The following is a 72,089-nucleotide window of genomic DNA, read 5'->3' as shown; positions in this document are numbered from 1 at the left end:
GTGTGTGTTCAAATATTCAAATATCTTCCTATACAAGTTGGTTTATCTTACTAAAAATAATGTCGCCTGACCTCTGGAGAGAGTGAAGGTCTTGGCCTCTGAGGCGAGCAGTGTAAACTTAGGCCCCAAGCCCAGAGGGATCTGGAAAGCTCTGCTGTGAGCCTCTGATTGTCCCCTGAAAGGACAGCGCACCCTCGTTGGAGCACTAGGGGATAAGACCTCCCCTGATCGTGAACCCTGGCGGAAAGCTGGTAGGTTTCTCCTGGTCTCGGCGGTCCGCTTGGCGCCCCCTGGCGGCCACGTGTAAAAGTCGCGATCCGGCGCTGCGCTGAGATCCCGACTGGGCCACTGATGGAAGACGTAGAGATGCAGTGACAAAGTTCTGACTCACCCTCCTGGGCGAAAGGAGGGGGACTGAACCCTCAGGCGTGCGGTGGGAATTTCGCCTAGGGAAGAGAATGAAGACCAGGTCTGAGGACTCGGCCGGAGGCGCCCTCCTCAGAGGCCTCGGAAGGGCGCTGACACCCTTAGGTGTCACCTGCGACCAAGCTCTGGGTCCCGTCCAGAGGCCTTCAGCCCTGGACACGGGGCACCGCACCTGGGCCTGGCGCTCCCAAGTGAGGCCCTCCATTCACCCTCCCAACTCCACCAAGACGTTTGTTTTATTTATATATTTTAATATCAGTACCCAAAACCAAAGCAAACCCCTTACCGTGGAATCGGTTCCAATTCAAGCGATCCTATAGTGTATCACGGTGAGGGTGGGTCCCGCCCAGCACGACCCCTGTCAATTGAGAGACTCCAGGCATTTGAGAAGGCGAAAGTAGACTTTATTGCAAGCTGGTCAAGCAAGGAACTGGCAGACTAATTCTCAAACGAAGCTCCCCAAAGCTGGGAATTTCAGGGTAGTTATAAGGTTTGTGATAGGGAAGCTATGCATCATTCACGAAGTTTCTGGGACTAGGCGGGCAATTCCAGGAACTAATTAACATGTATTGGGGTGTAGTGGGGGGGGGTGGTAATATGGCGGCTACGCGGCTGTTTGTTTTTCTGGTATGTTGGGTGTAGTTCATTTAAGGAAAGCTTAGCGGCTTATTTCCCTGTCAGAATGAGGGGGTCAGTAAAGAGGCCTGGAGGAGAGGAGCAGTGAAGTGGCTTTGAACTACACAGGATGCCTTATCAGAAACTCACAGACCCAGTTGTGAGGGAAGGAGGGGGAACAGCTTAACCCTGTGGGTTACGATAGGACAGAGTAGAACTGTCCCATAGTGTTTCCAAGGAGCGGCTGGTGGATTTGAACTTCCAACCATTCCTAACCACTGCACCACTGATAGCCAATGCAGCCAGGAGCTGCTTACCTACTCCTCCTATCCATTAGCAAACAAGCTTAGGTGACGGTGATGAGTGTGGCTCAATTGGGAGTTGTTCAGATAAACCTGGCCCCCTCATGTCCAGGGTCCTCAAAGCCATGGGTGTGGCTCAAGCCAGTCAAACCCAGTTTACTAGCCTACATGCCAAAGAAAAAAGTGCACTTTGTGCCTGCACCATGATAACTTAGGTAGTCCGTAATGTTTGTGAGAAACGATATGAAAGGTTCTACCTTCCTTTGTTGTGGGAGCTTGATCTGAGGTGTACACCTCCTTGCTCCTTGCATGAGAGCTTGCAATAAATGCTCTTCCTCCCTCCTCACCTTCGTGTGTCTTTATTGAGAAGAAGCCACACCAAACAGGACCTGCTTTGGGTAACACCACCAGGGCTCCAAATATCAGTATATTTTATTTAAATTTATCGATTAAATAATGTAATTTAATTTTAATTTTATTTTGTTTAATTTTCTTTATTTAATCTGTTTTAATTCATTTTATTTTATTTTTTTAACTTATTTAATTTATATAATTTTAATTAATTTTATTTTATTTTAAATTGTTTTATTTTCATTTAATTTAACTTATTTTAATTTATTTATTGTATGTAATCTTGGTTTAATTAACTACATTTAATCATACATTTTATTTTACTTATTTCATTTTTTCTTTTATTTATTTAATGTGTTTTATTTTACTTCGTTTTACTAATTTATTTGTTTTATTCTAGTTCATTTTATTTTATTTTTATTAAAAATTATTTTTATATTTGTTTTATTTTATAATTTAATTAATTTCATTTATTTTTACATATTTAATTTACTTATTTAATTAAATTTGTATTATTTTAATTAATTAATTTAACTTTATTTTATTATATTTATTTAATTTACCTTATCTTATTTCAATTAATTTATATTAATTTTAATTATTTTATTCTGTTTTACTTATTTAATTTAACCTCTTGATTTTTAATTTATTTTATTTCTAATAAATAATTTTATTAGAATTCATTTTATTTATTTAATTTAACTTAGTTTGTTTCTATTAATAATTTTATTTTTATTTATTTAAATTAATTTTATTTTATATATTTTATAAGATGCACCTGACCCAAGCCATGGTGTTTTCAATTGCCTCATATGCATGTGAAAGCTGGACAATGAATAAGGAAGATCGAAGAAGAATTGATGCCTTTGAATTATAGCATTAGTGAAGAATATTGAATACACCATGGATTGCCAGAGGAATGAACAAATCTGTCTTGGAGGAAGTACAGCCAGAATGCCCCTTAAAAGCAAGGTTGGTGAGACTTCATCTCACCTACTTTGGACATGTTATCAGGAGGTACCAGTCCCTGGAGAAGGACATCATGCTCCATAAAGTAGAGGATCAGTGAAAAGGGTAAGACCCTTAATGAGATGGATTGACATGGTGGCTGCAACAATGGGCTCAAGCATAACAATGATTGAGAGGATGGTGCAGGACAACGGAGCATTGTACGTAAGATCGATAAGAGTCAGAACCGACTCGATGGCACCTAACAACAACAAAATGTAGGTAACATGGTTGTCAGATGACTTGGGAAAGCAGCTCAAGGTGATGGGAATTCCTTCTAAAGCTAAACATGAGCAGGACCTGGACAATTGACAAGAACTTCGAAAGGAGAGCCCAAGAGAGTGAGAAGCCTTGAGGAGTAACCCGCCAGTCTACCCAGAAAAGCTGACATTCTGCTTGAGGCTGGAGGGCCATTCCTGTCTCCACCCTTCCATCTGCCCTCACTGGCTCCAGGGCAGGGAGTTTATGCCAGGTCACACTGCCAGGGTCTCCACCCAGCACCCAGGGTGTGCAGGGAAGGCACTCCTCTCTGGCGGGGCAAGGTCCTTCACTCAGCTCTCATCCCCACACTGCTCTCTGCAGGATCTTGCTGTCACCTGCTTACGCTCACCTTAGTTTCCTGCCAAACTTCAGGTAGCTGTGGACACAGGGAGGAAGTTCTCTCTACTGCTGCAGCTCAAGGGCATCCAGTTCTGTAAGTAATAAGAAAATGTCATAATATTCAGAACTGCTACTACCTAGATTGAGGATCCCATTATCTCACCCGGGTTATGCAATAAAGTGGTCCAACTGATCTACTTCTAACTCTACCTTCTCTTCAATTTTTCAAACTACCTCCTCCTCACTTCTCAACCAGCTTTTGTCATGATTTATTCCACATATAAGTCAGTTCGTATTCCGTTTCTGTTCCAATCCCTGTCATAAAATGGAAAATCTTCCAGTGGCCTACGATATCTTTTACGATCCACCTGACCATGTTCCTCTCACTCAAAGGTTTCCCATTGAATCAGCATCCTTGCTTTTCCTGGAACCTGCAAGGCCTGCGCTGACCAGTGTCTTTGTTCTAGCTGTTTCCTCTCTGTGGAACACAAGGCTACGCAGAAGATAAATGCACTGCTTTCTTTCTTGCCTCTCTCACATCTTTCTTTAAATATCCTCTTATTAATGGGGCATCCCATTCAACCCTCTTTAATATCAAAAGCCATCTGCACTTCTCTGCACTTTTCATCATGATCACCTTTTCTCTTTCTATTTCTACAGCACCTATCCCCATGTATCCCTACATACTATATCATTTACAATTATTTTTATTGATTACTGGGTAATATCATGAATTTGATTATAAGCAACATGAGATCAGATTTGCTGTTTCGTTTGTGTCCTGACACATAATATGTACCTGACACAAAGACTAACAAACACATATGTGCAGTAAACATTTATCCAAAGGATGAAACATTAAAGGATGATTCCACTGCCTCCCTGTTCATCTTTATACTCTGGAAACATCTTCTTAGGCTCAGGTCTGATGTTTTGAGGGATCCACAGGAATTTTAAAATATATTTCAAAGACAAAGCCCTTAGGATAGCTAGGAGTCCAGCATGCCGCTTACTCAGCTTTATTATCTTATTTCACGGAAGTCGGCATCCTCGGCTCAACTGTTACTGAGACAAACAATTTCTTTGTAATCAAAGATATGTTTTCTCCCAAATATTTCTGCCATCCTTTATGGATAACTTCATTAATCATCACTAATAGCATTCAGATATTTGCACATTTCGCCAATGTGATTCTGAGATCACCTCAACTCCCATGGAGAGGCTGCCACAACAATTACAGGTGATATGATAATCACTTCCCAAAAGGAGATGAGATCATGGAAACCTAACCCTTTATCTCAGGGTTCAGATGTCCCTTCTCCACACCTGCCTGGATGCCACCACAACAGCAACTGTCCTGGCAGAAAATGACAATTTGGTAAGTAACCACTGTTTCCAGATGAGTGGCAGATTCTAAGAAGGAATAGAATATTTTAGGAAATGCAGAAAAAAATATATGGAAAAGCAATCTTACTTGCTAGCGTTGGGGCACAAATACTGAAAAAGCTAGACAGGATAGTTTCTGAGGAACCTAGAGACATATGTCACCCTTGTCCACTTGCTTTCATGCTGCCCAATTTCCTTCCCCATGGTCTCTCTGGTGACCTGTCTGAATTCATCCTCTCATTCTGACTAAACTGACAGAACCTCACAAGCTCAATCTAAAGCTGCTGCTGAGCATGAATGAGGATCAATAAGACGTGTGTTTAACTCCCAGCAACTGAAGAGTCCCTTAGCATCTCTGTAACGATGAATGGTGATGCGTTTTTGGTCTTTTTGAGAGCATGATTTGCAAATGAGATTTGTATCAGTATTTCTCTAAAATTTCTCAGACAGTGCAAGAAGTAAACCTTCATTTCCTATTTAATGAAATGGAAGACTCCCTCTAAAAAAAAGGAAAGAAAAGTTCCCTGGTTGGTGCAAAGGGTTAAGTGCTTAAATTCTAGCTGATAGCTTGGTGGTTCCAACACACCCAGAGGTGCCTCAGAAAACAGGCCTGGTGATCTGCCCTCAGCTTTAGTATGTGTTCTTTCCCATTCCAGCTTTTCTGTTCCCTTAGACATGTTTTCAGTTCATCGAGAATCAAATTTCTACACAACAGAGAACCCTGAGGGAGCAGGAGAGCAGTGGGATGCAGACCTCAAATTTTTGTAAAAAGACTAGACTTAACGGTTTGATTGAGACTAGAAGGACCCCAGAGGTCATGGTCCCCAGACCTGCTATCCCAAGACAGGAACCATTTCCAAAGCCAACTCTTCAGACAGGGATTGGACTGGACAATGGGATAGGAAATGATGCTGGTAAAGAGTGAGCTTCTTGGATCAAGTAGACACATGAGACTATGTGGGCAGCTCCTGTCTGGAGGGGAGACGAGAAGGCGAGGGGGTCAGAAGCTGGCGGAATGGACAGGAAAAGAGAGAGTGGAGGGAAGGAGTGTGCTGTCTCATTAGAGGGAGAGCAACTAGGAGTATATAGCAAGGTGTATATAAGTTTTTGTATGAGAGACTGACTTGGTTTGTAAACTTTCGCTTAAAGCACAATAAAAATTAAAAAAAAATTTTCTCCTTCCCCAAAATTGATGCAGTTTTTACTTTTCATTTTACCTAATTACTTATATAACATCGTGTAAATAAATAAATAATTGCAAGCAGGAAAACCATTCTTATTTCAATGAATCATCATTTGAATACTCTGGAAAACTTACGTTCTTTAAAAACTCTGCAAAATATAGGTTCTTTAATCCATCGAGTTAAAAATGGCTGATAAAAGAATGATTAATGACATAATATTATATAAATTTAGAATTCTGCAGTTGAACTGTTTTTTTAAATATATTTAAATTTTTTCTCATCACACTTTAAGAAATTCTGAATGGTTAATTGCTTTGGTTAATTATTGTTTTTAGTAGACAAGAAAACATAGACGATTCCAGTTAGAAGAGTCATTAAAAAATCTTCTTGATTACAATAAAACTTTCAAAAATTTATATATGATTTAAATGAAAACTAGAATCTTATTTTCAATTCAATGTGCAGCTTCCTCTTAATTTTTGAAACATAGATGTTAATGCATATAAATTTTGCTTAATTTTTGCTTGTGTATGTGTGTGTATATACGGTTTCTCTGAACCTGATTAGTAGGGACACTGAGAATATTCTAGATGGTTTTCAATTTTATGGTATACTTATTTCGTTGAGTTTTATTTTAAAAATTTGTGTCCATTTTATTGTATTTCTTTTTAATTTTATATATAATAATCCATAAATAATACTTTTTGGCATTTGGTTTGGGCCTAGCTTAGTAATGGTCTGCAGTTATTTTTCAAGCTCCAATTAAAACATTAGAATATTTGTTAATTTTACTGTTTAGATTTCAGTGAGTTATTTCTCCTTTTGGTGTGAGGTAAAAACTGGCAGCTTTTCCCATTCAATTTGCTACCCATTTTAGTACTGTTTTAAAAAATCTATTTTCTCCTCTAATTTTATATCTGACTTTAATGCACAGAAGCGCCTATAAATTTATTAAATATGTCTATGTGAATAAGGTCAGTTTTTCCAAATTCTTTGCTCTATACAATTAACCCAATTATAGTTTTCTTTATTATATATTTGTTCATATATACATATTCATATAGTCTCAAACTCATTTTAATATATTTTAATTTTTAAGTACAGAATATTTTTAGAAACATTTTGAGGGGAAAATTTAAAATTATTTAAAATCTTTGGCATTTCTACCTACACGCATACTTTGTCTCAACTTTTGTTTCAAACTGATTTTAAGATTTCAGGTAAATTTTTAGTTTGCTTTCAATACGTTCTTCACCATTACTTAATTTGAATGTGCTTTGCAAAACTGCATATGCCAATAAGGCATTATATTTAAATTTTTAAACAGGAGAAAGACTATAGATGATTTAAATTAATTTGTGTTCATTTTATTACATTTATATATATCCTTAATTATTTTATTAATTATAACAGTTTATGTGATTCTAAAAGGATTCTCAACTACACAAACATTGGATTTCATTAGGAAAACTATTTCTTCATTTGCTAGAAATACCTTTCACAAATATGTTCCTAGACTTGTTGAATTATATTTGCCAGATACATCATTTCACTCATGAATCATTCAATTTATGTCTGTAAAATATAAGATCTCTTTTGCTATAACTGCAATAGCATTATCATACTTAAAAAATAACAATAATTCACCTATATAGTCAGAATTCACATGATCTCAGTTGCTTCAAAATGTTATTTTTCATAGATGATTTGTTTGAATCATAAACTAAGAATATACCCCCATTTTATGTAGATGTTATGCCTGGGTGGTGCCGTTGTTTTGCAAATAGCATATGGTTTGCACTTGGCTGCTAACCTAAAGATTGGTGTTCAAACCCACACAGCTGTACCTCAGGAGGAAAGACCTGTCAGTCTGCGTCGGAAGAGATTACATCAAGCAAACCCTGTGGAGCGCTTCTACTCCGCACACAAGGGGTCGCCATGAGTAGGAATCGACGCAACAGCTTTGGTTTGAAATCTTTCTTTTGGTTCCCTTAAAATACGGTGTGCAGCAAAGGAGGAAAGAGCTTGATACTTTTACTCTCTTTAGCAATTTTCACATTGAGTTGAATAAATAAGATCCTCAAACAATAATCGCCGCACTTTTGCGTTCTTGGCAACATCTGAACTAGTTAGCTCATTTGGCATCATCTAACCCTTTGCAGTTATAATTTGATGCTAAACTTGTACAATCATTTGTGAAGTAGAAGCCTATTCGACTTGAATCCTTTGTCCCCTAAAATGACCCTAGCACTCTAACGACTTTACTTGCTTTCTTGCTTGATTAAATCTTCCATGGGCGCTTAAAAAATTTCCTGCCCCAGGTAGGAAATAATACATTGTTAAAGAAGTTCTGGATTTGTTTAGCAATAAATTCTATTCAGAAACCACAATCTATGTTCGGGAGTGTTCATTGCCTATAATGTATCAGCTAAATGTTTTCAGTGGAAAGATGTACAATATACATGTATTTTAAACCATTATGCAGCATGAATTATTGTTGTTAGTTGCAGTGTGTGCAGAGTATAACCACTCCACAGGATTTTCATAACGGCGACTTTTTGGAAGCAGATTGCCAGGTCTTTCTTCCAAGGTGCCTCTGAGTGGGTTCGAACCGCCAACATTTCAGTTAGAAGTCAAGCACATAACTGTTCCTGCCATTCAGGTACTCCATAAATCATGAGTTAATAATGGTAATTCTAAATAAGTAAATAAATTTATAATTATAGGTTTTTACTTCTTTGATTTTATATTTGTATTTTTTTCTTTCATGATGAAAACTAAGTTCCCAATTTTATTGATACAGTTATTTATGTATTTCCAAATTACCATTCCAATTTTTTTTTTTTTTTTGCCAATAGTATGATAATGGAAAACAGTTTAAATATTTCAGGTATGTTTTTCTTTAAGATATACTCCACTAGAGAATTAAGGTCAAAATTTTGTATTAAATAGGAGTCCCCTTCTGTGGATATATCACTAATTTCCCACTCACTCAGAACCTTTATTTTTATTGCTTTTGACTTCATGTTTTTTATTTTGGTTTGCTTTGGCTTTATGCTTAAATGAAACATTTTTGTTAGTTAAAAAGGCAAAATTCTGATAGAGGATGTACTCAGATAAGTGTAGCTTCCAACCCTGCGTCCCCACCCTGATCACTCTCTGCTCCCACAGGAAATCACATTTCTGTGTATTTCTGGTTCTTTCTTCCATCGTTTTAAAGAAAGTACATATTCATAGCTATATTCTACATTTATAGAAGAGAATGTAGTAAGCTTTACATACCATTCTTAACATTCTGTTTTTTCTTTTTTTTGACTTAACGCCATATCATGGAGATAGAGAGCTTGCTCATTAATATTTAAGCTCTAAGGTAATACATTGTGTGAACCCATCAATGTTTATTCAGCAAGTTCCTCTAGGTAGGTATTTAGGTTGTGTTATTCTAGCACTTCAGTAAATAATCATTGCATACATAACCGTACAATTTCAGTGTCCATTTCAAGTTGGGAAACTATGTGTCAGTTTAAGTAGTAGAAATTATCAGGCATGATAATGGTGACAGTTTTTTTTCCTTGTTCCTCTATTTGTTCCCCTACTCATTCCTCTGGTTCCGATTAAAATCAGCATCCTGTAGATATTGGTATGATGGGTTCTGTCATCACGGAAAAGAGGATTCTCTTCCTCACTCAGACAGGAGTTGGGATCCTGGGAAACTCGTCACTTCTTTGTCTTTATACCTTTATTTTGATCACTGGGCACAAGCTGAGGCCTATAGACTTGATTTTCAATCAACTGCTTTTTGCCAGCGCCTTGGTGCTTTTTCCTAAAGAGATCCCTCTGACACTGTTAAGTTTTGGATGGAAATTTGTCCTGGATGATACTGGTTGTAAACTCGTCTTCTATTTTCACAGAGTGGGCAGGGGGGTTTCTCTCAGCACCACCTGCCTCCTGAGTGGCTTGCAGGCCATTAAGCTTTGCCCCACAGTCTCTAGATGGATGGAGCTCAAAGTCAGATCCTCAAAGTGCATCGGCTTCTGCTGTTTTCTCTCCTGGATCCTGAACCTCTTCTTAAATATTTTTTGTTTTTTTTATCTGAGCATGACTGAGCAGCTAAACAGCAAAAACCTAAGTGTGGTAAAAAAAAAAAGATTTTGGATACTGCTCTGCAGACATGACAGATAATCATATAGGTAATTTACAAGCAGTCATGTTACTTGATGTTGATGTAATATGTTTGGGCCTCATGGCCTGGGCGAGTGGCTCCATGGTCCTTGTCCTGCACAGACACAAGCATCGAGTCCAACACATTCACAGCAACAGCCTCTCCCCCAGACCTTCCCAGAGCCACACGCACCATCCTCGTCCTGGTGAGCATGTTTGTCTCCTTTTACTCTCTCTCTCCCATTTTGACTCTCTGTATTTCTCTAATTGTGAACCCAGGCCAGTGGCTGAAGGACACCTCTGTGCTCGTGGCTTCAAGCTTCCCAGCATTCAGCCCCTTTGTGCTCATGATCAGTGATGCCCGTGTCTCTCGGTTCTTTGCCTTCTGCCAAGGAGACTGATTTTTCTCCTGTGTTTATGGGGCGATAATCTCTTGATCTCTTTAGGGAGATCAGTGATTGAATTCCTAGTAAGTGGGGTCACTGTTAAATGTCAGATACTTTGTTAGGAGTTTGTGATACCACGTGATTAAGAGAAACATTATTGCTGCTCTCATGGATTTTTTGTTGCTATAAGATAAACCTATTAAGAATTACACAAAGAGAATGTCATTTGAATTTTTTTATGTTCTTCATGGAAATGTTCAGGATATCTGACATAATATAGTGCTAAAAAGCTGCCATGGTTAAGGATAAGGAAAAAATGTCTCTGTGTTGCTGACAGTTGCAAAGATCCAAAAAGATTTTTTTAAGTATATTCATAGCATGCCACAACATGGATGATCCTGAAAACATTATGCTGAGCAAAATAAGTCAGTCACAAAAAGACAAACGCTGTATGATCTCACGTCTATGAAATGAGCAAATATATAGAAACCAAAGATTATTAGTGGCTAGGGAAAGGAGATGAGGGGAGGGGAAGTTTTTGCTTAGTGGGCACAGAGTTTACGTTAATGGAGGTGGAATAGTGTGCAAAAGGTTTTTAATTTATTTCATTTTATTCTAATTCATTTTTATGTTTTCAGTATATTTTGTTATTTATTGTAACTTATTTTAGTATATTGATTTCATTCTATTAATTTATTTTTATGCATTCATTTATTTTCTTTAATCATCTTATTATTTTATATACTTATTTTATTTTATTTTTTACTTATATTTTGTTTATATATTGTATTTTTCTTTATATTTATTTTAGTTTATTTTTAATTCATTTATTTTAACTCCTTTTGTTATTATATATTATTCCATTTATTTATTTGTTTTTCTTAATTTATTTTACTTTATATTAATTTATTTTATTTAACTTAATCTTTTGTTCCTTTTAATTCATTTTATTTTGTTTTATATTATTTATTCTTTATTTCATTTTATTTATTCATTTCTTTACTTACTATTTGTTTTATTGTGTTTATTTATTTTATTGGTTAATGTTATTAATTTTATTATTCATTTAATTTAGTTATTTCATTTGATTTTATTTATTCTATATCATTTCGATTGATTGACTTCCTTCCATTTTTATTTATTAATTTTATTTTCACTTCTGTATGCATGTAATATTGTACTTCATTTTATTTTGTTTTATTTCATTTATTTGCTATTTTATTTTTTATTTCTACATTTCCATCTTCATTTCAATTATCCCTCCCATTCTGTTGACCTAATTCTATACTGTTTCAGTTTTCCAGCTTATATTTGTTTTTTCCTCTTGAGTTCCTGGGAGGTGCAAGTGGTACCCAGATGTGCCTCAGAAGACAGGCCTGGGAATCTGCTTCAAAATGTCACTGCTTGAAAACCCTATGGAGCAGTTCTACTCTGCACACATGAGGTCCCCATGAAATTGGACTTGAGGGTGCATAAAAACAACAAGTGTGGAGCACTTCGTTCCTGAGTGACATTGTGATATCTTGTGTCCACTTGGAAATGAAGAAACCACAACCCAGAAATGTGAATGCATCTGCTTTAAGAACACCCGATGCCACAGTTCCCTCATTAGATCCTCTGGACACCATTTCCTAGCACCACTCTGGGTGCCGCTTGGCTGTTGCCACAGAGAATGGGAGGAGCGCACCCTCCTCTCCAAATGCAGAACAGAAAACATTGACCTTTCCCACTCCCCCACCACTCTACTCTGTGAAAATGAAGCTAAGCCTTTCAATACTTTTCCCTTGCCATCTGGCCATATGTTAAGCTAAGTAAGTAGGGGTCTCCAGATAAACACTGCAGGATGAAAAGGCTTTGCTTTCTGGTTCTGGCGTACTTCCTTGGCAGTCTTGTGCAACCTGAATGCATTTCCTGGCATGGAGAGCTGCTCCTGGTTCAGCCGCAGTAGCACATGTGGCTTCTCCAGCACCAGGTGCCTGCAGCACAGGTTGCCCTCCAAAATCCAGACACTGCAGCACGTGTACTCTCCAGTGCTTATGTCGGGCAGTTCAGGTAGTTTTCTGCAGCACAGTTAGCTTCCAACCCCTGGCACCTGCAGTGGCCACATCTCTAGCATTGGATCCTGCAGCATATGATCTGCTCTAGTGCCAGGCTTCTCCAGTGCTAGGGTCATCTTCAGCCCCTAGGTCCTGCAGCATGAATGGTGTCTCCAGAGCTCAGCCCCTATGTTGTGGGCAGTTTCTCCAGCACCTGGATCCTGTGGCATTCAGACCTTCTCCAGCAATGCAGGGTGGCCAGGAGCACCCTGCAACCAATGGCTTCACCTGTAGCCTCTCTGATGTTATTACAGCTGAGTGCTTCCAGTGAGATACCTCCCTGTGAACAGCTTTCTCAGGCACTTAAGGGTGGCCTTGTAGCAAGTTCCAAAGGCAGATCTCCATTAAGCTCTGGCAGAGAAGTGCCACAGCTACTTCTCTGCCATTTAGTGAGCTACAGCTGTGCCTTCTCCAACAGGGTCTGGATCTGAGCTCTGGGTGGGGGTGGTCTCTTCCTTGGGTGCTCTCTCAGCCCCTGGGGTTACTTTATTATATTACTATAAAAAAAAAGGTGATATTATATTAGGTTTTATTAGATATATTATGCTTTATCACATCAACTTGTAATGTATCCTATATTCTATAGTATATTTGTGGTTTCTGTATTTACTTAGAGTTGATCTATCAGCATCATCTAGAGCTCAGGTTCTCAATTTTCGGCGTGTATCCAGACAACGTGGGGAACTAAGGGAAAACACAGAGGCTCAGGCTCACCAAATAAGGAGCGGGTGAGCATATGTACTTTCACCAAATTCACCCAGAGAACCATAACTCTAGGTCCACACTGAGATGAACTCATCCTCCCTTCCAAACCACCCACCCTAAAGGAAATTCACGCTGAACAGCTCCTCCAAAGCAGGAAGAAATTTCACCTCATTCAGTCTCGTGACAGGCGCAAAATACAGCAAATGCCGTGCAGTGGATCGTAGCAGCCACCTTAAAAAATGAACCAACCAAAAGACCAAAAATACCAGTTGCCATAGTCAGTTATGACCCACAACAACCCCACGTATTTCAAAGTAGAACTGGGGCCTTTTGAAAATACATCACCAGGTCTTTCTTTCAAGTCACTGCTGGGTGGATTCAAACTGCCAACCTTTCAGTAATAGCCCAGTGTTTAACCGTTTATGCCACTCAAGGACAGCTAAAAGTCTCCTTAATGTTTCCAAGTGAATAAATTATCTGAGGCAGGCAGGTATATTGGGGCATCTTGCCTCACAGCAAGTGCTTACCAAGGGATTCCTCTAATATATGTCATGCTAACAGAGGTGGTGTTTCCACTCACACTAGACAAATGTCTCCCTCTAGATTATTTTATCTGCCACGTTCAGCCCGCACTCTGCTGGTTTTCATGAGTTATCAAACAAGCAGCCAGGAAAGAAATTTCACATGTTTCTAAGTTCCTGGATGATTCCCACTCTTTACCCTGTATCAGCCAGATTCCATGAGAGAATTACTCACCCATATCCTAAGAAATCCATCGTAGGCAATTAATTATGTTCTATTTATCAGGATTAGTACTAGTTTTTTTATCTTTCTTGGGATAAGACAATATTCACTCAAACCATTTTTACAGGATTTAAATCTCTTGAAGAACTGCCATGGAGAATGGCTGCCATAGCAGATAAATCTATCTAAAACCACAGACAATTCAGAAAACTTATAATCTTCATTGTGGATTCTCTTTTGGCTTAGTGAATGCAAGTTTTTGTAAATGTTCAATAGTGTAAAACCAAGACATAGGGGTAGCTTCTCAACGTTATATTTTTAATATCATCTGAGCAGCACAAATGGTTTGGTCTCGACAACTAACCAAACGATTTGCAGTTCAAACCCACCCAGCGGTGCCACAGTGGACAGGCCTGGTGATATGGCTCTATAAAGATTACAGCCAAGAAAAATCCAGTGGAGCAGTTCTACTCTGTAATACATGGGATCACCATGAGTTGGAGTCCACTTGATGGCAACACGTTTGGTTTGGTTTCATATTTCCAGTTATTTTTTTGCCTGCTTGGTTTATCATTCTCTGAGAGGATGTGTAAGTCTCCAAGAGCTAGTAATTTATTCATCTCTGCCCACAGTTATTTCAGTCCCTTTCTTTAATTACTTTATAATATATATTCTAAGCGGGCGTAGTATCATAATCAGAGTCTTTTCTTTCTTCACAGCACCTAGTTGATGGTGAGCCTTGTTTTAGTCTCCTGGTGCTGCCATAACAAAAATACCGCCAGCAATTTATTTTCTCACAGTTCTAGAGGCTAGGAGTCTGAACTCAGGGCGTCACTAGGGCCAGGATCTCTCTCTCTCTCTGTCTTTGTGGGCTCTAGGTCAAGATTCTTGTCTCTTTCCACTTCTGTAGACCTGGGTGCTTCTTGGTGTTCTTTGGCTGCTTGTAGATGTATCTTCACATGGCATCCGTCTTCCCCTGTGTGTGCCTGTGTCTACCATGCCCTTTTCATGAGATCACTCAGAAGGAATTAGGATTAGGACACACCCTACTCCAGTACGGCCTCATGAACATTACAAAAGAAAACTTCTATTTCCAAACAGGGTGACATTCACAGGACAGGGGTCAGGACTTCAACGTAACTTTTGGGGGCACGCAGTTCACACCATAACAGACCTCTGTTGCTTTATGACATATTGACATGATTTCTATATAGAGGGTGGAAAAGTAGCTGGAGGTGAATCAGTAAGGGTAGGTGGTGGCCAGTACTATAGGACAGGTGAAGAAATCAGAACTGAGTCCTAGGCATAATGACAGGACAATGACCTGGTTCAGTCAGGTGGGCTACAACATCACCTCTACTTAGTATAAATAACTTATCAAGTAGCCATTAGAGCATATTGAATTGTTTTATAAAAACTCCCAATGTCCCAACATTCTAATTTTTCAAATTAAACTATTTTAATATTAATTAAATTTTTTTTAATGCATTTTTATTTTGTAATGGCTGACCTGATTGGCCAATTTTGGTTTTTTCCCAATTTTTTTCACCTACTGGCACTGAAAGGCAAACTATTGCATAGATTTAAATTTCACTTTCCTTGTATTCTTCATTTTCACATTCACAGTAAAAGCTGTTTCTTTTCAATGGTCAGTTATCATCTGATCATTGAGGAATACTCATATTTTTCATTAAAGGTTCAGACATTTTATGCAAGCGCTTTTTTTGTTTATCAACATAAGCCCTCAATTGGCTTTCATACCCTGAGGATGTACAGCTTCTATTCATTGCACCAAATTTGGGCATTAATAGTTTGCTTAAGGACATATTTCTCATATTTTCTGTGGTTTTTCTATACTATTTAATTTAAAAAGATCCAAACCCGTTGCTATGGAGTCAATTCCGACTCATACCGACCCTATAGGACAGAGTAGAACTGCCTCACAGGATTTCCAAGGCTGTGATCTTTACAGAAGCAGACTGCCACCTCTTTCTCCCATGGAGTGCTGGTGGGTCTAAACTGCCAACCTTTCAGTTAGCAGCTGAGCTCTTAACCATTGTGTCACCAGGTCTCCTTTCTATTTTAATAGTAGCTCCAATGTCCATCAACATTTCCTGTTGTCATGTTTTTGCACTATTTTGTAAGGGGTTTCAGTCTCATCTCCTTAATTCTCCCAAGACTAAAACAACATTGAACTTTGTCCTAAGTGTAAGGATAAGCCTGGTACCAGGCCCAGTCTAGTGGCTATACACCCTCTCCGAACTGACATGGTTAGAGTCCAAATACCAGGTCATTACGCAAAAATCGGCATTATGTGAAGATGGAGGATTACCATATCAGATCACAAGGTGGAGGATGACTACGCCATTGCATGACTGTCAAACTATAACTGCCAAATTACATCATTACATAACTGCTAAAATGCATTACAAGAATGCCAAATTATATCATTACGTAACTGTGAAATTACACCATTACATAACTGCCAAGTCACTGAGAATCATGGCTCAGCCATGTTGACACATGACCTTAACCATCACAGTAAGTGTCATGGATTGAATTGTGTCCCCCCAAAAATGCGTGTATCAATTTGGTTGGGCCATGATTCCCAGTATTATGTGGTTGTCCTCCATTTCGTGATTGTAATTTTATGTTAAAAGGATTAGGGTAGGATTGTAACACCACCCTTACCCAGGTCAGATCCCTGATCCAACGTAAAGGGAGCAACGTAAAGGGAGTTTCCCTGGGGTGTGGCTTACACCACCTTTTATCTCTCAAGAGATAAAAAGGAGAGGGAAGCAAGCAGAGAGTTGGGGACCTCAAACCAACAAGAAAGCAGCACTGGGAGCAGAGCATGTCTTTGGACCCAGGATCCCTGCGCCTGACAAGCTCCTCAACCATGGGAAGATTGAGGACAAGGACCTTCTTCCAGAGCTGACAGAAAAATCCTTCCCCCTGGAGCTGATACCTTGAATTTAGACTTGTAGCCTACTGGACTGTGAGAAAATAAACTTTTCTTTGTTAAAGCCATCTACATGCAGTATTTCTGTTATGGCAGCACTAGATGACTAAGACAGTCAGTGTTACCTCGCCTGGCACTTTGGCATTCATTACTGCCAGACATATGTCCTTAATGTGCAAAATAGTCAGGTAGTCAATTTTTTTTACTGTTGTTCTAAATGTTATATGTCTGATAACAAAATAGTAAGTAAGTGGTGAGTGTAGATCAATTATCAAATATTCACTTAAAACACATCATTTAATAAAAATTTGAACATTCCCAATGTGTAATTTTAGGTTAAATGTTAAAAATAATACTTATTGGCCCTCCCTAAAATCATTTTCATTGTGAAGTAATTAGTTTTCATTAACTAATTTTAAACTATTCTTTCCTGTGCTACTACCACTTAAAGGCAAACTTTTGGGTATACAGTCATCCCTCAGTATCCATTTAGGTTTGATTCAGGACCCCTGCAGATACCAAAATGCCAGGATACCCAAGTCCATTATATGAAATTGTGTAGAATTGACATGTAACCTATGCATATCCTCCTGTATATTTTAAATTGTCTCTAGATTACTTGTAATACCTAATACAATGCAAATGCCATGTAAATAGTTGTTAATGCTTACACTTAATGCTTTCTCAGTCTTTGCAAGCTCAAACAAGGGAATGCTAGAGAGACTGAGGATTTGTGAAATTATCAGAGGCTACAGCAGGATAGGGTCGCTATGAGTAGGAATTGACTCAATGGCAGTGGGTTTGCTTTTTGGTTCTGGGTACAGCAGGGTATGCCCACAGATCATTTCCTTTGCAGGAATTCAGCGCAGTGCTCAGCAGGTGGCAAATGCAAGTTTTGCTTTTTGGAACTTCCTTTTTTTCCTGAATATTTTCGATCTGAGTTTGGTTTAAGCTGCGGATGTGGAACCCTTGGATACACAAGGCCAACTGTACTTAAATTACAATTTGCCTTTGTTTTCCATTTGTTTCACTCAGAGAAAGTTGTTTGTCTTCAACTATTCTATACTATTCTGTCATTTAAGATTATGTAAGTTTCCTTTAAGGGTTTTAATGTAATTTTATAATTTTCATGATACATTGGTGTTATGAATTGAATTGTGTCCCCCAAAAATATATGTGGCTAATCCTAGACCAAATACATGTGGATGTAATCCCATTAGGGAATTGGATTGTCTTTATTATGTTAATGAACTCCTATCAATGAAGGGTGAACCTTACGCCACTCAATTTTGAGATATAAAAGTAACAAATTAGGCACTGAAGCAAGGAAGCACAAATGGGGGAAGATAGAAGGCATGCCACATGAAGATCACCAAGGAACCGAGGAACACAAGCTGAAAAAGACAAGCACCTTCCCCCAGAGCTGACAGAGAAAAAGCCTTCCCCTAGAGCCAGTGCCCTGAATTCAGACTTCTAGCCTCCTAAACTGGTTGAAAATAAATTTCTGTTCATTAAAGCCACCTATTTGTGGAATTTCTGTTATAGCAGCACAAGATAACTAAGACAATTGGGCATTTTATGAAAATGTTTTGTGGTTTACCTATGGAAGCCCTGGGTTTGTATTTTATGTCCTGATGCAGACTGCTAGGTTCTACCCCCAGAGGTTCTGATAGAACCTGGTGTGGGACAGAAAATTTACATTTCTAACTTGATCCTAAGGAGCCCTGGTGTGGCAATGATTAAGTGCTCAGCTGCAGTCCAAATCCACCCAGCCACTATGAGAAAGACCTGGCGTTGTGCTCCCATAAAGATTACAGTCTTGGAAACCTTATGGGAAGCTCTACTCTGTCCTATAGTCACTGTGAGTTGGAATCAAATCACTGCTACCCAACAGCTACAACCATGTTCTGAGTTGATGTCGATGCTACTGATGCTTGGACCACATTTTGGGGACCACTGATCTCCTCCATTTTTATAAAAATGCACAAATTCCATAAATATTTCTTGTGTCCGTGATCACGTTCCAATCCGTAAGGGCCTTTTCTTTTCTTTGACTCATTCTCCCGATAATTACAACCAGGAAATTGTTGATATCTTTCATATAAAAAAAAGATTTATCTTTGCAATTGTGTAAACCTAGATCACTAAGACACTGTTAAACACTCTAGCCCTTGAGTCATTTTACACCCCAATTACTGTGTAGTATGTATCAATGAGAAACATCCAATGAGACGGATTAACACAATAGCCACAACAACAGATTCAAATATACCAATGATCATGAAGAATGTGCACGACTGGGCAACATTTTGTTCTGTTGCATGTGGGGACCTCGTGAATCAGACCCAATTCAACAGCAACTAACAACAACAAACAACAGTTTTGTATGACAATATATTTTAGTAAAGTTGAACTGAATTTTTAAGGGAATAAAGTAAAACCATAAAAGAGAGCGATTCCTTTTCTACTTTGAACTGCCCCCCTCCCAGGCAGTCAGCCCCCTCTCAGTGTAAAGGTAAGCACCTTAGCTCTAACCACCTCCTTCCTGATATGTTCTCCTCTTGATGTTAGTGAGTTCTACAGCAGCAAGTATATGAGCTTAGCCCCAAAAGAGAAAGAAGCTAAGTTATGGTTTGTGGCACTCTGAAAATCACAGAGAACAATACATTATTTTACAAAGAATTTGTGAAATCTCTTTGGGGCTCTCTCTCTCTTTTTTTTTTTTTTTTTTGCCAATCTTCTCTTATAATCAAAGACATAAAATCTAATTTTTCAAGAAAAAACAAGGCTCTGTAATGTGACTTATATTTTAAAACTCTCAGAACCACTTTTATTTAATTCAGTTGTGCTGTAAATAGCTACATCACAGATACAACAGCCCAAACAAAAACCAGACCAAACCCATTTCTGTTCAGTTGATTCCAACTGAGAGCAACCTTATAGACAAGGTAGAACTGCCCATAGGGTTTTGAAGGAGTGACTGGTGGATTCAAACCGCCAGCTTTTTGGTTAATAGCCGAGCTCTTAACCACTGTATCACCAGAGCTCCAACTATGGTTTAGGAAAGTTTATTTTACTCATCCTCCAAGCAAAACTGAGCCAGGAGATGTGGACTAGCCTTCTGATCAGCAGAAAAAAGCTAAAGGTTGGAAAACACGCCGCCACAAATGTGGCGATGTTATACAGATTGACGTTTTGACTATCAAACAATGCCATGTAAAATGCCAAGATGGAAGAGACAGAATAGAAGGAGAAGAAGATGCTCATCAGCACCAGGATTGTGTGGGTGGCTCTGGTCTCTGGAGAAGTGTCATGGGAGAGGTGCTTATTCTGAATGTATTGAACTCGCTGCTTATGTTTGGATAAAATAAACACCATGGAGTCACTGGACCAGACCATGAGTCCCAGAAACATAACTTTAGTGAAAGCAAGCAGGAGGGCATAGTGTAATGTGTTAACTGAATGCTGACAAATACCAGTGCAGTATGCAAAATCACTTCTCATGGTGTTATTTCTGTCAGAGTTTGGCTCAGTCACCTTTAAAGGACTCACAATATGTAATAGAAGATTGAGGAGCCAGCAGGTATAACAGGAGGAGACAATATGGTTCGAGGCTATCGTTTTGAGTTCAGTCCACCTGGGTGCACCGGAGCTGACCATGATGTCCTGGAAGCCACTCAGGAGGCAGGTGGTGCAGAGGGAGGCCCCCCGGGACACTCGGTGAAGGTAGAAGAAGAGTTTACAGCCCACGTCACCAAGGAAATCTTTCAGCCCCAGAGCTGTCATGGCCTGAGGGATCCCCTTAGAGAGAAGCACTAAGGTGTTGGCTGAACACAGGTGGCTGAGAATCAGGTCGATGGGCTTTAGTTTGTGTCCAGCAAATAGCAAAGACAAATTAAGACATAAAAGTGAGGAATTTCCCAGGAGCCCAGCACTAGTCTGGAGGAGGAAGACGATTCCAAATGCCAAGTTCCTGGAAATCACTGGGTTGCTGACTGTAGATTTAACAATTTCCTCAGAGACTGAGAAATCTGGAATTAAAAAAAAAAAAAGTCTTGAAAACAAGTATATGTAATTTATAATTGTTTCAGCTCTAGAAAAGTTGAGTCATAGGTACCTAAGAAACCAACCTCTGATTGAGGATTTCAGGGTATCATTAGACATGTGTGTGAAATCTGAGTAATGAATAAGGAAGACGGAAGAAGAATTGATACATATGAATTTGGGTGTTGGTGAAGAATATTGAATATACCATGGACTGCCAGAAGAATGAACAAATCTCTCTTGGAAGAAGTACAGTCAGAATGCTACTTAGAAGCAAGAATTGCAATTGGACATATTATCAGGAAGGACCAGCCCCTGGAGAAGGACATTGCACTTGGTAAAGCAAAGGGTCAGCAAAAAAGAGGAAGACCCTCAACAAGATAGACTGACACAGTGGCTGCTAGCATGGGTTCAAACATAGCAACGATTGTGAGCATGGCACAGGATCAGGCAGTATTTCATTCTGTCATACTAAGTCAGAACCGACTCTACAGCACCTAACAACAACAACATCATTCTACAGAACATTTCCAGGTAAACTTACTCTCAACCCTTCTCACCTGCTGCTCATCTCAACCTTCCGTTTGTGGAGGCCGACGTTGTTTTTCAGACAGTGCCATCTACTTTTCCTTGTTAGCGCAGGGTAGACAGTCCCTGCGTGATGCAAAAGGTTAAGTGCTTGACTAGGGCCTGACCTGTGACAAGCCCATCTAATAAAGTATCTGTGTAATAACGGTTAATTAGATGTTTGGGAGAAGTCCATAGGTGGTGCAAATGGTAAAGTGCTCAACCACTAAGCAAAAGGATAGCGGTTCGAACCTGCCGAAAGACACCTGAGAAGACAGGCCTGGAGATCTGCTTCTGAGAGGTCACAGCCTTGAGAACCCTATAGAGCCATTCTACTCTGCACACGTGGGGATGTCATGAGTTGGAATTGACTCAATGGCAACTAACAACAACAACACATAGATACTTGTCCTTTTTTCTACCTGGCAGCAATGTGCCTAGGCCCAGTCATGTCAAGAATACTGGTTTCTCTAAATTGAACAGCCAGAAAATCAAGTTCTCTTTACCATTAATGAAGAAGGGATGAGTACAGGACCCAGTAATTGCCAACAAGATAAAGGGGCAATCTACAGGCATTCCAGGAAAGATTCTTGTCTCTGATAAAAGAGACAGGCATGAAATTCGGGGTCTTTTGATCCCACTCCTCTCTCCTGATTTGCATTCTTTCCTTGTAAGGACAAGTTACTGGGGCTGTGAAGTGTCTATGAAGCAGCCAGCTGAAGTGAGAGCCAGCATCCTGAGGATGAGAGAATGCAAGAACGGAAGAGTAGTGGTCCTTGAAAATCATCAAGTGACATAATTTTTCTTGGAACTTCTATCTCAAGCATTGTAATAAAGTCAACAAATGTTGTATCTGTCTTTCTTAAAGACATAAGATATATTCCTATATACAATATATTTTTATATAAGATATATATTTAAACTGGGCGTCAGAGAGAAGCCATACCTGATCCATACCTATCCCAACACATGTTGCATGACATTCTTTCTTTTCCATGTACCAAACACATCACAAGAAGGCCATGAACATGATCTGCAGTCACTGGCTTATTGGTGGCTTTTTTTCTTCTGTGTTTCTTACTGAAGGAGCTCACTCATCCTCACAAAACAGACTCAGGGCACAGGACTCAGAATTGTAGAGAAACTGAGCAGTAAGTGGATTACAGAGCAGAATCAGACAACATGAAGCGATAGAGACCAAAATACATCAACTAATAGCAGAGACAGTATGCCAATGGGAGTATTTCTTCTGTGAAATAAACAAGTGAACAAAACAAACCCAAACTGGTTGCTGTCGAGTCGATTCTGACTCATAGCGACCCTGTAGGACAGAGTAGAACTGCCATATAGGGTTTCCAAGGAGCGCCTGGTGAATTTGAACTGCTGCCCTTTTGGTCAGCATCTGTAGCTCTTAACCACTATGCTACCAGGGTTTCCTGTGAAACAAAAGACAGACAAACTTACACTTGAATAATGATTAATTGTATATTGGCATTTAATGGGAACCACCAGTAAGTCAGACTTTCTGGTTAAGTTTTATTTATTTTCAAGTTTATCCAGATAAACTTAATTCCAGAGGAAAACACGTGTAAAGGATCTATGAATCAGAGAATAAGTCAAATGCAGGGAAAGCCCTTGATGTACCTCTCCCCGCCAAATCATTCCTCACTCTTTAAAAGAACGGCCTAAAATTCCGAAACACATTCCAGAGGTTTTAGTGAATCGGGATTGGGCTCAGAACTAAAATTGAGGCTAAATACACAATGTCAAGTGTTAAAGGACATAACAGCAACTAAATGAGGGCAGAAACTGTCTGATACACAGAGGAATAGAGGTTCAGATAGAAACACACAACAGAGAAAAGACAATGAGCAGTGAATAGACTCGAATGCAGAGATAGATTTTAACAGAATCAGCACCAGTGTGATCCCCTTGTGAGAAGAATGGGCAAGGCTACAGGAAATGTTTCCTTTCCCAGGGGAGTTGTCTCTTGCTGCTGGCCCCAGGGAGAAATTCAGTAAAAGTGATTCTGATCAGAGTGAATACAGGAGAGAGACAATCAGAAAAGCAGCTTCCAGGTAGCCTGGCTTTGAGGTCTATATTACGACTGGGACCCTGTGTGGGCTCTGGGACTGACTATGGCGTGGACGGACAGCCTCCCCAAAGTCCATAACAATGGGTGTGACATTTTAAAAAATTCTGCCACCCCCTATTCATCAACTGGCATTGTGCAAATCAAGGTACTGTCATAGCTCTACCTACTCCTCCCACCCCGGCCCCAACTCATTCCTCATTCCTTTGGAGAACTGCCTAAAGTTCAGGAACATGTTCTCAGTGTTTTATTGAGTCAGATTTGGGTTCTGCACTAAAACTCAGGACGTACAGACTCAGCCCCACATCCTGACTGAGAGTGACGCACAAAGCAGTGAGGCTGTTCTGGATCTCCATGGGCAGCTGACATGGGATTCCAGCTCCCAGTGATGAGCTTAGAATTACAATAAGGTTCTCTTCCACGGTTCCCCAAGTCACCTCCTGAGGAGGTGCAGCCTTTGCTCTAGTCAATGTCCTGAATACCAACTAGTGAACAGTTACCATTATTTAATTCCCCGAATCCATGGAAACACCCCCTCAGCAAAATTGGCATGCATTTAAACACAGCTAGTTTTGTGAACACCAGCTGTGATATGCCCTGTTTTAGAACAAAGACTCAAAGTTTGGCACCTATAATCACAGAGGAGATGGAGAAATACTCTGTGTCTTATTCTGAAATACTCTCTTACTGGTCTCTGCAGCCAGGAAAGCAGGCAGAAAGGTGGTGGTCAGTGTGCAGGTGGGGAAAGGACGCCTGGACCCTGAATTATGATTATGACCACCCTGACCTCATCTCCCTGCAGATTTGACATTATCACGTCAGCTCCGACAGGTCTGACAGCATCTGTAACGGGACTTGGGGAAGTCACCCAGTGAGACGTTTGTCCAAGTTATGATCGTCATAACAATTTACCAGTAAATAATGAGAAAGTCTAAAGAGAATACCAGAACTATTTCGCAGAGAAAGTTCACTACTATAACTTCAGAAGGAGATAATTAACAAAGAGAGAAGGGGAGAGGACACTGAAACCTAGGGAAATAAAGACCCTCTGTGGGCTTACTTTTCATACAGAGCTTGTCTTTTCCCCCAAAATATAATTCCCCAGGATGCCTCAGGGCCTTAATAATAATAAAAAAAGTATTTTGCAGAAAAGTCTGATAAAGAGATCCCACCAGGTCTTTAAGAGTAGAATCAGAAGCCATCTGCACTTCCCATTCAGCAAGGACCTCTGAGGCTGACAGATACGTACACATATGCAGTATATTTTATGATTAGTATTTTACTATATTTCATCTATCATTCGTCTATCCGCCCCTCTGTCCATCATTAATCTATTTTATATTTTAATTTATTTCAGTACAACATGCAGACATCAGACCACTTCAGCCCCAACACACCAGCATGCATGCCATCTGCTAGAGCACAGAATGTTTGGGGGGTACTCCTACATACAAGGAAATGCACAGCTCTGAGCACAACCACATGGTGAGTTTTTGGAATTGTGTACACCTGCATAATGCAAACCCCAATCAAGAGGCAGAATATTCTAGCCTCCACAGAAAGTCCCCTCATGGCCCTCCCAGATGAGCCACACCCCCATCCTCCAGAAGAATCCACTGGTCTGGGTTTTAGTATTGCCTGTTCTAGAACATCATGTAAGTGAAATCATAGTGTATGTACTCTTTTGTTTAAAGTTTCTTTTATTGGATATCATTATTTCAGATAAACTTCTATAGTACAGTGTATCAAACTTCTTTCTTTTTTATTGTTGCTGAGTCATATTCCATTGTGTAAATACACCACAGCGGAGCTAACATTTCTCCTGTTAAATGACACCTGAACTACTTCCTGTATTTGACTATTATAAATAAAGCTGTTATGAGCATTTTTCTATGAGCTTTTTTTTTTTTTTTTGATGATGAGGTAGAAGTTTACCCTCTGTACAGTAAACCCTCTTGTTCCCCTTTTCCCCTATCCTGTTGTCCTTTCTTCCTCCTGCCCCAAGCAACAGCTTTTGTAGTCTTACCTGTCCCAGCTTCTTTCTTATAAGAACCCCTGTGATTACATTAGGCTCACCTGGATAATACACAATAATCCCCCATCTCAAGATACTAAAAATATCTAAATACATGGAGAAAGTTACCAAGTTCCTGACACAGAAGACTCAGGAGATGGCTGTTCTCACATAATTTCATTTAAAAATCCCAGAAGTCTTTTTTTTTTTTTTTAAAGTAAGAATTAGCAAACTAATTCTAAAATATGTATGGAAATGCAAAACACCTAGAATAGTTAAAATATCTTTGTAGTAAAAGAACTAATCTGGAGGACTTTAAGATCTGACCATAAAGGTTTAGTAATGACAGAGTGTGGTACTGGTGCAAGGACAGACAATAGAGCAAGAGAAAAGAGACTCTACATACATCAACTTATTTTCAAAAATGTTCCTAAAGTAATTCAAGGGGGGAAGCATAGTATTTTTGACAAATTATTCTAAAAAAGCTCTTAACCATAAAAACAAAGAAAGAACCTCACCCTTTCCCTTAAAACTTTCGCAAATTAACTCAAAATGGATCATATACCTTAATGTAAGATAGAGTGCTATGTACCTTTTTGAATATATATGACAAATGCTCTTTGTACCTGCTTTCGGCCGAGATTTCTTACACAGGAAACAAAATATATCTCATAAAATCATAAAAGAAAGATATGACAAATTTATTTATGTCATTAGTTGTCATCGAGTCGATTCTGAAGGTCCCTAGGTCATGCAACAGTTTGAACTGACTAAAGATTCCACGGATAATATCTGACATGCATGTGAAAGCTGGACGATGAATAAGGAAGATCAAAGAAGAATGATGCATTTGAACTATGGTGTCAGCGAAGAACAAGCAAATATGTCTTAGAAAAATACAGCCAAAATGCTCCTTAAGCAAAGATGAAGAGACTTCGTCTCATGTACTTTGAACATATTCTCAGGAGAGACCAGTCCGTGGAGAAGGGCATCAGGCTTGGTTAATACAGAGTCAGTGAAAAAGAGTAAGATCCTCAATAAGATAGACACAGTGGCTGCAACCATGGGCACAAACACAGCAACGACTGTGAGGACATTGCAGGACCAGGCCATGTTTCATTCTGTTGTACATAGGGTCACTACGAGTTGGAACCGACTTGATGGCACCTAACAACAACATATATTTTTACTATTCTGACTTTTTTTTTAATATATAATTTTTGTTGTGTTTTAAGTGAAAGTTTACAAATCAAGTCAGTCTCTCACACAAAAACTTATACACCTTGCTACATACTCCCAATTACTCTCCCCCTAATGAGACAGCCCACTCTCTCCCTCCACTCTCTCTTTCCGTGTCCATTTCGCCAGCTTCTAACCTCCTCTACCCTCTCATCTACCCTCCAGGCAGGAGACGCCAACATAGTCTCAAGTGTCCACATGATCCAAGAAGCTCACTCCTCACCGGCATCCCTCTCCAACCCATTATCCAGTCCAATCCATGTCTGAAGAGTTGGCTTCGGGAATGGTTCCTGTCCTGGGGCAACAGAAAGTCTGGGGGCCATGACCACTGGGGTCCTTCTAGTCTCAGCCAGACCATTAAGTCTAGCCTTTTTATGAGAATTTGGGATCTGCATCCCACTGCTGTCCTGCTTCCTCGGGGGCTCTCTGTTGTGTTCCCTGTCAGGGCAGTCATCGGTTGTAGCTGGGCACCATCTGGTTCTTCCGGTCTCAGGATGAAGTAGTCTCTGGTTCATGTGGCCCTTTCTGTGTCTTGGGCTCGTAATTACCTTGTGTCCTTGGTGTTCTTCATTCTCCTTTGATCCAGGTGGGTTGAGACCAACTGATGCATCTTAGATGGCTCCTTGCTAGCGTTTAAGACCCCAGACACCACTCTTCAAAGTGGGATGCAGAAGGCTTTCTTAATAGATTTTATTATGCCAACTGACTTAGCTGTCCCCTGAAATACTTTATTCTTAATGTCCTCTTTAACTGTCCCTCCAAGCTGATATTTCATAATGTTTTCATGCATGAAAAAGAATTGCATTTTGGAGAAAAAGAGACAAAATCTTCAGCGTGACCTAGGTTGCAGTTTAGTCACGTGCTCAGCTCGATTCTCTCCCTTTTCATGCTTCAGTGTCTCCTCAAACTTCTCTGAGGACTTAACTTTTTTTCACATTTCAGAGATCTTTCCCCAGAGCTATATCTACCATTAACTTTAAAAAGAAATACCATTAATACTGGTTACCAAGGGTGGGAGGGCAGTAGAAAAGGGGAGTTTTTGCTTAACGGGCAGTGAGTTTATGTTAATGGTGGTGGAATCATTCAGAAAAGGGTAGTGAGAATGCGTGCCCAACTTGAAGGATATTATCAACGTCACTGAATTAGACATGTAGAAATTGTCGAATTGATGTATGTTTTGCTGTGTGTATTTTCACTACAATAAAAAAATTTTAAGAAGAACTGCGTAAACATTATTAATAACTTTCTCTAATTTGCAATTAACAACATTTTTTGGAGGTAATCTCAATTCCCCCTGCAGAGCTGTCATTTAATAATAGGGGAATAGTAATCACTTCCCAGCAAGGAGATGAGATCATGGGGTTGACATGCGTCTTACACAGGTGGTCTACCTGTGAAGGCTGCTATCACTGTCCCTAACTAAAATAGCATTGTTAAATGCTGTCCATTTGAGAGAGAGGTCAGATTCCTAAAAAGAACTGAATTATCTTTCTGTTGTTGTTGTTGTTATTCGGTACCCTAGAGTCAGTTCCAACTCACAGAGACCCTGTGTTGTTGTTGTTAGGTGCTGTAGAGTCAGTTCCGACTCATAGCGACCGTATGCACAACAGAATGAAACACTGCCTGGTCCTGCGCCATCCTTACAATCGTTGTTATGCTTGAAATCATTGTTGCAGCCACTGGGTCAATCCACCTTGTCGAGGGTCTTCCTCTTTTCCACCAACCCTGTACTTTGCCAAGCATGATGTCCTTCTCCAGGGACTGATCCCTCCTGACAACATCTCCAAAGTATGTAAGATGCAGTCTCACCATTCTTGCCTTTAAGGAGCACTCTGGTTGTACTTCTTCTAAGACAGATTTGTTCATTCTTTCGGCAGTCCATGGTATATTCAATATTCTTCGCGAACACCACAATTCAAAGTCATCAATTCTTCTTCGGTCTTCCTTATTTATTGTCCAGCTTTTACATGCATATGATGCAATTGAAAATACCACGGCCTGGGTCAGACATACCTTAGTCCTCAAAGATGACATCTTTGCTCTTCAACACTTTAAAGAGGTCCTTGGCAGCAGATTTACCCAATGCAATTCGTCTTTTGATTTCTTGACTGCTGCTTCCATGGCCGTTGATTGTGGGTCCAAGTAAAATGAAATCCTTGACAACTTCAATCTTTTCTCCATTTTTCAGGATGTTGTTTACTAGTTCAGTTGTGAGGATTTTTGTTTTCTTTATGTTGAGGCGCAATCCGTACTGAAGGCTGTCATCTATGATCTTCATGAGTAAATGCTTACAAGTCCTTTTCACTTTCAGCAATCAAGGTTGTGTCATCTGCATAACGCAGGTTGTTAATGAGTCTTCCTCCAAACTTGATCCCTCATTCTTCATATAGTCCAGCTTCTCGTATTAGTTGCTCAGCGTACAGATTGCATAGGTATAGTGAAAGAATACAACCCTGACGCACACCTTTCCTAACTTTAAACCAATCAGTATCGCCTTGTTCTGTCCGAAAAACTGTTAGTACAGGTTCCTCACAAGCACAATTAAGTACTGTGGAATTCCTATTCTTCACAACGTTATCCATGATTTGTTATGATCCACTCAGTCGAATGCCTTTGCATAGTGAATAAAACACAGGTAAACATTGTTCTGGTATTCTCTGCTTTAGCCAGGATCCATCTGACATCAGCAAACATCCCTGGCTCCATGTCCTCTTCTGAATCCAGCCTGAATTTCTGGTAGTTCCCTGTTGATATACTGCTGCAGCCACTTTTGAATTATCTTCAGCAGAATTTTGTTTGCATGTAATATTAATGATATTGTTGTATAATTTCCACATTCAGTTGGATCACCTTTCTTGGGACTAGGCATAAATATGGATCTTTTCGAGTCAGTTGGCCAGGAAGTCGTCTTCCATATTTCTTGGCATAGATGAGTGAGCACCTCCAGCGCTGCGTCTGTTTGTTGAAACATCTCAATTGATATTCCATCAATTCCTGGAGACTTGTTTTTCTCCAATGCCTTCAGAGCAGCTTCAACTTCTTCCTTCAGTACCATCGTTTTCTGATCATATGCTACCTCTTGAAATGGTTGAATATTGACTAATTCTTTTTAGTATAATGACTCTGTGTATTCCTTCCATCTTCTTTTGATGCTTCCTGCGTTGTTTAATATTTTCCAAAAAAAATCCTTCACTATTGCAAATCAAGTCTTGAATTTTTTCTTCAGTTCTTTCAGCTTGAGAAATGCTGAGCGTGTTCTTCCCTTTTGGTTTTCCATCTCCAGGTCTTTGCACATGTCATTATACTACTTTACTTTGTCTTCTCAAGCCGCCCTTTGAAATCTTCTGTTCAGTTCTTTTACTTCATCAATTCTTCCTTTTGTTTTAGCTGTTCGATGTTCGAGAACAAGTTTCAGAGTCTCCTCGGACATCCGTCTTGGTCTTTTCTTTCTTTTCAGTGACCTCTTGCTTTCTTCATGTATGGTGTCCTTGATGTCATTCCACAACTTGTCTGGTCTTCGGTCACTAGTGTTCAATGCATCAAATCTATTCTTGAGATGGTCTCTAAATTCAGGTCACATATACTCAAGGTCATATTTTGGCTCTGATTTTCTTCAGCTTCAACTTGAACTTGCATATGAGCAATTGATGGTCTGTTCCACAGTTGGCCCATGGCCTTGTTCTGACTGATGATATTGAGCTTTTCCATCATCTCTTGCCACAGATGTAGTCAATTTGATTTCTGTGTGTTCCATCTGGCGAGGTCCATGTGTATACTCGCCATTTATGTTGATGAAAGAAGGTATTTGCAATGAAGAAGTCATTGGTCTTGCAAAATTCTATCATTCGATCTCTAGCATTGTTTGTATGACCAAGGCCATAGTTTCCAAATACTGATCCTTCTTCTTCGTTTCCAATTTTCTCATTCCAGTCACCAGTAATTATCAATGCATCTTGATTGCATGTTCGATCAATTTCAGACTGCAGCAGCTGATAAAAATCTTCGATTTCTTCATCTTTGGCCCAGTAGTTGGTGCATATATTTGAATAACAGTCGTATTAACTGGTTATCCTTGTAGGTGTATGGATATTATCCTATCACTGGCAGCATTGTACTTCAGGATAGATCTTGAGATGTTCTTTTTGACGATGAATGCAACACCATTCCTCTTTAAGTTGTCAGTCCCAGCATAGTAGACTATATGATTGTCCAATTCGAAATGGCCGATACCAGTCCATTTCAGCTCACTAATGCCTAGAACAGCAATGTTTATGTGTTCCATTTCATTTTTGATGATTTCCAATTTTCCTAAATTCATACATCGTACATTTCAGGTTCTGATTATTAATGGATGTTTGCAGCTGTTTCTTCTCATTTTGAATTGTGCCACATCAGCAAATGAAGGTCCTGAAAGCTTTACTCCATCCACGTCATTAAGGTTGACTCTACTTTGAGGAGGCAGCTCTTCCCCAGTCATCTTTTGAGTGCCTTCCAACCTGGGGGTTTGTCTTCCAGCACTATATCAGACAATGTTCCACTGCTATTCATAAGGTTTTCACTGGCTAATGCCTTTCAGAAGTAGACTGCCGGGTCCTTCTTCCTAGTCTGTCTTAGTCTGGAAGCTCAGCTGAAACCTGTCTTCCATGGGTGACCCTGCTGGTATCTGAATACCGGTGGCGTAGCTTCCAGCATCACAGCAACACACAAGCCCCCAGAGTACGACAAACTGACAGACACGTGGGGGAGAGACCCTATACAACAGAAGTAAACACTGCTGGGTCCTGTGCCACCCTCACAATCATTATTATGCTTAAGCCCATTGTTGCATCCAGTGTGTCAATCCATCTCCTTGAGGATCCTTCTCTTTTTCACTGACCCTCTACTTTACCAACCATCACATCCTTCTCCAGGGACTGGTCCCTCCTGGTAACATGTCTATAGTATGTGAGACAAAGTCACTCTATCCTCACATCTAAAGAGCATTCTGGCTATACTTTTTCCAAGACAGATTTGTTCATTCTTCTAGCAGTTCATTGTATATGCAATATTTTTTGCCAACACCGTAATTCAAAGGTGTCTATTTTTCCTTGGTCTTCTTTATCCATTGTCCAGCATTCACATGCATAAGAGATCATTGAAAACACAACCTTGTTTGTCGCAAGCAAAGAGGACTTGAAGCACTTACTAATGAAGATCAAAGACTACAGCCTTCAGTACAGATTGCACACTAACGTAAAGATAACACAAATCCTCACAACTGGACCAAAAGGCAACAGCATGATAAACAGAGAAAATGTTGATGTTGTCAAGGATTTCATTTTACTTGGATCCAAGGTCAACGCCCATGGAAGCAGCAGTTGAGAAATCAAAGGATGTACTGCCTTGGTCAAATCTGCTGCAAAAAAAACCTCTTTAACGTGTTAAAAAGCAAAGATGTCTCTTTGAGGACTAAGGTGAGCCTTACTCAAGCCACAGTATTTTCAATCACCTCATCGGCACCTGAAAGCTGGACAATGAATAAGTAATACCAAAGAAGAATTGACACCTTTGAATTATGGTGTTGGTGAAGTTTATTGAATATACCATGCTAGCCATTCAAATCCACCAGCTTCTCCTTGGAAACCCTATGGGGCAGTTCTACTCTGTCAGAATCAACTCAATGGCAAAAGGTTTGGTTTGGGTTGTTTTTGGCCAGAAGAATGAATAAATCTCTCTGGGAAAAAGTAGAGCCAGAATGCTCCTTAGAATCAAGGATGGTGAGACTTCTCTCAGGTTCTTTGGCTATGCTATGAGGAGGGAACAGTCCCTGGAGAAGGACATCATGCTTGGTAAAGTAGAAAATCAAAAAAATCCTGTGGTGGTCAAGTCAATTCCAACTCATAGTGACCCTGTAAGACAGGGTAGAACTGCCCCATAGGGTTTCCAAGGAGCAGCTGGTGGATTCAAACTGCTGACTTTTTTAAGCAGCCTGAGCTCTTAACCACTGTGTCACCAGGGCTCTGTAGGTAAAGTAGGGGGTCAGTGAAAAAGAGGAAGACCCTCAGCAGGATGGACTGACACAGTAGCTGCAATATTAGGTTCAAATATAACGATTGTGAGGGTGGCACAAGACTGGGCAGTGTTTTGTTCTGTTGTATTAGGGTCACTATGGGTTCAACTGACTCCATGACGTCTGTCGTGGATTGAATTGTATCCTCCAAAAATATCTGTTGACTTGGCTAGGCCGTGATTCTCAGTATTGTGTGGTTGTCCACCATTTTGTCATCTGATGTGATTTTCGTATGTGTTATAAATTCTACTACTATAATGTTAACGAGGTGGGATTAGTGGCAGTTATGTTAACGAGACAGGGCTCAATCTACAGGATTAGGTTGTGTTTTAAGCCAATGTCTTTTCAACTATTAAAGAGAGAAGCAAGCAGAGAGACAGAGGGACCTCATACCACCAAGAAACAAGAGCCAGCAAAATAGCGCATCCTTGGGACCCAGGGTCCCTGCACTGAGAAGCTCCTTGACCAGGGGAAGACTGATGACAAGAACCTTCCTCCAGAGTTGACAGAGAAAGGAAGTCTTCCCCTGGAGGTGGCACCCCGAATTTGTACTTATAGCCTCCTAAACTGTGATAGAATTAACTTCTGGTTGTTGCAGCCATCCACACCTGCTATTTCTGTTTGAGCAGCACTAGACTACTAAGATAGCACCTAACAATAACAATAATGGTAATGTTTATTTTTTTCTAGCTATGGGTAGTTGGTTTTTTTGTCTGAATGACTGTGTGGGGTTCTTTGTCCATTTGGACCTAGAGCCTTTGGGAACATCTGAAATAATACTTTTAATCTCAGTCTCTAGGAGTATGGTGAGCTTCATGGATGTTATCTGATCGTGGTCTGTGACCTGGAGCAGTCGAGCCAATGAGACATACTCCAAGTCAGAAAGAGAGAGAAAGTTTATTAGGAGGTGACACCAAATGGGAGTCTGGCAGCAACGCAGGCTGTCTTTATGGAGTCCCAAAAAGCAATTTCTACATCAGAGCTTATATATTATTTTTGCAAAGATTATATGTCTTCAAGAATGTAGCCCACAGATGATCAGATGATTTTTACATCACAGAACAATTACAAGAAACTCTTTATTAAGCTAAAGATATGTATGTCGGACACCTGGACTCTAATCTTTATGTTTGTAACAGGCAAAAAAACTTACATAAAAATCTCTTGGCTAGTGGAATTGGCCTGTCAAGTTTACTCTGACTGAGATAAGTAGCAATAAAGAAAGCTGCAGACCAAAAGTGCCAGGCAGGCTTCTTGCAGGCTGAAGAATATCTCCCAAGAGAACAAAGAAGAGGAGGGAGACCAAGGCTGCAAAAGCCAAGAAGGCTCCACACCCGTTTGGAAAGAGACGAGTGCAGTCGGTGTAATAAAAAGGACATTGAAAATGAGAGTGTAAAAAATACCAAGTAAAAAAAAAAACTTACAGGTTACTTAGAGTATCATTATGGCATTAGTTACATCAAGCTCTCAATTGTCCATTTTGGAAAGAAGAAAACATGTTGCAAGGTATTAGGGTCACATATTCCGCCCTCTTGAAGCTTGGGTGGCCATATATATCTATCCCAAGTTTCAACCTCATCTTTTAGATCAGAATATTGTAACTCTTTTTTATGTGTTTAAAAATGGCGAAATTTCTCAAAGCCTTTAGAGGAGTACAAACCCCGATAAGACAGGACCTGAGGGCAGAGTTGGCATGCAAACCCCACACCCCGACAACCCCGTCCAGACAGAAATCAGTAGTGTTTAACTTCTCTAACAATATAGAACCAAAAATTTTCATTCCTTAACAAGGGATCAGGGGAAGTGTCTATTTCAGGGATAGGGATTCCGGGGTGGAAGTCTCTCGGGTACCCAGTAAAGAGTAATCTCATCTAAGCTAGTGTCACAAACATTTTTACTTTTTAACCTTAAAAAGTCTTAACTTCAGGCTGTTGTTGGGTTGGTCTTTCTACTCCTTTTTGTCAGTACAGGCCCGGCGGGGCTTGACACGGAAATGATGGATCTCCGGCTTAACTCCTGCAGGTTTCATAGCCGTAGGAGTGCTGAGTAGTACGGTGAAGGGTCCAGTCCACTTGGGCTGTAAAGGGAGACCCTTCCAAGCCTGGCGAAGCACCTGATCGCCGGGCTGGAAAGAGCCTGTAGCTATCCCAAGAGGGGACTTTTGCAGGGTACGCAGTGCCCAATGAAACTGGGAAAGAATTTTGGTTAGAGAAAGCAAATATTTAGACATCATTACATTCGGGGGCTGGGTGGAGGATTGTGGGGAGAGCTGGTTAAGACAATATGGTCTACCGTAAAGTATCTCAAGAGGACTGATTTTAAGTTTTCTCCTGGGTGCAATAAGGACTCGGAGGAGGGCCAGTGACAGAACATCTGTCCAGGGCAGCCTGGTCTCCTGCTACAGTGTACTAAGATGATGTTTTATGGTCCGATTCATTCTTCCAACCTTCCTGCTAGGTTGGGATCTCTATGCTGTGTGGAGTTTCCACTTTATTTTTAAGGCAGCCGAAACCTGTTGCACCTCTTGGTCCAGCAGGGAAGAGCTTCTAATTCTGAGAAAGAAACTACACACACCAGTAAACATTTCATCTGATGTTTAGTTTTGAACACTTACAAAAGTCAATTTGCCATATTTTACCTGGAAAGAGTCCTATTCTTTGAGGGCCGGAAATCTTGGGACAATGATTCTTTGGATTATTAACAGGACAAATTAAGTAAGTATCCACCACCTGGTAAATGGCTGTAATGAGCTTTTTTCCCAGGACATGTTTTGTTACCCAATTAAACATGGTTTCTTTCCCAAAATGCAAAAAGCCTGATGTAAATGAAAAATCAAATTAAAAACTTGATCAGCTGGGATAAAAACATTGCTGTCAGGGGTATATTTCTAGCCTTGGCTTTTTTGGAAGGTGCCCCAATCTTGGGCTCTCTGTAAGTCTTTCTGAGAGTATTGTGAGGGCTTGTCTTTCATGGGACAGGCAGGGAGGAAGGCACAGATTGATCAGGTTATTTCTTTTTTGGTGAGCTTGGCAGTGCAATACTGCCACCTTCTGGGGTTTTAGGACAGCATCTAAAAGTTGCAATAATTCTGATGCATATTTAATAGTCTTTAATAGTCTCAATAGGCCCAGCTGGAATAGCTTAGTTTTTTCTATCTCACAGTACATCGGCTACAAGAAGGGTAGGGTCACCTCTTTTTCAGTCACCTCGACAACTTGAGTACTGCTAATCGAGGCAGTCTCTTTAGGCTTCTGGGTGATTACTAAGAAGGCTGCTCCAGGATCAATCAAAAAGTCTACTGTCTGTCCTCCTACCATAACTTTTACCAGGGTATTGGTAGGAGGGAAATTAAAAGTTGTCTCCATCAGTCTCTGTCATTCAGAATCCTTTTCCTGCTCTTTCATAACGCTTTGAAAAAGCTTCTCCCTCCTTTCAATTTTACCTGACCCTTTTCCATCCTTTCTTTTGGGGCATTCATATTTCCAGTGTCCCTCCTCTTTACAAAATGCACATTGGTTTTTCTTTAGTCAGTGCCCATCCTTACCTTGGTCTCATCGCCTTCTTTTAAACAATCCTAGAGCAGCAGCCAGTAGATTGTCCTGTCTTTTCATGTTCTGGTCTTTTTCATCCTCTTTTACCTGATCTCTGTTGGTAAAGACCTGAAATGCAATTTCAACTAATTGAGTTAAAGACAGAGTTCCTAGTCTTCCTTTATCTTTTGCAATTTTCTTCGGATGTCAGGAGCACTCTGCCCATTAAAAGTCGTACTGATCAGAGGACCATTCTGGGGCATTTCAGAATTGATGTTTGTATACTTAAGGAATCCCATCATGAGCTGTTCCAGAAAGGCTGACGGGTTTTCTTCAGACCCCTGAATGATCTCTTTGATCTTACTAAAGTTTATCTGACCAGGTGACCCATGTTTTAGCCCATACAGGAGGAACCCTCAGTAAGCTATGAGACTTTGTCTGCCTTCTGCTGTATTTGGATCACACATTGGCTCCTTAGCTGGTACCGCTTCATCTGCTGGTACTCCATCTATAGCCCCTTCCTCATTGTATTTTTCTTCTGCTTTTGTTAAAACCATCCGTCTTTCTTTTGGTGTGAGGAGTGCATCTAATAAAGTCTGACAATCTGCCCATGTAGGATGATGGGTAGCAAAAATGTGGGAAAAATACTCAGTCGTGGCATGTGGGCCTGACTGATACCTCAGAAGGTTAGCTTCCAATTGTAATTGGAAGCTGGGAATGGATTATGGACCCACATCATCTGAGATGGCCCCTCTGCAGCAGGGACTGGCACCTCCCAGACTGGGTAAAGCCCTCCTGGGGGAACTGGGCCGAATTGTACTCCACTCCTAGTACGGAGTGGGGAGACCATATCTCTTCCACCACTTCTACCCACCTTTAACACCTTTCTATACCACCTCATTCTCTGATACCACCGGGGAGGGGTCACGAATAGGTGCCGAGAGGGTTTTTTGAGGTAGGAGAATGAGAAGAACAACCACCAGTTCTTCATCCTTTTGTTCATTTTAGTCTTTGATCGGCATAAGAGGGGCTAAAACAGAAACTTTATCCTTTTTCTCATGCCTTAATGTCATAAAAACATTCTACATACAGCTTTTTTATCTCACTTGTTAGTTCAAGAACAAAACAGATCAAGCTGCAGAATAGTGTCAAAATCCTGGGAACTATTCATAAGCCATCTGACCCCATCAGGGAGTTGGTGCTGAGGACACACTTGATTACACATTTTTTTTTTTTATTGTACTTTAGATGAAGGTTTACAGAACAAAGTAGTTTCTCATTAAACAGCTAGTACACATATTGTTTGATGACATTGGTTAACAACACCATGACATGTCAACACTCTCCCTTCTCAGCTTTGGGTTCCCTATTACCAGCTTTCCTGTCCCTTTCTGCCTTATAGTCCTTGCCCCTGGGCTGTTGTGCCCTTTTAGTCTTGTTTTGTTTTATAGGCCTGTCTAATCTTTGGCTGAAGGGTAAACCTCGGGAGTGACTTCATTGCTGAACTAAAAGGGTGTCCAGGGGCCGTTCTCTCCGGGTTTCTCCAGTCTCTATCAGACCAGTATGTCTGGTCTTTTTTTGTGAGTTAGAATTTTGTTATACATTTTTCTCCAGTTCTGTCTGGGACCCTTTATTATGATCCCTGTCAGAGCAGTCAGTGGTGGTAGCTGGGCACCATCTAGTTGTACTGGACTCAGTCTTGTGGAGGCTGTGGTAGATGTGGTCCATTAGTCCTTTGGACTAATCTTTTACTTGTATGCTTAGTTTTCTTCTTTCTTCCATGCTCCCAAAGGAATGAGACCAGTGGAGTATCTTAGATGGCCCTTCATATGCTTTTAAGACCGCAGGAGCTACTCACCAAAGTAAAATGTAGAAAAATTTCTTTATAAATTATGTTATGCCAATTGAGCAAGATGTTCCCTGAGACCATGATCCCCATAGCCCTCAGCCCAGCAATTTGGTCCCTCAGAGAGTTTTAATGTGTCTATGGATCTTCATGACCTTGCCTTGTACAATTGTGCTGGCTTCCCCAGTACTGTGTACTGTCTTACCCTTCATTAAAACTACCACTTATCTATTGTCTATTTAGTGTTTTTCCATTCCCACCCCTCCCCACCCTTGTAACCATCAAAGATTGTTTCTTTTTGTGTGTAAACCTTTTCATGAGTTTTTACAGTAGTGGTCTCATACAATATTTGTCCTTTTGTGATTACATAAAATTTTAAGATGTCTCTTACTTAGGGGATCCCCTTCAAAATAAGTCCAGTTAGAAAGAATAAGGTCTAGTGGACTCTCGGCCAGAATCTTATTTCCCTGGGTACCCACTTGCAGTGGGGAAACCTCACTGGTCTCTCATTCAACCCCACAGGACCTAATCACCCATTCTTGGAGGAAGCCTGTGAGAACGGACACCCCCACAGCTTTTACAGAGGATTTACCACCTGATGCTAAGTTACCTACTGTGGCAGGCAGAAACTTTCTCCCTCTGTCTGGAGCTTGCTGCTGCGGAATCCTCCTCCGTTGCCAAACCTCCTGGCCACCACAGGTTGACAGACCTCTACAACTCAAGGAGGGGTGCACCTTCTCTCTTCCTAGGTCCTTCCTGGGGGTGAGGTCCTTAGAAAGATGAAACCAGGGCCAGAGTAATTCGAGCCCCACACTGGGCACCAAAATTTGTTACCTGATTGGGGTCTGTGCCCTGGAGCAGTGAGCCAATGAAAATTACTCCAAGTCAGAAAGAGAAAGTTTATTAGGAGGTGACACCAACTGGGAGTCTGGTAGCAATGCAAGCTGTCTTTAAGGAGTCCCCAAAAGTATTTTCTATATCAGAGCTTATATATTACTTTTGCGAGGATTATATGTCTTCAAGCACATATCACACAGATGGTCAGATGAATACACGTCACAAAACAATTACAAGAAACTCTTTATTAAACTAAAGATATGTATGTTGGACATCTGGATTCTGATCTTTATGCTTGTAACAGGCAAAAAAAAAAAAAAAAACTTACATAAAATCTCTCGGCTAGTGGAACTGGCCTGTCAAGTTTACTCTGACCGAGATAAATAGCAATGAAGAAAGTTGCAGACCAAAAGCACCAAGCAGCCTTCTTAGCTGCTTTCTTGCAGGCTGAAGGCCATCTCCCAAGGGAACAAAGAAGAGGAGGGAGACCAAGGTGGCCAGAGCTGAGAAGGCCCTGCACGTCTTTGGAAAGAGACCAGTGCAGTTGGTGTAATAAAAAGGACATGGAAAGTGAGAGTGCGCAAAATGCCAAGTAAAAAAACCTTACAGGTTACATAGAGTATCACTGTGGTGTTAGTTATGTCAAGCTCTCAATTGTCCGTTTTGAAAAGGAGAAAACACGTCTCGAGGTATTAGGGTCACATGGTGTTATGGATTGAATTGTGTCCCTCAAAAATATCGGTCAGCTTGGCTAGGTCATGATTCCCTTGTATGACTGTATGATTGTCTACCGTTTTATCTTCTGATGTGTGTTGTAAATCCTATCACTATGACGTAATAAGATGGATTAGTGGCAGTTATACTGATGAGGTCTAAAAGATTAGATAGTGTCTTACGCCAATCTCTTTTGAGATATAAAAGAGAGAAGGGAGCAGAGAGACACGGGGACCGCATACCACCAAGAAAGCAGCACCAGGAGCAGAGCACTTCCTTTGGACCTGAAGTTCCTGTCCTGACATGCTTGCAAAGGGAAGGCTGCTGCATCACAAGGACCTTCGTCCAGAGCCAACAGAGGAAGCCTTTTCCTGGAGCTGACACCCTGAATTTGGACTTGGAGCCTACTAGACAGTGAGAGAATAAACTTCTCTTTGTTAAAGCCATCTACTTGTGGTATTTCTGTCACAGCAGCACTAGGTGACTAACAGAAACCCTGGTGGAATAAAGGTTAAGTGCTACGGCTGCTAACCAGGCAGTTTGAATCCACCAGGCGCTCCTTGGAAACTTTATGGGGCAGTTCTCTGCCCTATAAGATCACTAAGAGTCGGAATCGACTCAACGGCAACAGGTTTTTTTTTTTTTTTTTTTTGAGATGACTAAGACACATGGAGTCTGAAATAATGTCTGTAAACATTGGTGATCAGTTGCAAACAATCCCCAGAAATCGCGTGCTGCCCCTTTAAGAAGGAGCGAGCCCCCTCCTGCCTTGGAGGTGGAGAGCCCTTACCCAACTTTTCCTGTGGTGCCTCTTGGCCTCTATTTTGGGAGGTCGCGCTGGTGGACGCCCATTGATCCGACCTACAGAGATGTGAGAACTACATTACCCTGCGGGCTCGGCGACAAGCGGCAGGTGGTGGAGCCAATGAAGGCCCAAGATAAAGGCATTTCCGTGAGAGAGCATCGTGTCGGGGCGGGACTTCCCGCATCCTCCGGAGGGCGGTCGTTTTGCTTGCTCTCCGCCGCGTTCACCGGATCAGGGGATCCGGAGCGATGCGCTGGGGCCGAGGTCTTTATTTCTAGTTCAGAGACGCGAGTCTGAGGGTCGACGGCGACCCCGCCTGTGGCCACCCGCTCCTGAGCCGGCACAGAGACGTATGCGGCTGTCTCCTCTGCTGTCGCAAGCCCTTCTCCTGCCCTGCTCCTCCCACAGGCTCCGATGGCGGCAGCCACTCTGAGGGACCCGGCTCAGGTAAACGCTGCGCCCTCCAGGCCCTCACCTATTCTTACCCTCACACTGTATGAAAGGCTTCTGCTTATGTCGCTGCAGGTTAGGTTCCTGTGTCCTGAACCGTTAGGCGCTCGTGGGTGGGGTTCCAATTTCTGACAGCCAGCGTGCTTAAGGACTGGAAAGTATTACAGGCAGTTGTTAGATGCCATCGAGTGGATTCCAACTCACTGCGACCCCATGTGACAAAGGAGAACTGCTCCAGAAGGTTTTGTAGGCTGTAATCTTTCTGAGAGCGGATCACCAGGTCTTTCTCCCGCGGAGCCACCGGGTGGGTTGTACCGCCAACCTTTTGGTTTGCAGCCGAGCGCTTAGCTGTTCCCGCTACTAGGGGGATGCGCATATGTAAAGGCGTGGTGGTGCGACTGAGTCTGGGACTTTCAGAAAATCTGGAATCTGTGTTTGCAGGAACAGAGTTTCAGGGCGAGTTGTGCCTGGAATGGTAGGCTGAGGAGTTGTTCCTTCTGAGGGCGCTGGGAGCCATGGAGGATTGTGAACAGAGGAGGGACACGATATGGGTTAGGGTTTTTAAAGTTTTCCAAAAGCTGCCCAGAGAAAGAACAGACTGGAAAGGGGATGATGAGGACAGTGAGATCCAGGGCGACTGAGTCTTTGTTTGGGGTCACAAAGCTAGTAAGAGGCAGCACTGAGGCCCAGAGGTGAGCCAATCAACCCTAAGTTGCTTGGTTTCAGGACTGGGCAGGGGTTTAGAGGAAGCCTGTGCCCATGGAGCGCTGCCAAGGTCGCAGGCCTCTATGGCTACCTTTTCCCACAGCTTCCCATGGATGAAGAAGCAGTTGTGGAACTTAGACAGGAAGTGTAGGGTGTCTCAGAGCCTTACTGGTCCTGACCCCAACCATATGGTCTCTTGGATTGTGGTAGCCTGGGACTCTTTGCCATTCTCACAGTTCATGGGTCTGGGAAAACCCCAAGACCAGAGTTCTGAATCCAGGCCAAGGGTTATATGGAGGGGTTCATATTTCTGGCAAGCAATGGAAACAGGTAGAGGCATGGAACTTTATCCGGGTGCTCAGTGTGACTTGATACAACCAATAAACAAGAGGCCAAAGTGGGAGAGAAGGAGGGTGCCTTTATTTCATTGCACAAGGAAAGGAGCATTCGGGGCTGCTGCCTCCAGACTGCTTACAGGGCGCTTGGGGAGGTGGGCTTTTACAGAGAGCAGACAAGGAAATGTAAATTCATCATGAATGTTAAGGATTGATCTTCATGCAGGTGCTCAGAGTTTGAGGATGACTAGGCATTTATTTTAGACAAGGGTTTGGTACTCCAGGATAGAGGAAGAGGTTTATTTTTCTTCATTAGCTTGTTAAGCTTCCACCCAGAGATGCGGTGTTTATATGTATTTTTCACTTAGTGAGCTGATAGGCCACTTGAAGTGTTAAGATAGTATAGAGAACCTGCCAAAACCAGTTGAGGCCCAGTATGGCTGTTCTGTGTTTATCTAGTCAAGTACAATTTCAGAAGAATGTGCATCTTATTCTGCTCAGTGTAGGATAAACCAGAACAGATGTCTCTTAGAGGTTGGGCTCTTAGGCTGCCTGCCTCATGTGGAACAGGTACCAGCATGTGCAGATGCTTGGAAACAAGGCTGGACTGGGGCCAAGGGACAACAGGTCCTTCTGTCAGGAACAAAGGGGCAGGGGCAGGAGTCGGAGCCGCAGTGTGGCTGTCTGAGAAGCTAGGCATCTATTCTGGAAGTTATGGGAGGTTTGGATCAGAGAAGGGAAGTAATCTGATCCAGGTGTTAACAGGCTCCATCTGGCTGCAGAGTGGAGCCTATGGGGGTAAGAGAGGAGGAAGGAAAACCAGGGAGGAAGCCACTGCAATAGTCGAGATGAGTGTTGAGGGACCAGAATGGTGGCTGTGAAGGTCGGAGATGTAGCTGAATTCTGAATCCAGTTGTTAAGAAGGGCCAACTGGAATTTGGGACATGGTGCGTGAGGGAGAGAAAGGGAGAAGGCAGGGATGACCCTAAGGTTTTTGGTCTTAGCGGCTGAAGGGATGGAAGTTCCATCAGCTGAGATGGGGAAGTCAGTAGTAGGCGTCATTTTCATTGGGAATCTCAGGAGGTTTGTTTTGGCCATTTTAAGAGTCTGGATGTTTCAGAAACCACTGAGTGGAAGCATCAAGTGGGCAGGTGGACTCACAGGTCTGGAAATCTGGGGAGAGGTTCAAGATGGAGAACTCCAAAAGTGGTGGCTAGTGTGTGAACCGTGGTGGAGCTGTGGGTCACATGTAGGATGGGGACTTCAGATCATGGTGGTAATGCTATTAGAAGGCCAGGAAGAAGAGAGTGGATGTTGAGGACTGGGTCTCTTGCTTGGGCACCTGGTTGGGGATAGTAGGTGTCCCAAACACATGTGAGAAAGAGGCCGTGAAGGAGGAGTGTGTGGGGAGGATGGTCTGGCAGGTGTACAGGGCTTCTAAAGGAAGAGTAGACATGAGACGAATGCGGAAGCACAGGAGTAGTTGAGGCAAAGTGAAACTGAGGCTGGGGCTGCCACTTATCCACCCCTCTATGGACTCACCAAGGAGCCTGGTCGCACAGTGGTTAAGCCCTCAGCTGCTAACCAGAAGGTCGACAATTTGAACCCACCAGCCACTCCATGAGAGAAAGATTGGCAGTCTGCATCCATAAAGATTACAGCTTGGAAACCCTATGGGGCAGTTCTGCTCTGTCCTATAGCACTGCTATAACTCACCAGAATTTCGTAGTGAGCTCTAGGGCAGTCTGGCCTTGCTAATAGTCTAAGGTCAGGGGCAAATGAGGTAATCTGTGAGAGTCATTGCCTGGCACAAGGGACTAGTGGGACTGCACTGTGAATGGATAGAGGAAGGTTGTAACTGCTAAGGGGACAGTAAGTACAGCACAGAAGTGAAGAACACCATGGGTATTTGAGATCTACGTGTGGCTCTGCGTGGCTTATGTTGAAACAAGAATCAGAGGCACACTGGGAGGCCTCTGCAGAAGGATTCAGGGCTGCCCCAGCAGTGTGAACCATCGGAGATCTGGGGTGGTACTGGATCCTATTTGAATTTGCCAAGGGCTCTCTTGACACCGTATGCCAAGTAACATAGGGTGAGTCCAGGGAGATGTCCGTTGTGTGGGGCAGGGAGGTGGTGGTGGCGGTAGGGGCCACAGAGGTTCTGTCTAAAGAATAATGTGCACGTGCAGATGGAGTGTGAATTGATGGCCCCAGGGCCCTGGTATTGAGGAGTTATGGGTGAAGGGGGGACACAAATTTTATTATGGTATCTGGGAAGTGCTACGGCTGCTAACCAAAAGGTCGGCAGCTCAAATCCCCCAGGCGCTCTTTGGAAACTCTATGGGGCAGTTCTACTCTGTCCTGTAGGGTCACTATGAGTTGGAATTGACTCGACGGCACTGGGTTTGGTTTGGGTTTGGTTTGGGAGGCACGATATGGAAGACCCCAGGGAAACTGGCCGGCAGGAGGGTTGAGGCCCTGCAGGCTGTACCCCAGAGCTTAGATGGTGTTTATTTGCCCACTTGCCTATTGTTACTAAGGGCTTTATATACAGTGGTTAATGGGAATACGAGGAAAGAGCAGCACTGTGGGCATCAGGGCTGGTATCTCCTCTGAGTTGGGATAGTGGGAGGATGTTGGACATGGGGTAGATGTGGAGGGGATGGATTGTGGGTCCTCGGAGGGAGGCTATTCATAGTTTCGTCCCTCCCCATCCTGGCAGGGCAGTGTGACCTTTGAGGACGTGGCTGTGTACTTCTCCCAGGAGGAGTGGGGGCTCCTTGATGAGGCTCAAAGACACCTATACCATGATGTGATGCTGGACAACTTTGGACTTACATCCTCGCTGGGTAAGGCCCTCACACCCACCCTCATGACCTCTACTTTCCCTTTTCTCCAGGGACTTCTCTGTCCTTCTCACCTGTGGACCATGGGCACTGCTTCTTCCACTGTTCCCTTGAGAGGTGCTGTTGTTGCTATGGCTAGGTAGTTTGCACTGGCCTTTCATTTCCCCTGCTGCCCCAATACCTGCTGCCCTAAAGCCTCACAGAGAAGGACTCAGAGTCAGGATTCTTGCAGTCAGCCTAAAGGATTCCGCCATGCTTGCCCTCTCCCTGGCAGGGTGACTCTGTTCACATCCTTGGCACCTCTGTGCCCCAGATGCTGCTTGCTTCTTCTAGCTGGCATTTCTTCCTGCCTGCCTGTGACAAGAATTGCAGTCACTGACATGGTCACTACTTATGTGGGCCACGGTTGTTCCTGCAAGACACTCCTTCAGGGTTCTTTTTGTAATTTTTTTTTTCTTCCTGTCCTGTGGTCTGTCATGTTTGACTTGCTCTGGGTCAGTGTTGGCCACTCCATGTCCTGTCTTTCCCTTAGGACTTGCATTATTTAGGTGTCATGTAGTTGTTCATTTGGTGATGGGGAAAGAGCCCTGGGTGCTTCACAGAAAGGACATGACTCCAGCCTCAGTAAATGGGCTCAGTGGGGGCCTAGACCCACTGAGTGGCAGCTGGGAGTGGATTTGACATCAGGGCTACATTCAGATCATACCAAGAACCTGTCCTATGTCCACCTGTTTTGGTGTAAATGCCAGTGGCTGCACCTTATTTCTATCTTTTCTTCCATATTCTTATTACTTTGCCACTTGTAATTTCTACCCTGACTTCTGGCCCCTGACTACTACAAACTTTCTGGTCTCCACCCCTCACCCATTCCTCTCAGTACTCCCTCTGCAGTCTTCTCCAACACTGGCCAACACATAGTATGTTGTGAGGTGTGCACATATCCTTAAACAGTTCTTGAACACGAGCTTCTCAGTGCAGCTGGATATTCCTGCACCTGGACACAAGCTTCTCTACAGTGCTCACATGTCAACAGCGGCCAAGGTCCTGATGAAGGCCATTGGCAGAGGTAAGCCGGAGAGGCAGTGCTGCACCCCATCCTTGTGTTCTTATCTCATGAAGGTTCCCTAATTTTGTGACCTTTAGAGTCCCCGTTTTGCAAAGGAGCCCCTTCTTCAACCTGAACCCAACTCCCTTTTTCTGAGAACAATCCCATGTACTAATTTCTTGGTGTATCGGACACATCGTTGTGATGGGGCTGTCCCTACCTCCAAAGATAACAGGGACTTCACCAGCGTTTCTGCTTTCAGGTTGGTGTGGAGCAGAGAATTCAGAGGCACCTTCTGAGCAGAGTGTTTCTGAGGGAATAGTATCACAGGCTGGGACTCCAAAGTCAGATCCATCAGCCCAGAAGATTCATCTCTGTGAAATGTGTGTCCCTGCCATGAAAGATGTTTTTTACCTGGCTGAGCCCCCAGGAACATATCTTGGGGGGAAGTTGTACACATGCAGGGTATGTGGGAAACAATTCTGGTTGAGTACAGACCTTCACCTCCACCAGAAAGAGCACATTGGCAAGAGCCCCTTCAGCAAGGATATGGACAGGGCCTCCTTTGTGAATAGCTACAGATTCCATGCATCAGAGAAGCCCTTCACCTGTAGGGAGGTTGGGAAGGACTTTCCAACCAACACGAGCCTTTTTCAACTCCATACCACTCCCAGAGGGGCAAAGCCACACAGCAGTACCGAGTGTGTGGAGGCCTTTCACAATGGGAAAACTCATTACAAGTGTGGTGAATGTGGGAAAAGCTTCAGCCGCAAACGCACACTTGTTCAGCACCAAAGAGTCCACACTGGCGAGGGGCTTTATGAGTGCAGTGAATGTAGGAAACCTTTCAGCTACAAACATACACTTGTTCAGCACCAACGAATTCACACTGGAGAAAGACCTTATGAGTGCAGTGAATGTGGGAAAGCCTTCTGGTTGAAATACAAACTTGTTCAGCACCAGCGAATTCACACTGGAGAAAAGCCTTATGAGTGCAGCGAATGTAGGAAAGCCTTTGGGTGCAAATCCAAACTTGTTCAGCACCAGAGAATTCACACTGGAGCAAGGCCTTATGAGTGTGGCGACTGTGGGAAATGCTTTAGACAAAGTTCAAGCCTTGTTCAACACCGACGAATTCACACTGGAGCAAGGCCTTATGAATGTGGTGAATGTGGGAAATGCTTTAGCCAGAGCTCCATCCTCATTCAACACCGGAGAATCCACACTGGAGCAAGGCCCTATGAGTGCAATGAATGTGGGAAATGCTTTAGACAAAGCTCCAGCCTGATTCAACACCAGAGAGTTCACACTGGAGCAAGGCCTTATGGATGCAGCGAATGTGGGAAATCCTTTCGCCAAAGATTTAGCCTCATTCTGCATCAGAGAATTCACACTGGAGAAAGGCCTTATGAATGCAGTGAATGTGGGAAATGCTTTAGCCAAAACTTTGTCCTTATTAAACACCAAAAACTTCACACTAGGTAGAGCGCAGTCAATGTAAGAAAGCTTTCAGTTAATCATCTGTTCTGCTTCAGCACTTAAAACTTCACAACGCAGATAGGCTTTATGAATGTAGTGAATGTGGCAAAGCCTTCAGTCAGTGATCTAACCTCATTCAGCACCAAAAATTTCACAGGAGAATGGCCTTAGACCTGGAGGAAATGTGCTCTTTGTTCAATATAATAGCACTAGAGAAACTTTGTAAAGGAGCCATCTGCCTGAAGTTGAACCTCATACATCCGAACATACATGGTGGGGAGATTCCACTTGAGTTCCAGAGATTCGAGAAGTTTTCAAGAGCTGTATTGCATATTCTAACCTGCCTGGGACATAACTGCCAGAGTTATGTATGTCTCTGCCAGGTTCTGTGGCAGAAGCCTTTTTGCTTCTACCACCTGGCAGGTCCCCACAGTGTTTATCAGTCGCTCCAACATGCTCAGGAAGACACAGGTCTGTATTCTCTCCCATTCCCTGGAGAAAGTCATGAATAGCCTGAGCCCTTGGGGAATGATGGGGATGGGGGGTCTCGTTCTCTTTTTTCTGACTAGTCAGGGCACAGACCAGTTTTGGCCAAGAGGACTGCTAGTGGCTTGTAAAGGTTTACCTTATTCATGGCATTATTGGTCTCAAGTGATGCTCATAATGGATTTTCCACCCTCCAGCTTATTGACCAGGGAACTGTACTTCACATTGCTTAGGTTTATGAAATAATAAAGGTCTTTATTGTTTAAATTACCTTTGATCTTGAGAGTTCTATTCACTGTGTGACGTGGGTTGAAAACAGAAGTGAACTCTGCCAGTACAAAGGGATGAATAGCTTTTGTGGGACCCCCGACTTTGTGTGCCTCAGAAGGGACAGAATGATGGCAGAGAGTACCTTTCACTACAGTTTTGGCCTAATTTGCATCCGTGCTCAAAGCCTTCTAGGAAAGACTACAGGGGTAGATGTGTCTCCTAAGTCTTTTAATCTATAGATACCACTTTATTTTTTTAATTCTTATGGTTTTCTGAAGTTTCAGAGTCATTTGTCCACTAGAATTTGCAACATTCTAGATTTGTCTTATTGTACACTGTGACAGTTATGCAATGCTGACACCCTTTGACATAGCCTGGACCCACATATACACATACCACATCCACAACAGAAAAAATGTGTGACAGACATGAGGCACACAACTGCCATATGCAAAACACACTTGGGACCTGTGAGATAGGATGGAGGGACTGACACACCATTATAGGTGTAGTAACTCAAATGCAGAAGTTACCCATGGAGATTTATGAGACTGGCATATGTTAAGGAAGCCCCCAAAGCCTGGTTTGTGGGTTACACAGACACACAGCCCCTATGGCCTTGGAGAGACCATTTATCCTCACCAACCCTGTGGGTTTCATGATGTGCTGATGGGAATCAGAACAGGGAGCAGGGGTGCACACCTGAGCACAACCTGGAGTATACAAAGTCCCGGCAAACAAGGTATGATCTTATTGTTCCTTGTGAATCTTGGTCCCTGAGGGTCTGAGAGGTCAAGCAGTTCGCCTAGTGCCTTAGCAACAGGAAAGTCAAGGAAAGGGTCTCCTATTAGAGATTTCTACGCATGGAGCTTTGCCCAAGGTGGCCAGAGAAATGTGGACACAGCTTCTTTCAGAGGAAGCAAATCTCAGTCTCTGTGGAACCTGGGAACGTTATTTCCCGACGGCGCTGCTTGACCGTTGTCATGGAGACCTGGGAGGACCCATCTCAGCCCGGCCAGGTGCAGGAGAGAAACTGCATTACCCAGGAGGTTGTGCAGGTGGGTTCATGGTGGTAGCTGGGACAACAACGGGCAGGAGGGGCTGTTTCCATGACCTGCGAGGTGGGGCAGGACTTCTCTCGAAGTGATTTCTGGAAGTTAGTTTGGCTGCGGCAGTGGTGTCCCCACAGGATTTAGCACCCCAGGTGGTTCTTCCAGCCTGAGCAGAAGACAGGGAAGAGAATGGGGCCCATGTCTGTGCCTTTGTATGAGCCCTGAGCCCCCAGAATAAGGGCTTATCTCCAGGGACCCCCAGGGGACGCTGAGGCTCGGAGCAAGACAGACATCCCCTGGACATGCCCAGACCAGGGCGAGACTGGGGTTTGGCCAAGCCTGCGGGCCCGGCCCCATCGATCGCCACCTGCCATGGTGCACATATGGGCTCTCATGGCAGCGGTGGTGAGGATGGATTTGGTACAGGTGAGTGGGGGGCTTTCTCACCCACTGGGACCTTAACCCTTGTCTTGCTTTTATAGTGCCACTATAACAGAAATACAACAAGTGGATGACTTTAACAAAGAGAAGTTTATTCTCTCACAGTCTAGTAGGCTAGAAGTCTGAATTCAGGGTGCCGGTTCCAGAGGAAGACTTTCTGTCAGCTCTGGAGGAAGGTGTTTGTCATCAGTCTTCCCTTGGTCTGGGAGCATCTCAGTGCAGGAACCTCAGGTTGGAAGGACATGCTTTGCTCCTGGCACTGCTTCCTTGGTGGTGTGAGGTTCCTATGTGTCTCTGCTCTCTTCTTTTTTTAATATCTCAAAAGAGATTGGCTTAAGACACTATCTGATCTTGTAGATCTCATCAATATAACTGCCACTAATCCATTTCACTATATCATAGTGATAGGATTTACAACACATAGGGAAATCACATCACATATGACCTACCCAAGTTGACACATTCTGGGGGGACACAATTCAGTGCATGACAGTCAACCCTTTGGCCCCCCAAAATTCATGTTAGGTTAGATTCTTGCACTTGACTTTTGCAGATTCAGCACTGCTTTCTCCTGGTTCTGCAGGCTTGTGCAGACTCTCCATCACTCAGTTTCTCAGAAAACACATCTGGGGTACTATTGCTTGCCTCAGCCCGCACATGCCAGCTAATCCAGCCTGCAGGGTGCCATCCAGGTCAAGCCTGGCAAATCCTTGCTGTTTCTGAACTTCTCTCCCTCTGCCTGTCACTCAGTCTGACTCCTCAACTTTGTCTTTGATGTTCAGAGCTCCTAGATTGTCATATATCATCGATTCACTTGTGTTTTGGGGTTTTTGTTGTAAGAGCAACCACAGGAATCGTCTGACTACTCCGCCGTCTTGGCCCTGCCTGTCCTAATATGGCTCTTTATTGATATTTTTTTGGTCAGTCCAGGGTGAAATTCAAAATCACACATGGCAATTGTTTGTCATGTCTTTTTAGACTCTTTTCATCTGAAAGAGTCCTCATCCTTAGTTTGATTTTCTTGTTGTTCTTAGTTGTCGTTGAGTCAATTCTTATTCATGGCGACCCCATGTTTGCAAAGTGGAACTCCTCCATAGGGTTTTCAAGGCTGTGACCTTTTGGAAGATCATCAGGGCTGTCTCCTGAGGCACCTCAAGGTGGGTTTCAACCACCAAGTTTTCAACTAGTAGTTGAGCGATTAACAAACATCCTTTTTGAAGAACATGGGCAAATAAAATTTTCATTTCTCTGTTTACTAATGATTATATTTATGCACAGAAGTTTTATTGTGTTTTCCTCATTACATCATTTCAGGATACTCATGATGTCTCCGTGTTCCAATATGATGGTCACTTTGGTCTCTTGGTTAAAGTTGAGTTTCTCAAGTCCCTTGAAATTAAAGTCACTATAATTTTACCTTTATAATTGATAAATAGTCAAAAGGTACTTTGAAACTATCTTAAGAGTCCTGATCTACTTGGAGAGGCCTTTAAAGACCCAAGGAAACAAATGTGAGGGTGCAGTAATGGTCAGAGAGGCCGTGTGTCCAAATCTCTTCTCTGTAAACACCTTTCAGCAGGGCCTTGGTCCTGGCAGCCACTGAGGGCAGTGCAGAGGGTATATCTCAGCCCAGGAAAGTCCAACTGGAACTGAGCAGCTGGCATTCAAAGGAGCCTTAGAAGTGCAATCGTTAAGTGTTTGGCAGCTAGAACCCACCCAGTGGCTCCACAGGAGTAAGGCCTCACGATTTTCTCTTATAAAGATTATCGCCTAAAGCCCTATGGGGCACTTCTACTCTGTCACATGGGGTTGCTAGAAGTCAGAATTGAATGGATGGTACCTAACAACAGTAACAACAACAGCTGGAGGTCTATTAAAGAAATATGTTCTTCTGACAACACATTAAATGCAGACCAATGTTGGGGGGCATTAAAGTGTGAGCAATGGAAAGAGTGAGGCCTAGAGGCTAGAGTGGTGGGGGGCAATCAGAGTCCCATTGTTACAGTAGAAATGACAAGGGGACAAAATATCAAGCATAGGAAAGAAAAGGGAGAGATTGAGGTATGGCCATTGTTTTGGCACCAAAACAACGTTGAACATGACCTGAAGACTCTATCTCCAACATATGACCCACAGCTCCACCCCAGACTCAACATGGCCAAAAACTGTTGTTTTTAGGTGCTGTTGAGTTGGTTGTGAGTCATAGTGACTCTATGTACAACAGAACAAAACACAGCCTGGTCCTGCACCATCCTCACAATCAATGCTATGTTTGAGCCCATTGTTGCAGCCACTGTATCAATCCATTTTGTTGAGGGTCTCCCTCTTTTTCGATGACCCTATGCTTTACCAAGTGTGATGTCCCTCACCAGGGACTGGTCCCTCCTGAGAACATGTCCAAAGTACATGAGACGAAGTCTTGCCACCCTTGCTTCTGATGGAGCATTCTGGCTATACATCTTCCAAGATAGATGTTTGTTCTTCTGGCAGTCCATGGCATATTCATTATTCTTCACCAACACCATAATTCAAAGGCATCAATTCTTCTCTAATCTACCTTATTCATTGTCCAGCTTTCATATGCATATGAAAAATATATGAAGCGATTGAAAATACTATGGCTTGGGTCAGGTACACCTTAGTCCTCAAAGTGACATCTTTTGCTTTTAACCCTTTAAAGAAGTCTTTTTGCAGCAGATTTGCCCAATGCAATGCGTCATTTATTTCTTGACTTCCGCTTCCACTCAGGAGCCTCTGAAACTTGAAAGATTCAACATGGCCAAAACCAAACTTCTCATCTTTTTCACTGAAAATTCCTCCTACAACCAAATTCCCCATGACAGTTGATGGTACTTTCATCCTTCCATCCTTCCAGCTGCTAGATTAAAAACCCTGGTGTCTTAGTTGGCTGTAACAAACAGAAATTTATTCTCACAATTAGGAGGCTAGAAGTCCAAATTCAGCTCCAGGGGAAGCTGTTCTCTCTCTGTTGGCTCTGGAGGAAAGTCCTTTTCATCAATCTTCCCCTGGTCTAGGAGCTTCTCAGTACAGGAAGCCCAGGTTCAAAGGACACACTCTGGTCCTGGCACTACTTTTTGGTGATATGAGGTTCCCACGTCTCTCTGCTCTTCTTTCTTTTATATCTCAAAAGAGATTGACTCAAACTACAACCTAATCTTGTAGATTGAATCCTGCCTCATTAACATAACTGCCTCTATCCCTGCCTCATTAACATCATAGAGGTAGGATTTACAACACATAGGAAAATCATGTCAGATGACAAAATGGTGGACAATTTCACAATACTGGGAATCATGGCCTAGCCAAGTCAACAGATATTTTGGGAGGACACAATTCAACCCATGACAAGTGTCATGGAGTCGGTTGGACTCAAAGCAACCCTAATAAACCCTAATACAACAGAACAAAACATTACCCAGTTTTGTGCCATCCTCACAATTGTTATGCTTGAGCCCACTGTTGCAGCCATTGTGTCAGCCCATCTCATTGAGGGTCTTCCTCTTTTTCGCTGACCCTATACTTTACCTTCGGAGCCCTGGTGACACAGTGGTTAAGAGCTCAGGCTGCTAACCAACAGGCCAGCAGTTTGAATCCACCAGCTGCTCCTTGGAAACCCTATGGGGCAGTTCTACTCTATCCTATAGGGTCACTATGAGTTGGAATTGACTTGGCAGCAATGCGTTTTTTTGGTTTTCTACTTTACCAAGCATGGTGTCCTTTTCCAGGGACTGGTCCCTCCTGATAACATATCCAAAGAACCTGAGAGAAGTCTCACCATCCTTGATTCTAAGGAGCGTTCTGGCTGTACTTTTCCCCAGACAGATTTGTTCATTCTTCTGGCCAAAAATAATCCAAACCAAACCTGTTGCCAATGAGTTGATTCTGACTCATAGCGACCCTATAGGATAGAATTGACCTGCCCCGTAGAGTTCCCAAGGTGTAGGTGGTGAATTCGAATGGCTACCATGGTATATTCAGTAGACTTCACCAACATCATAATTCAAAGGTGTCAACTCTTCGGCATTCCTTATTGACTGTCCAGCTTTCAGATGCCTATGGGGCAATTGAGAAAATACCATGGCTTGGATCACACTCACCTTAGTCCTCAAAGTGACATCTTTGCTTTTTAACACTTTAAAGAGGTCTTTTGCAGCAGATTTGACTAAGGCAATACCTCCTTTGATTTCTAGACTGCTACTTGCGTGGGCATTGATCTTGGATCCAAGTAAAATGAAATCCTTGACAACTTCAACATCTTCTGTTTATCATGCTGTTCCTGTTGTTCCAGTTGTGAGGATTTTTGTTTTCTTTATGTTGGAATGCAATCCATACTGAAGGCTGTAGTCTTTGATCTTCATTAGTAAGTATTTCAAGTCCTCTTTGCTTTCGGCAAGCAAAGTTGTGTCATCTGCATAACGCAGGTTGTTAATGAGTCTTCCTCCAATCCTGATGTCTAGTTCTTCATATAGTCCAGCTTCTTGGATTATTTGCTCATTACCTTATTGCTCTTCAAATGCATGTACCCTAAAGTGTTACACTCTGTTTTGTGAATATCAGTATGTTTGATAGTTGTTTGTTAGGTGCTGTGGAGCCATAGCGACTCCATGCCACAGACTAGAATAGTCCCATAGGGTTTTCTTGGGTATAATCTTTATGGGAGCAGATTGCCAGGTCTTTTCCCTGGGGCAGAGGCTGGTGGGTTTGAACCACCCACCTTTCAGTTAGCAGCCCATCACTTAACCATTGTACTACCAGGGCTCCTTATGGTCAATTAAGGATGAGAGAAAAAGACTCCAGACAGGGTCTTGACAAAGATAGAAGAGTGATGTTGTATCCCCTAAAGCAGGTAGACAAAGGTGGAGCTGTGCCTCTGGTTCCCAAGGAAGACGTCTCTTTTGTGTGTCTAGTCAGTGATTGTATCCAACCCAGGGAAAACATTGTCTTATCCACATAATATTTCTTTTTCTATACCATAAGATACATTCAGAAACCCTGGTGTTATAGTGATTAAGTGCTATGGCTACTAACCAAAAGGTCGGCAGTTTGGGTCCACCAGGCGTTCCTTGGAAACTGCTATGAGGCAGTTCTACTCTGTCCTATAGGGTGGCTATGAGTCAACTGACTCAACAGCAATGGATTTTAAGATATATTCAAACGTAGAATGTACCAGGTATGAATCTAGTAAAATTGGAAGTTGTAAAAAATGAAACGGAACACTTGAGGATAGATTTACTAGGCATTAATGAGGTGAAATGGGCTGATATTGGCCATTTTGAATCAGACAATCATATGATCTATGCCAAGGATAACAAGTTGAAGAGGAAGGGCATTGCATTCGCTATATAAAAGAACAATTCAAGATCTATCCTGACGTAGAAAGCTGTCAGTGATAGGATAACAGCGACATGCCTACAAGGAAGACTAGCTAACACAACTATTATTCAAATATACGCACCAATCACTAATGCCAAGGATGAAGAAACTGAAGATTTTTACCAACTTCTGCAGTCTGAAATTGATCAAACATGCACTCAAGATGCATTGATAATTACTGGTGATTGGAATGCAAAACCTGGAAACAAAGAAGAAAGGTTGGTAGTTGGAAAATGTGGCTTTGATGATAGAAACGATGCCGGAGATCACATGATAGAATTTTACAAGAACAACAACCTATTTATAGGAAATACCTTTCTTCAACAATATAAATGGCAGCTAAACACGTGGGCCTCACCAGATGGAACATGCAGGAATCAAATTGACCACAACTGTGGAAAGAGACGATAGAGAAGATCAATATCATCAGTCAGAACAAGGCCAAGGGCTGACTGTAGAACCGACTATCAGTTATTCCTATGCAAGTTCAGCTTGAAGCTGAAGCAAATTAAAACAAGTCCACGAGAGCAAAAGTATAGCCTTGAGTATATCCCACCTGAATATGGAGACCGTCTCAAGAATGGTCAAGACACCTTAAACAGTCACAACTGAAGACCAGACCAGCTGTGGATGACATCAAGGACATCATGCATGAAGAAAGCAAAAAAGGTCATTAAAAAGGCAAGAAAGAAAGAAAAGACTAAAATGGATGTCAGAAGAGACTCTGAAAGTTGCTCTTGACCCCAGAGTAGCTAATGTGATTGGAAGAAATGATGAGTAAAGAGCTGAACAGAAGATTTCAAAGGGAAGTTCGAGAAGACAAAGTAAAATATTATAATGAAATGTGGAAAAACCAGGAGTTAGAAAACCAAAAAGGAAGAACACCCTTAGCATTTCTCAAGCTGAAAGGAACTGAAGAAGAAATTCACATCTCGTGTGGCAATATTGGAGGGTTCTGTGAGCAAAGTATTGATTGATGCAGGACACATCAAAAGCAGATGGAAGGAATACACAGAGTCACTGTATCAAAAAGAATTGGTCGAAGTACACCAATTTCAGCAGGGAGCTGAAATATGATCAAGAACCAGTGGTACTGAAGGAAAAAGTCCAAGTTGCATGAAGGTACTGGCAAAAAACAAGGCTCCAGGAATTAACAGAGTATCAATTGAGATGTTTCAGTGAATAGATACAAAGCGGGAAGCACTCACTCATCTATGCCAAGAAATTTGGAAGACAGCCTCCCGGCCAACCGACTGGAAGAGATCCATATTTGTACCCGGTTCCAAAGGAAGGTGATCCAACAGAATGTGGAAACCATCAAACAATATCATTAATATGACACAGAAATTAAATTTTGCTGAAGATCATTCACAAGCAGTTGCAGCAGTACATGCACAGTGAACTGCCAGAAATTCAAGTCAGATTCAGAACAGAAAGTGGAACAAGGGATATCATTGCTGATGTCGGATGGATCTTGGCTGAAAGCAGAGGATACCAGAAAAATCTTTACCTGTGTTTTACCGACTATGCAAAGGTATTCAACTGTGTGGATTGTAACAAATTACAGATAACATTTCAAAGAATGGGAATTCCAGAACACCTAATTGTGCTCATGAGGAACCTGTACATAGACCAAGGGGCAGTCATTTAAAGAGAACAAAGGGATACTGCGTAGTTTAAAATCAGAACGGTGTGTGTCAGAGTCGTATCCTTTCACCCTACTTATTCAATCTGTGTGCTGAGCAAACAATCTGAGAAGCTGGGCTATATGAAGAAGACTCAGCATCAAGATTAGAGGAAGACTCATTAACAATCTGCAATATGCATATGACACGACCTTGCTTGCTGAAGGTGAAGAGGACTTGAAACACTTACTGATGAAGATCAAAGACTACATACAGCAATATAGATTACACCTCAACATAAAGAAAACAAAAGTCCTCACAACTAGACCAATAAGCAACACCACGATAAAAGAAGAAAATATTGAAATTGTAAAGGATTTCGTTTTACTTGGATCCACAATCAACGCCCATGGAAGCAGCGGTCAAGAAATCAAACGGCATATTGCTTTGGACAAATCTGCTGCAAGAGACCTCTTTAAAGTGTTAAAAAGCAAAAATGTCATTTTGAGAACTAAAGTACATCTGACCCAAGCCATGGTGTTTTTAATGATCTCATATGCATCTGAATGCTGGTCAATGAATAAAGAAGACCAAGGAAAAATTGACACCTTTGAATTATGGCGCTGGCGAAGAATGTTGAATATACCACAAACTGCTAGAAGAATGAACGTAACCATCTTGGAAGAAGTACAGTCAGAATGCTCCTAAGAAGCGAGAGTGGAATGACCTTGTCTTACATAGTATAGACATGTTACCAAGAGGGATCGGTCCCTGGAGAAAGACATCATGCTTGATAAAGTAGAGGGTCAGTGAAAAAGAGGAAGACCCTTGTCATGAATTGAATTATGTCCCCCGCAAAAATGTATGTATTAACTTGGTTAGGCCATGATTTCCAGTATTCTGTGGTTGTCCTCCATTTTGTGATTGTAATTTTATGTTAAAGAGGATTAGGGTAGGATTGTAACATCCTTACCAGGTCACATCCCTGAACCAGTGTAAAAGGGAGCTTCCTTGGGGTATGGCTTGCACTACCTTTTATCTCTCATGAGATAAAAGGGAAGGAAAGCTAGGAGAGAGTGGGGACCTCATACCACCAAGAAAGCAGCACCAGGAGCAGAACACGCCCTTTGGACCCAGGGCTCCTGTGCCTGAGAAGCTCCTCGACCATGGGAAGAAGATTGAGGACAAGGACGTTCCTCCAGAACCGACAGAGAGAGAAAGCCTTGAATTTGGAATTTTAGCCTATTTTTTACTGTGAGGCTACTTTACTGTGAGCCATCCACCTGTGGTATTTCTGTTATGGCAGCACTGAAGCCCTGAATTTGGAATTTTAGCCTACTTTACTGTTTTGTTTTGTTTTGTTTTTTTTACTGTGAGGAAATAAATTTCTCTTCGTTAAAGCCATCCACCTGTGGTATTTCTGTTATAGCAGCACTAGATGACTAAGACAGCCCTCAAGGAGATGGATTGACACAGTGGCTGCAACAATGGGTTCGAGCATAACAACGATTGTGAGGATGGTGCAGGACCCAGCAGTGTTTACTTCTGTTGTACGTAGGGTCACTATGAGTTGGAACTGACTCTAGGCCACCTAATAACAGCAACAACAATGACAGAAAGATACATTTAATTCCTTTTAGGACTCCAATGTCTCTCTCAAAATGAGAGCATTTAATAATGCTATTTTAGTTAGGGACGGTGGTGGCAGCCTTCACAGGTGGACCACCTGTGTAAGATGCATGTAAACCCCAGGATCTCATCTCCTTTCTGGGAAATGATTATCATTCTTCCTATTATTAAATGACAGCTCTGATGGGGAATTAAGATTATCTCCAAAAAATACTTGTTCATTGCAAATTAGAAAAAGTTATTAATTATGTTTACATAGTTCTTTTTTAAACTTTTTTTATTGTAGTGAAAAAACACACAGAAAACCATATACCAATTCAACAATTTCTACATGTACAATTCAGTGACATTGATAACATTCTTCAAGTTGTGCATGCATTCTCACTACCCTTTTCCCAATTATTCTGCCACCATTAACATAAACTCACTGCCCCGTAAGCAAAAACTCCCCTTTTCTACTTCCCTCCCATACTTGGTTACCACTATTAATGGTACTTCTTTTTAAAGTTAATGGTAGACATAGCTCTGGGGAATCATCTCTGAAATGTGAAAAAAGTTAAGTCCTCAGAGAAGGTTGAGGAGACACTGAACTCTGCAAAGGGACAGACTCGAGCTGAGCATGTGACTGCACTGCAACCTAGGTCATGGTAAGGGTTTTGTCTCTTCATCTCCAAAATGCGACTGTTTTTCATTCACGAAAACATTATGCAACACCAGCTTGCGGGGAGAGTTGAAGAGGATGCTAAGAGTAGTCAGAATAGTAAAAATATATGTTCTTGTTAGGTGCCCATCAAGTTGGTTCCAATTCATAACGACCCTATGTACAACAGAATGAAACACTGCCTGGTCCTGCAATGTCCTCACAGTCGTTGCTGTGTTTGTGCCCATGGTTGCAGCCACTGTGTCTATCTTATTGAGGATCTTACTCTTTTTTGCTGACCCCCTATTAACCAAGGATGATGTCCTTCTCCAGGGACTGGTCTCTCCTGAGAATATGTTCAAAGTATGTGAGACGAAGTCTCTTCATCTTTGCTTAAGGAGCATTTTGGCTATATTTTTCTAAGACATATTTGGTTGTTCTTCTGGCAGTCCATGGTATATTCAATATTCTTCTCCAACACCATAATTCAAAGGCATCATTCTTCTTCAGTCTTCCTTATTCATTGTCCAGCTTTCACATGCATGTCAGATGATACTAACCCTGAGATCTTTAATCAGTTCAAACTGTTGCATAACCTAGAGACCTTCAGAATAGACTCGATGACAACTAATGACATTAACAAATTTATCGTATCTTTCTTTTATGATTTGTATATATGTATATAGTTTCCTATGTAAGAAATCTTGGCCTAAAGCAAGTACAAAGAGCATTCCTCATATATTCAAAATGGTGCGTAGCTTTCTATCTTTCATTAAGGTATATGATCCATTTTAGTTAATTTGCAAAAGTTTTGAGGAAAAGGTTGAGGTTCTTTCTTTCTTTTTATACTTAAGAACATTTTTGGAATAACTTGTCAAAAATATTGTCCTTTCTCCTTGAATTACTTTGGGAACTTTGTTGAAAATAAGCTGTCGATGTATGTAGACTCTCTTTTCTCTTCTCTTGCTCTATTGTCAGTCCTTGCACCAGTACCTCACTCTGTTATTACTGGACGTTTAAAGTAAGTTTTGAAATCAGATCTTAAAGTCCTCCAGATTAGTTCTTCTATTAAAAAGGTAATTTGTCTGTTCTAAGTCTTTTAGAATCAGTTTGCTAATTCTTACTTAAAAAAAAATTCTGGGATTTTTAAATGAGATTCTGAGAAAACAGCCATCTTAAAATCATTGAGTCTTCTGAGTCAGGAACTTGGCAACTTTTTTGGTTTATTTGGGTATTTTTAGTGTCTTGAATTGAGGGATTATATTGCATTTTCCAGGTGAGCCTAACATAATCCAGGGGTCCTTATAAGAAAGAAGCTGGAACAGGTAAGACTACACCTCAGTGATAGAAATCAGAAAGCTGTTGTTTGCAGCAAGAGGAAGAAAGGGCGACAGGAGGGGGGAAAGGGGGACAAGACACCTTTCTGTGGGGAGTGTAACCTTCTATATCATCATCCAAAAAAAAAGAAGCTTATAGAAGAATGCTCATAGCTGGTTTATTTATAATAGTCAAATATAGGACATAGTCCAGGGGTCAATCAACAGGAGAAAGGCTAAATCGACTGTGGTATATTTGTAGAATGGAATATGACTCCGCAATAATAAAAAAAGAAAGAAATCTGATACATTCTACAACAGAACTTTATCTCAAATAATATGATATCAAATTAAAGAAACTTTAAACAAAAGAGTACATACAGTATGATTCCACTTACATGATGTTCTAGAACAGGCAATACTAAAACCCAGACCAGTGGATTCTTCTGGGGGTGGGGGTGTGGCTTATCCAGGAGTGCCATGGGGACTTTCTGTGGAGGCTAGAATGTTCTGCCTCTTGGCTGGGGTTTGCATTATACAGGTGTACATGTTTCTAAAAACTCATCATGTGGTTCAGCTCGGATCTGTGTATTTCATTGTCTGTAGACATACCCCCCAAACACTGAATAAATGTTACACTCTAGTAGATGGCACACATGTTGGTGTGTTGGGGCTGAAGTGGTCTGAGGTCTGCATGTTGTACTGAAATGAATTAAAATATAAAATAATGACAGACAGAGGGGCGGATAGATGAATGATAGATGAAATATAGTAAAATACTAATTGTAAAATATACTGTGTATGTGTGGTTATCTATCAGCTGCAGAGGTCCTTACTGAATGGGAAGTGCAAACCAGATGACTTCTAACTCTACTCTTAAAGACCTGGTAGAATCTGTTTCTCAGTCTTTTCTGCAAAATACATTTTCTTCCGTCTGACATCCAAGTGTGATTTTTTTTTTTTTTTTTTAAATCAGGGCCCTGAGGAATCTTGGGGAATTATATTTTGGGGAAAAGACAAACTCTGTATAAGTAACCCCACAGAGGGTCTTTGTTTCCCCAGGTTTCAGTATTCTCTGCTCCTCTCCCTTTGTTAAAGTAGTGAGCTGTGTCAGTGAAATAGTTCCAGTATTCTCTTTGGACTTTCTTATTATTTACTAGTAACTTGTTATGATGATTGTAACTTGGACAAACGTCTCATTGGGTGACTTCTCCAAGTCCCCTTACCCACAGTGTCAGAGCTGTCAGAGCTGATGTGATAATGTCAAATCTGCAGGGAGGTGAGGTCAGGGTGGTCATAATTATAATTCAGGGTCCAGGTGTCCTTTCCCCACCCGCACACTGATTGCCACCTTTCTGCCTATGTTCCTGGCTGCAGAGATCAGTAGGTATTTCAGAATAAGACATAGAATATTTCTCCATCTCCTCCATAATTACGGCTGCTAAACTTGGAACCTTTGTTCTAAAATAGGGCACATCACAGTTGGTGTTCACAAAACTATAAATAAAACTAATGTTTAAATGCATGCCAGTTTTGCTGAGGCAGTATTTTCCATGGATTTGGGGAATTAAATGATGGTAACGACTATTTCCTACTTGGTATTCTGGAAACTGACTTGAGCAAAGGCTGCACCTCCTCAGGAGGCGGCTTGGGGAACCGGGGAAGAGAACCTCATTGTAATTCTAAGCTCATCACTGGGAGCTGGAATCCCATGTCAGCTGCCCATGGAGCTGATCCAGGACAGCCTCACTGCTCTGTGCAAGTCTCTCAGTCAGGATGTGGGGCTGAGTCTGTATGTCCTGAGTTTTAGTGCAGAACCCAATCCTGATTCAATGAAACACCGAGAACACATTCCTGAATTTTAGGCAGTTCTCCAAATGAATGAGGAATGAGTGGGGCCCGGGGTTGGGGTAGTGGGTAGAGCTATGTCAGTACCTTGATTTGCACAATGCCAGTTGATGAATAGGGGGTGGCAGAATTTTTTAAAATGTCACACCCATTGTTATGGACTTTGGGGAGACTGTCTGTCCACGCCATAGTCAGTCCCAGAGCCCACACAGGGTCCCAGTTGTAATATAGGCGTCAAAGCCAGGCTGCCTGGAAGCTGCCTTTCTGATTGTCTCTGTATTCACTCTGATCAGAATCACTTGTACTGAATTTCTCCTGGGGCCAGCAGCAAGACACAACCCCCCTGGGAAAGGAAACATTTCCTGTAGCCTTGCCCATCCTTCTCACAAGGGGGTCACACTGGTGCTGATTCTGTTAAAATCTACCTCTGTGTTCGAGTCTATTCACTGCTCATTGTTTTCTTTGTTGCGTCTTTCTAGCTGAACCTCCATTCTTCTGTGTATCGGACAATTTCTGCCCTCATTTAGTTGCTGTTATGTCCTTTAACACTTAACATTGTGTATTTAGCCTCAATTTTAGTTCTGAGCCCAATCCTCATTCACTAAAACCTCTGGAACATGTTCCTGAATTTTAGTAAGTTCTTTAAAGAATGAGGAACAATTCGGTGGTGAGAGGTACATCAAGGGCTTTCCCTGCATTTGACTTATTCTCTGACTCATAGATCCTTTACGTGTGTTTTCCTCTGGAATTAAGTTTATCTGGATAAACTTAAAAATAAATAAAACCTAGCCAGAAAGTCTGACTTACTGGTGATCTCCCATTAAATGTCAATATACATTAATCATTACTCAAGTGTAAGTTTATGTCTGTCTTTTGTTTCACAGGAAACCCCGGGTGGCATAGTAAGTAGATAGAGCTACAGCTGCTCACCAAAATGTCAGCCGTTCAAATCCACCAGGCACTTGAAAACCGTATAGGGCAGTTCTCCTCTGTCCTATAAGGTAGCTATGAGTCGGAATTGACTCAGCCACAACGGGTTTTTTTGTTTGTTTGTTCATTTTTGGTTTTATTTCACAGAAGAAATACTCCGATTGGCATACTGTCTTTGCCATTAGTTGATGTATTTTGGTCTCTATCACTTCATGTTGTCAGATTCTGCTCTGTAATCCACTTACAGAATTCTCCGCGATTCTGAGCCCTGTGCCTGAGTTTGTTTTGTGAGGATGAGTGAGCTCCTTCAGTAAGAAACACAGAAGAAAAAAGCCACCAACAAGCCAGTGACTGCAGATCATGTTCATGGCCTTCTTGTGATGTGTTTGGTGCATGAAAAAGAAAGAACGTCATGTAACATGTGTTGAGATAGGTATGGATCAGGTATGGCTTCTCTCTCTCTCTGACGCCCAGTTTAAATATATATCTTATAAACATATTTTATATAGAAATATATCATATCTTTAAGAAAGACAAATACAACACTTGTTGACTTTATTACAACGCTTGAGATAGAAGTTCCAAGAAAAATTATGTCACTTGATGATTTTCAAGGACCACTACTCTTCCGTTCTTGCATTCTCTCATCCTCAGGATGCTGGCTCTCACTTCAGCTGGTTGCTTCATAGACACTTCACAGCCCCAGTAACTTGTCCTTACAAGGAAAGAACGCAAAGCACGGAGAGAGGAGTGGGATCAAAAGACCCTGAATTTCATGCCTGTCTCTTTTATCAGAGACAAGATTCTTTCCTGGAATGTCTATAGATTGCCCCTTTATCTTGTTAGCAATTACTGAGTCCTGTACTCATCCCTTCTTCATTAACGGTAAAGAGAACTTGGTTTTCTGGCTGTTTAATTAAAAGGAACCAGTATTCTTGACATGACTGGGCCTAGGCACATTGCTGCCAGGTAGAAAAAAGGGCAAGTATCTATGTGCTGTTGTTGTTAGTTGCCATTGAGTCAATTCCAACTCATGACATCCCCACGTGTGCAGAGTAGAATGGCTCTACAGGGTTCTCAAGGCTGTGACCTTTCAGAAGCAGATCTCCAGGCCTGTCTTCCCAGGTGCTTTTCAGCAGGTTCAAACTGCCATCCTTTTGGTTAGTGGTTGAGTACTTTATCATTTGCACCACCTAGGTACTTTTCCCAAACATTTAATTAACCGTTATTACACAGACACTTTATTAGATGGCTCTGTCACAGGTCAGGTCCTAGTCAAGCACTTAACCTTTTGCACCACCCAGGGACTGTCTATGCTGTGCTAATAAGGAAAAGTAGATGGCACTGTTTGAAAAACAACCTTGGCCTCCACAAAAGGAAAGCTGAGATGAGCAGCAGGTGAGAAGGGTTGAGAGTTAAGTTTACCTGGAAATGTTCTGTAGAATGATGTTCTTGTTGTTAGGTGCTGTAAAGTCGATTCTGACTTAGTATGATGGAATGAAATACTGCCTGATCCTGTGCCATGCTCACAATCGTTGCTATGTTTGAGCTCATGCTTGCAGCCACCGTGTCAGTCCATTGTGTCTTCCTCTTTTTCACTGACCCTCTACCAAGTGCAATGTCCTTCTCCAGGGACTGGTCCTTCCTGATAACATGTCCAATCGCAATACTTGCTTCTAAGGAGCATTCTGACTGTACTTCTTCTAAGAGAGATTTGTTCATTCTTCTGGCAGTCCATGGTATATTCAATATTCTTCACCAACACCCAAACTCAAATGCATCAATTCTTCTTCCGTCTTCCTTATTCGTTGTCCAGGTTTCACACACATGTCTAATGATACTAACCCTGAAATCCTCAGTCAGAGATTGGTTTCTTAGGTACCTATAACTCAACTTCTCTAGAGCTGAAACAATTATAAATTACATGTGTTTGTTTTCAAGAGTTTTTTTTTTTTTTTTAAATTCCGGGTTTCTCAGTCTCTGAGGAAAATGTTAAATCTATGATCAGCAGCTCAATAACTCCCAGTGACCTGGCATTTGGGATTGTCTCCCTCCTCCAGACTGGTGCTGGGCTCCTGGGAAACTCCTCACTTTCATGTCTTCACTTGTGCTTGTTGTTTGCTGGACACAAACTAAAGCCCATCGACCTGATTCTCAGCCACCTGTGTTCAGCCAACACCTTGTTGCTTCTCTCTAAGGGGGTCCCTCAGGTCATGACAGCTCTGGGGCTGAAAGATTTCCTTGGTCCAGAGGGCTGTAAACTCCTCTTCTACCTTCACCAAGTGTCCCGGGGGGACCTCCCTCTGCACCACCTGCCTCCTGAGTGGCTTCCAGGCCATCACGGTCAGCTCCGGTGCACCCAGGTGGACCGAACTCAAAACGATAGCCTCGAACCATATTGTCTCCTCCTGTTATACCTGCTGGCTCCTCAATCTTCTATTACATGTTGTGACTCCTTTAAGCATGAGTGGGCAAATCCATGACAGAAACAACACCATGAGAAGTGATTTTGCATACTGCACTGGTATTTGTCAGCATTCAGTTAATGCATTACCCTATGCCCTCCTGCTTGCTTCCATTGATTTCGTGTTTCTGGGACTCATGGTCTTGGCCAGCGGCTCCATGGTGCTTATTTTGTCCAAACATAAGCAGCGAGTTCAAAACATTCAGAACAAGCACCTCTTCCATGAAACCTCTCCTAAGACCAGAGCCACCCACACAATCCTGGTGCTGGTGAGCACTTTTACTCTGTCTCTTCCATCTTGGCATTTTACATGGCATTGTTTGATAGTCAAAATGTCAATCTGTACAACATCACCACACTTGTGGCTGTGTGTTTTCCAACCTCTAGCTCTTTTGTGCTGATCAGCAGGCTGGTCCACATCTCCTGGCTCAGTTTTGCTTGGGGGATGAGTAAAATAAACTTTCCTAAACCATAGTTGGAACCCTAGTGATACAGTGGTTAACAGCTTGGCTACTAACCAGAAAGTCAGCAGTTTGAATCCACCAGTTGTTCCTTGGAAACCCTATGGGCAGTTCTACCCTGTCTATAAGGTTGCTCTCAGTTGGAATCAACTCAACAGCAATGGGTTTGGTCTGGTTTTTGTTTGTGCTGTTGTATCTGTGATGTAGCTATTTACAGCACAATTGAATTAAATAAAAGTGATTCTGAGAGTCTTAAAATATAATTCATATTACAGAGCCTTGTTTTTTCTTGGGAAAAATTAGATTTTATGTCTTTGATTATAACACAAGGCTGGCAAAAAAAAAAAAGAAAAAAAGAGAGAGAGACAGCCCCAAAGAGATTTCACAAATTCTTTGTAAAATAATGTATTGTTCTCTGTGATTTGCAGAGTGTCACAAACCATAACTATTAGCTTCTTTCTCTTTTGGGGCTAAGCTTATCTACTTGTTGCTGTAGAACTCACTAACAGCCAATGTCAGGGGAAATTACACACCAAGAGGAGAAAGAACATACCAGAAAGGAGGTGGTTAGAACCAAGGTGGGGGTGCTTACCTTTACACTGAGAGGGGGCTGACTGCCTGGGAGGGGGGCAGGTCAAAGTAGAAAAGGAATTGCTCTCTTTTATGGTTTTACTTTATTCCCTTATAAATTCAGTTCAACCTTACTAAAATATATTCTCATACAAAGTTGTTGTTAGTTGCTGTTGAATTGGGTCTGACTCATGATGTCCACACATACAGCAGAACAAAACATTGCCCAATCATGCACATTCTTCATGATCATTGGTAGGTTTGAATCCATTGTTGTGGCTATTGTGTTAATCTATCTCATTGGAGGTTTCTCATTGATACACAAAAAAAAAAAAAAATTTTTTTTTTTTTACTACATAGTAATTGGGGTGTTAAATGAATCAAGGGCTAGAGCGTTTAGCAGTGTCTTAGTGATCTAGATTTACACATTTGCAAAGATAAATCTTTGTTTTATGTGAAAGATATCAACCATTTCCTGGTTGTAATTGTTGGGAGAAATAACTCAAAGAAAAGAAAAGGCCCTTACAGACTGGAACATGATCATGGCCACAAGAAATATGTATGGAATTTGTGCATTTTTATAAAAATGGAAGAGATCAGTGGTCTCTAAAGTGTGGTCCAAGCATCAGTAGCATCAACATCAACTCAGACCATAGTTGTTGTTATTGGGTGGCAACAATTGAATTCCAACTCATAGTGACCTTATAGGACAGAGTAGATAGAACTTCCCCATACGGTTTCCAACGCTGTAATCTTTATGGGAGTGCATCACTAGGCCTTTCTCTCTCATAGTGGCTGGGTGGGTTTGGACTGCAGCAGAGTGCTTAACCACTGCACCACCAGGGCTCCTTAAGTTTATGTTAGAAATGTAAATTTCCTGCCCCACACCAGGCTCAATCAGAACCTCTGGAGAATGAACCTAGCAATCTGGGTCAGGAAATAAAATACAAATCCAGAGTTTCCATAGGTAAACCACAAAACACTTTCCTTAAATGGCCCATTGTCTTAGTTATTTGTGCTGTTATAAAGAAATTCCACAAGTGGGTGGCTTTAATGAACAGAAATTTATTTTCAACCAGTTTAGGGAGCGAGAAGTCTGAATTCAGGGCACTGGCTCTAGAGAAAGGCTTTTTCTCTATCAGTTCTGGGGGAAGGTCCTTGTCTTTTTCAGCTTGTGTTCCTCTGTTCCTTGGTGATCTTCATGTGATATGCCTTCTATCTTCCCCCATCTATGCTTCCTTGCTTCTGTGCCTAATTTTTTTTCCTTTTATATCTCAAAATTGATTGGCTTAAGATTCACCCTTCATTGATAAGAGCTCATTAACGTAACAAAGACAATCCAATTCACTGATGGGATTATATCCACAAGTATTTGGTTTAGGATCAGCAACACATATTTTGGGGGGACACAATTCAATTCATAACACCAATATATCATGAAAATTATAAAATTACATTAAAACCCTTAAAGGAAACTTATATAATCTTAAATGACAGAATAATATTGGATAGTTGAAGACGGACAACTTTCTCTGAGTGAAACAAAGGGAAATTGTAATTTAAGTACAATTGACCCTCTGTATCCATGAGTTTCACATCCTCAGATTCAACCAACCTCAGATTGAAAATATACAGGAAAAAAAAAGAAAGTTCCAAAAAGCAAAACTTGAATTTGCCACCTGCTGAGCACCACAGTGAATTCATACAAATGAAATGATCTGTACGCATACCCTGTTGTAACCTCTGATAATTTCACAAATCCTCAGTCTCTCTAGCCCTCCCTTGTTTGATCTTGCAAAGACTGAGAGCATTAACTGTAAGTGTCAACAACTGTTTACACGGAATTTGCATTGTATTAGGTATTACAAGTAATCTAGAGGTGATTTAAAGAATACAGGAGGATATGCATAGGTTATAAGCAAATTCTACGCCGTTTTAAATAAGGCACGTGAGCATCGGGGTATTTTGGTATATGTGGGTGTCCTGGAACCAATCCTAAATGGATAGTGAGGGATAACTGTATATCCAAAAGTTTGCCTTTAAGTGGTAGTAGCACAGGAAAAAATAGCTTAAAATTAGCTGATTAAAGCTAATTATTTCACAATGAAAGTGATTTTAGGGTGTCCAATAAATATTATTTTTAAAATTTAACCTAAAATTGCACATTGGGAAAGTTCAAATTTTTATTAAATGGTGTGTTTTAAGTGAATATTTGGTAAATGATCTACACTCACTCCTCACTTATTGACTATCTCATTATCTGACATTTCACATTTAGAACAACAGTAAAAAACCTACTGTCTGACTATTTTGCACATTAACAATGTACGTCTGGCAGCAGTGAATTCCAAAATGCCAGCCAAGGGTAACACTGACTGTGATGGTTAAGGTTATGGGTCACCTTGGCTGGGCCATGATTCTCAGAGATTTGCTGGCAGAAAACTTCCCGGATATCGTGAAAGATGAGAATGTATCTATCCAAGAAGCTCACTGAACCCCACACAGGGCAGATCCCAAAAGAAGTCACCAAGACATATTATAATCAAACTTGCCAAAACCAAAGATAAAGAGAGAATTTTAAGATCAGCTAGAAATAAACAAAAAGTCATGTGCAAAGGAGAATCAACAAGACTAAGCTCTGACTGCAGCGGAAACCATACAGGCAAGAAGGCAATGGGATGACATATATACAGCCTTGAAGGAAAAAAGTTGCCAACCAAGAATTATATATTGAGCAAACCTGTCTCTCAAATATGATGGTGAAATTAGGGTGTTTCCAGATAAACAGAAGTCAAGGAAATTTGTAAAAAAAAACAAACCAGAATTACAAGGAATACTAAAGGGAGTCCTCTGGTTAGAAAATCAGTAACATCAGATAAAAACCCAAGACTAGATCACAGGACTGAACAAAGCAGACATCAACCCAAGGAAGTCACAAAAATAAATCAAAGCTAAAACACTGAAAATAGGGAAACAGATGTCAATATGTAAAAGATGACAACATTAAAACAAAAAAGAGGGACTAAATAATGTAGTCATAGAACTTTCATGTGGAAAGGAAGTCAAGGCAATATAAAGAAATAAAAGATTGGTTTAAACATAGAAAAATAGAGGTAAATATGAAGGTAACCACAAAGGAAACTAGCAATCCTACACATCAAAATAAAAAAAAAACAAGAAAAACATAAAGACTCAGGAAATACAAAATCAACAACAATGGAAAAGATGAGAAGAAAACATATAAAGAAAAACTACTCAGTACAGAAAATTAAGTGGAACAAAGAAACTGTCAACACACACACACACACAAATACATCAAAATGACAGCATTAAACTCATACCTATCAATAATTACGCTGAATGTAAATGGACTAAATGCACCAATAAAGAGACAGAGAGTGACAAAATGGATTAAAAAAACATGATCCATCTATATGCTGCCTACAGGAGACACACCTTAGACTCAAAGATATAAACAAACTAAAACTCAAAAGATGGAAAAGAATATATCCAGCAAACAACAATCAAAAAACAGCAGGAGTGGTGATATTAATCTCTGACAAAATAGACTTGAAAGTAAAATCCTCCACAAAGAATAAGGAAGGACACTGTATAATGATTAAAGAGTCAATACGCCAAAAGGACATAACCATAATAAGTATTTACTCACCCAATGGTAGGGCTCCAAAATACATAATACAAACTCTAACAACATTGAAAAGAGAAATAGGCAGGTCCATAATGATAGTAGGAAACACACCACTTTCAGTGAAGGACAGAACATCCAGAAAGAAGTTCAATAAAGACACGGAAGATCTAAATGCCACAATCAACCAACTTGTCCTCATAGACTATACAGAACACTCCAGCCAACAGCAGCCAAGTATACTTTCTTTTCCAATGTACATGGAACGTTCTCCAAAATAGACCACAGATTAGGCCACAAAGTAAGCCTTAACAGAATCCAAAACATTGAAATATTGCAGAGCATCTTTTCTGACCATGATGCTATAAAAGTAGAAATCAATAAGAGAAAGAGGAAGGAAAAAAAAAATCAAATACATGGAAATTGAACACCTTGCTTGAAAACTACTGGATTATAGAAGAAACCAAGGACAGAATTAAGAATTTCACAGAATCAAATGAGAATGAAAACACATCCTACCAGAACCTTTGGGGCACAGCAAAACCAGTGCTTAAAGGTCAATTTATGGCAATAAATGCACACATCCAAAAAGAAGAAAGGGCCAAAATCAAAACATTGACCCTCCCTACAACTCAAATAAATATAAAGAGCAGCAAAAGAAGTCCTTGGGCACCAGAAGAAAGGAAATAATAAAAATTAGAACAGAAATAAATGAAATAGAGAATAGAAAATCAATTAAAAGAATTAACAAGACCAAAAGCTGGTTCTTCAAAAAGATCAACAAAGTCAATAAACCATTGGCTGAACTGACAAAAGAAGAACAGGAGAGGAAGGAAATAACCTGAATAAGAAATGAAATAAGTGATATCACAACAGACCCAACTGAAGTTAAAAGAATCATAACAGAATACTATGAAAAACTGTACTCCAACAAATTTGAAAACATAGAGGAAATGGACAAATTTCTAGAAACACACTACTACCTGAATTAACACAAACAGAGGTAGAACAACTAAATAAACCTATTTTTAAAAAAAGAGAGAGAGAGGAGATTGAAAAGGTAATTTTAGAACTCCCAACAGAAAAAAAAAAGCCCTGGCCCTGATGGCTTCACTGGAGAATTCTACCAAACTTTCAGAAAAGAGTTAACACCACTACTATTAAAGGTATTTCAGAGCATAGAAAAGGATGGAATACTCTCAAACTCATTCTATGAAGCCAGCATAACCCTGATACCAAAACCAGGTAAAGACACCACAAAAAAAGAAAATTACAAACCAAAATCCCTCATGAACATAGATGCAAAAATCCTCATCAAAATTCTAGCCAATAGATTTCAACAACATAGCAAAAGAATAATTCACTATAACCAAGTGGAATTCATACCATGTATGCAGGGATGGTTCAACATTAGAAAAACAATCAACATAATCCATCACATAAATAATAGACAAGAACCACATGATCTGATCAATTGATGCAGAAACGGCATTTAACAAAGTCCAACACCCATCCGTGATAAAAACTCTCAGCAAAATGGGAACAGAAGGGAAATTTCTCAACATAATAAAGGGCATATGTACAAAGCCAACAGCCAACGTCATCCTAAATGGAGAGAGTTTGAATGCATTCCCCTTGAGAACGGGAACCAGGCAAGGATGCCCTTTATCACCACTCTTATTCAACTTTGTGCTGGAAGTCCTAGTCAGAGTAATAAAAGAAAAAGAAATAAAAGGCATCCAAATTGGTAAGGAAGAAGTAAAAGTATCCCTATTTGCAAATGATAGGGTCGCT

General features: G+C 41.5%; 1 protein-coding gene and 1 pseudogene across 1 annotated transcript; both read left to right on the top strand.

Annotated features, from left to right (window-relative positions):
• Window positions 1–9,517: 9,517 nt before the first annotated feature.
• LOC126086160 (vomeronasal type-1 receptor 1-like) lies at window positions 9,518–10,434 on the top strand (annotated as a pseudogene).
• Window positions 10,435–40,822: 30,388 nt separating this feature from the next.
• On the top strand, window positions 40,823–48,279 carry LOC126085060 (zinc finger protein 501-like). Its single transcript, XM_049900010.1, has 4 exons — window positions 40,823–41,110; window positions 44,876–45,002; window positions 45,973–46,065; window positions 46,307–48,279. The coding sequence occupies exons 1-4, from the start codon at window positions 41,078–41,080 to the stop codon at window positions 47,527–47,529; spliced, it is 1,476 nt and encodes a 491-aa protein (XP_049755967.1). The 5' UTR covers window positions 40,823–41,077; the 3' UTR covers window positions 47,530–48,279.
• The last annotated feature ends 23,810 nt before the right edge of the window (window positions 48,280–72,089 follow it).

The sequence above is a fragment of the Elephas maximus genome, chromosome 11 (genome assembly GCF_024166365.1).
Source record: "Elephas maximus indicus isolate mEleMax1 chromosome 11, mEleMax1 primary haplotype, whole genome shotgun sequence".
Taxonomy (NCBI): Eukaryota; Metazoa; Chordata; class Mammalia; order Proboscidea; family Elephantidae; genus Elephas; species Elephas maximus.
Note: the sequence above shows the minus strand (reverse complement) of the source record. Positions and strands in the feature narration are given on the sequence as shown.

Excerpts from the sequence above, each read along its gene's own strand:
- LOC126085060 (XM_049900010.1), top strand. The coding sequence starts at position 41,078 with ATGGCGGCAGCCACTCTGAGGGACCCGGCTCAG. Across the intron at positions 41,111-44,875 it reads CTCTGAGGGACCCGGCTCAG|GGCAGTGTGACCTTTGAGGA; the intron begins GTAAACGCTGCG and ends CCATCCTGGCAG. Across the intron at positions 45,003-45,972 it reads TGGACTTACATCCTCGCTGG|TGCAGCTGGATATTCCTGCA; the intron begins GTAAGGCCCTCA and ends CGAGCTTCTCAG.